The sequence below is a fragment of the Parus major genome, chromosome 1, assembly GCF_001522545.3.
Source record: "Parus major isolate Abel chromosome 1, Parus_major1.1, whole genome shotgun sequence".
NCBI lineage: Eukaryota > Metazoa > Chordata > Aves > Passeriformes > Paridae > Parus > Parus major.
In genome coordinates, this window is record NC_031768.1 from 22941617 (window position 1) to 23013705 (window position 72089).

Here is a 72089-nt window from a genome sequence, read left to right on the forward strand (position 1 = left end):
TAGAGAAGGATCCAGCAAAGATCTGTCAAGATCATTCATACATGTATGAAGAAAATTTCATCCTGGGAGACTCCAGCAGACCATAGCATGGCTGACTTGATCTGCTGCTGGCATTTGTCCTGTTCCACATGAGAGATTGCACTTGATGTCCTATAAGGCTCCCTTCCAACCATTCTCTAATGCCATGATACTGAGATTTTATTTGCCTGTGATGCCGAGGATCTGAACCTTGGGTCCTTGCTGGTCTCAGGGTATTTAAGAATGTGTTCTTAAGCATGTGCTGTTATCTGCTCTCCAAACATCCCATTGGATCTTAGTCAACATTCCAGGAAAAACAGAAAGGAAGAGAGGGAAAAGAGAGAGTGACAGAGCAAGAAGACACCAAAGTCAACCCCCTGTCCTGTGTTTTCACTTCCTAGAATCATGGGATGAAAAGCAAACAGAATCTGGAGGAGGAATTTAAAACAGCTGATACCCCATCCCATTGCAGCTTGGACTATTCTTCAAAGTGAGCAGCATTCATCACTGACTGGCACTTTCATGACTAAATTCCAATATAAACATAATTTAGAGAGTATGAAAATACCCCAAAGTTTCTAGTCAGTGGGCAATTGAGGTTGAAAAACCTTAAAGATTGTTGATAGATAAATCAGCAGTGGAAAGAATGGAATACCCTATTGAAAGAGGAAGATGTAATTTTCATATTTGTATTTCTAAGGATGGCAAAGATTAAAAAGGGGGAGGGGTTGTGATACACGAGAAAGAAAAGGAATAATAAACAGAGAAAACTGGATGGAAAGAGCCAAAAAAGTTGTTGCTAAAACTGAAGAAAAAGTTTAAAATTAAAAAAAAAAGACTAAATCTTCACTGTCATTATTGGGAAATGTAGAACAGAGTGACAGTAAGAAAATTAAAAAGTGGGGAGATCTCCTTAGATCTGGACAGATTATTTAAATGATAAATCAGTGTTCTTTATAGAAACAGAGGAGAGCTGAAGATCCTTTCTATAATGCAGTCTAAAGGCAGTGAGGCATGAAGGACCTCAGATATCATCTTGCCAGGAAGAAATGCTTGGCTGAAGAATGGCAGAGTAAATTAGAGTTCTGTAATTCTACATGGTAATGAGATTTTTTTACAGAGGTGTACAGAAACACAAAAACAGAAGCAAAGAGAAAATTTTTCAAGATGAGCCAGCAATGGAGATTAGTTAATCAGACAGTGGAAAAGAGGAGATGGGCAGGCAGACCTGAAGGCGTGCCAACAGTGCAGTTAAAAAAAATAAAAGGCCCAAAACCATCTAACAACAAGATCAATAGGAGAAATAAAAAGGAGCAGAAGACAAACAGAGGTATTTAAATCCTGGGGAGTGCTCAGACACTTCCTGAATATTATTCCAGACCAATGACCTGAAGGTGGGTTCATTTCCATGGCCTGTCAGTCTTTAACTGTTTTGCTAAATCTGCCAGGGCAGGGATCCACTTTATTCTAATTGAGGTAACTGGGGTGAAAATGAAGTGGTACAGAGACAGAAGACAGTCCTCTAAAACTACCCGTTTCTCTGATCTAAATTGATGAAAGTCTAGGATTTGAAATAGTGATCTACAACATGACTAAAGACATTGCTGCAACTACAGCATTCAGTAAATGTTTCCAAGACATATATTAATTATCTAACTCTGGAACTTCAAGTCTAGTTCTGACACCAGACCTTTGTGTTACCATCAAACCTAAGTATAAAGCTAAGTATCACAGAATTTTGTCTGTGCTGCCTTCACCCGTTCCAGCTCTTTAGTGCAACTCAACGGTGCCTCTACTTTACAAGTATCACAGTGATGTGCTAACCAATAGCTTTAGAGGAAATATAGTCAGTATCCTGTCACTAATCCCATAAGACATACTGTAAAAGCATGAAATTAAAACTAATGAAAAAATAAAGAAGTTACAGAGGTGTTAAAAGATTTTTTAAAAATTATATTAGTTACAACTTAATCACTAGCTATAAAATCAAAACTCTGGAGCTGGACAAAACTCCCAACTTTCTCTCCAAATGCAGAGCCAGAATTCCAGCCCCAAGCATTGCACATATTTATCTCACCACATTCCATCCAAAGTGGAATCCAGTCACTTTACCGAAAATCTTAATTTCAAGTGAAATACATGTGTGTTTTTAAATATTAAGTTTTAACTGTTCACAACCACGAATTCCCAGATGGTAAGCAGTTGCAAATAGAAAAGGGAAAGCTTGCAAAGCATGGAAAAAATTCTCTCTGGCAGACCTAAAAAATTATAGAAACTGGCTTGCATTTGCTATACTTTTTCCAAGATGTAAAAATAAGCCGATAAATGGCTGCTTGCCATTTGTCATAACCCATTTCAAATATGTCTCCTCATTACCTTTCTTCATACACTTTTCCTATCCTTCTTTTCCTTCTTATCTTCAATAAAAATCTCTACTTCTTCTCAGGAACTGTTATTACAGAAAGATTTTCCAGGTTCTAGTATGTTCTTGGAATATTATAAGATTGGAACTAGTGTAGGGGTCTCTCACAGCTTTGTAGAGCATGCTGACAAAAACAGGATAGAGTTTGCCCCTTTGATCCATTTGGTCTTACTGCTCTGAACTGTGAGTGTTAAAGATAGTATGACTTAGATTATTGGAAACCAGCTCTCTGGCATTAGTCTTCAAATTATATTTGTTTTTGTCATTCAAAGTTTTGACATACCAATCTTAGAATGTCTTGATGAATATTAACTAATTTATAAATTAATTAACCTATCCAGGTGCCTAAAGAGGGAAGTCTAGAGGCATCCAAGGTACTATAAAGTATTCTTCACCCAGCCTTCAGATTCACTTCCAAAAAGATACAAGTCTTTTACAGCTCCTATGTCATACACGCTGGGCTCTTTGGGATGTCTGAGGTACCCTAAGGAACCCCAGGTGATACAAGACATTTATGTTTTGGTACATGAACTGTGCCCTGATCACAGCTCTACTGAGCTTTTCTAAGTCGATTAGGAACCAGTGATTTTCACCTTCCAGTTGCAAAGCTATCATGACTATAAACAGTGAGAATAAAATAATGTCTTCCACTGACGTGGTTTTAATTCATATTAATATTACAATTATTAGCTGCTTGAGATTTTTTTATAATTCTAATATGCCTCCTTTTTCTCCTCTTTGTTCTTCTATGAAATTATAGTTTTCTGAACTCTTAAGGAACACAATTCTTTTGTTTTAAAGAGAATCTAATTGGTTAAACCCATGCATAAATAGAGTCTGGACTAATCACCTAAAATCCAACAATGCAGAGATCCAAAGATGAAAAGCAAAGTTACTATATGCAAAAGACTTCACAAAATTATGTACAGGAATATTTTACTAAGTACATTATTCTGTGGAAACACTTTAAGTTCATTCCAACCCTAACAGCAAATGGATTCAATTCTGCATATACTATTGTACAAACAGGATAAAGCCCCCTTTTCTCACCCTGTAGGGCAAAGGATATTGGATCCTAAGGCCATAATATCTCCATGCATAGGAAACTTATTACAAGTCCTGGGTCTGGTCCAGACATACAGATATTTTAAGGAAACCATTCATTTGGAGAGAAAAGAAGGAATGATATCCGTCTCAGATTGAAGTTTGAGGTTCTGATTTTTTTAGGTTTTGTTGTTTTTCTAATGAATAGCAGCTGTTCAAATGTGCTCAGAAGGTAGAATGCTGAATAAGCTCCAGTGCATGGGATTATTGGGCAAGGATCCGGGGACAAGGTCAAAGGGGAGATATAAATAAATATTTATATAACAGCTCCCATTGTTGTCAGTAAGGGATGATGGCTCAGCAAATCTAAAAATCAGCAAAGTTTTATTTAGGTGTCTGGATATGAATATGAGAGACGGTACACAGTCCAGATATAAACTCTGCTATGTAGTTGGGAAAAAAGTAATATGACTGTGTTAATCTGACTTCTTACCTAGGCTACTGATTCCTGAAGACAATACTTCTGATTATATGACACTGCTTTTTTAGATGCGCCCTTCATTTCAGAAAGGGAAAAAACCCCACAGTACTGAAAAGATATTTTTTCTGAAAATCCATTTCAAAAATATTAATTCAGTGCAATTAAGACCTTTTATTTGATGTTAATGGTGGTCTTCTAAAGCACAGGTTACAGCAACCTGACTTTCAATCAGAATATATTTTGTTGATTCTGAGAGGAGTTTTCAATAGCTGAGAAAACAGTGCTGGCTGGCCAAAGATATTTGACTTAGTTTTACTGCTTTAACACTAGTGCAGTCTCTACAGGTTTAATCCAAATTTCTCATGCAGCCATCTTTGCTGCTACTTATTCTCTTCTGTGTACATACACTAGTACCCTCTACTGGTCTTAAATTTACTGTGGTGTTCAGCTTGTCTGAGGAGGTAGAGGCAAACCCCTAATAGACATCTGAATGAAGAATACTTTTCTTTCTTCTGTTTTGATCAGGAGGTCATGATCTCTGTTCCAGTTAAAGGCATGACATTACTTGGTAATGTGGGGTGGTTTCTATCTGTCCTACAGATCATTAAAATTGTGTGTAAAAGCATGGATAGAGGAATCAGCAATAAACCAGCACTGCTGGAAAAGACATAAAATACTGCACAGCTAATCATAGAGAAAATATGGCCCACATAACAGCTCTTTGTTCTCTACATTCTTGCTGTCATCTGTTGTGCTCTTTTCAAGAATGTCAGATGTGAATTGATCAGCAATATCTTTCCTTGAGGGAAGATAAGCTATTTAATGTATATGGTTTTAAAAATTCTATAGCAATCTATTAAATATCCTGGAAATATGTAAATTCAAATTTAATTATAGATGGAGAAAAAAAAAACACCAGTAAAAAAATGATCCAAGAAGAAAATATGTCTAAAAGGAACACCATGGACAAGAAAGCACCAAATTTCTCAAAATGCAAACAAGTAATTGTCCATATAAAGACTCTCATGTGCCACTTTGTAGTTTGGCAAAGTTATAGCAAATAATGCAATCATTGGATTCTACCAAAAAAGCCCCACATTTTTGAATACATGAAATGACAATTTTGATCTCAAATTGTCCTAACACAAATATTCCCAAAAGGTTTCTAAGTAAGTGGGCATGAACTTAGTTGTAATGATTTCCTAACATTAATCAATAAATAAAGCTACTACAGTTTTCAGAGAATGGAAAAAGGAGAGATAATTCTTATTCTGAGACTTTGAAACATCTATGCCAATATTTCCAGTTTAGCCACTGAATAGGACGCTGGACTCCAGTAATATCTAACATATTGTAATACTGTGCACAGATCCTACTGTTCCCTGTGGCAGAGATCCTCCAAAAAGAATTTCTGCTTTAGCAATGGCACACACTGATGAACTTTTGAAGCAAGAGGTTGACATGGCTTTTCAGTGCCAATGCTAGAGGATTCTTGAGTCCATAACTAGAGCTGCATCACCAGACACTGTCACCACCAGGTTCAGCTGAGTCTAGTAAAGCATGAGTGCTATGAAAACTGCTGTAGGTGGAGAGAGAGCTACATTGGACGTTTTATTTGGTTTTTTTTTTATCTTATTTGTTTGGTGTTTATAGACTGTTACTTTGCATGAAAGAAATACATCCAGAAACTTTTCTGGTTTGGGTTATTTTTACTGAGCAAATGTTCTATATAATACTAAAGCCCTTAAAGAGATTTTTTTTCTATTATGCTTTAGCTTGGTTACCCATGGACTTTCTCTCCCTTTGTTTTCATGCTTGGCCTTGTAACAAAGGATCACAAATTTTATGTACACCAAGGAAACTTTTGAACAGCAACAATAAATTGACTGGACAATTTATTCTGAATGCTTGCTTTTTCAATTGTAAAATGAGAAGAATGATCTTTCCAAGTGAAAAAAATTAAAATACTTCTATTTTCTTCTCGAAAAATGCTAAATGATTTCTAGCAACTTTTCTTATCCAACTAAATGGAAATGACCTTAACTGATTTCCTCAACCTGGGTCTCTGAGAGAGATCTAAATAATATCTAATATCTAAATAATTCCCATCCGCATGTCCATCTGAATGTGCCCCATCATTCCTTTCATTTCCACTGTCCCCTTATCTGGTAACCTATCGAATTCTTAAGATATTAAAGAATATGTTAGAGGGAGGTGAATGATCCAAGCTATAGTATGCTCTTATATTGCTATGAAAATAAGGCAGTAAGAAGATTAGAGTTCCCTGTGTCCCCCTTAAAGGAAAAGGGAAGGAACACTAAAGAGGTAGTGGCTGCTAGGCCAGTCAGGAACGTACATCTCTAAACTACTGACTTGGCTCACTACCTCTTGCTCAGCTAGAGAGCAATAAAATGTGCTTAGGGGTTATGGTACTAAGCTGAAAATATTGTGGTTGCTTGGATCACATGAGGAAGTGAAGCATTGTGTTTTAAGCAGCAGGAGATGTAGGGAGAAGGACTGGTAAGAGGAGGCTGGTTTGCTTAGTTCTGCTTCTCAGTGAGTCATTTAGTTGTTTGTAGTTTTATTTTGTTTAAATTAGCCTGGTTGCATAACATTTATTTTCAAGAATGAATTAAAGATTAGGAATATTTAATTTTATGTTTTATTTCCAGATTTGCCTGTTTGGATTGTGCCCTAGATTAGTGGGTAAACTATGTCATAAGGAACAATCAATCCATGCAAGAGGAAGAAACAACTTTTTTCACAATTCTTTCTTTCTGAATAATCAGATACAGAAATTATAGAATCATTGAATGGTTTTGGTTCAAATGGGCCTTAAAGATCATCAACCCCCCTTCTATAGGCAAGGACCCCTTCCACTACACCAGGTTGCTCAGAGTATCATCCAACCTGGGCTTGAGCATTTCCAGGGATGGAGAATCCACAGTCATTCTACGCAACCTGTTCCAGTGTCTTACTACCCTCACAGAAAATAATTTCTCCCTAATACCTAATCTAATCCTACTCTTTTGTTTTAAAGCCAATACCCCTTGTCCTATCACTATATGATCTTGTGAAAAGTCCCTCTCCAGCTTTCTTATGGGCCTCCTTTGGGTAATGGAAGGTTGCTCTAAGGTGACCCTGGAGCTGAGTCTTCTCCAGGCTCTCTCAGCCTGTCTTGATAGGAGAGGTGCTCCAGGGCTTTGATCATCTTTAACCTTTCCTTACATGGACAAGAAGGAACATTCTTCCAGAAGTAAAGAATGGAGAAAAAAAAGCTGAAGAAGTACTTGGGAGAGAATTTTGTTCAATCCACAGTACAAATGTAAGCCAAATACACTTAAACCATTATTTTAAAAGATAGGTTTGTTGAATTAGTCTCACATCTTTGGATGACAGGTATCCCATCCCACATTCTGAAGCAATCTTTCCTCCTGTAAATATTACTTTATTCAGGAGAGAAGAACTGACTCTTCAATGCCTTCATATGGTTTAGAAATAAAAACTTCTGCATTTTGGGTTCATCCCAAGTCTCATGTGGGATATTTAATACCTTCTATGCTTCTACTACAAATAAATAAAAACAGAACCAAAACAGAGAGATAAATGGACAGATAAATGGCAAGTGTTTTAATTCAAATAAAAGTACAAAATAATAGAGAAAAGAAAATAGGACAAGGACATAAATTAAACTACTATCTTCTTGAAATAACTTCTGGAAATATAGCTGTCAAGTCCTTTAAATTCTAAGCAATGCCGCCATTGTGGGCATCTTTTGTGCCTAAATTGTGTGTCTACAACTGCCTGTGTTTCACAAACACATAAGAAAATTACAATCTTAATTAGATCAAGAGTACAAAATGAAAATCAAGTTTCAACTATGAATTCTGGAAAACAACTTGAGATAGACATCATGCTGGGATGATTCATTTGACAAGTTATCTAATTTAAGTAAATATTGCTGGGTTGCCAAAGTACTTTTTAAAGAAAATGCAGAGTTGGTAGTTACAATTGCCCTAGGGAAAATATATATGAGTGATATTGTCTTCATACTCCTACTCAGTCTACCCTTTGTGAAAATATTTTTATTGCCAGTTTTTAGTCTTGGTTCACATGATATATTTTTCCTGTGTTTTGTTGAAAATCGTGTATTTTACAAATATGTATGGAATATATACACTTTTATTCCCAAACATCCACATAATATGTAAATATTTTACACAGAGAGATAAAGAAGAAGAGTGAATGAATGTTACAAAAGACATTCAGCTTCCCTGGTTTATGGAATGGAAGCAGCAGAAACATATTTTATCCTGAGGTCTGAAAAAAAGTCTCCCTCCAGTTATTAATGTCTCAGCTGACTGTTTTCTGTGAATGAATGCCTAAACCAGGCAGAACCATAGGAAATTTAAACTTTAAATTAAACTATTAAACTTTAAATTTAAGCTGTTATAAACTGGCATGTGTAAAAATAGTTGAGATTATACACGGGTGGAACATTAATTTTACTATACCATAATTTACACCCATCCTAAACCATCCATTTGGTAAGGATTTTGTTTCTTTTCAAATATGTATATTTTATTTACCGCCCATCCCTGTGCTCTGTCTCCCATGAGAGTCATTTTAGTGATGAAACAGTTTCAGAAACTGCAGAAACTATCCACATATAAAAAATGCGACACAACTGAAATCTCTGAGATAGAGAATTTATTTCTACTGATATTTAACCTTTTTCAATCCCTTATTTTTTCTTTTCAATCACTATCTGGAAATGACACTTTACAAATTTTAGACTGAGTCTTCCATTTCAGCAGCTATATAAGAAACAAAGAATCTATCAATCTGGTACTTGTAATAGAATCACAGAATTAATAATTTTGTAAGTGAACCACATATAATGCAAATAAACCTAAAAGCATTTTTATTAGGCTTATTTGTTCTATGCTGGTTCTGGCTAGTCCAAAAGAAGCTTAGAAGGAAAACATTGTGTCATTGTTTCTATTATAGAAATTCTATTATTTTCAGAAGTTTATAACAGAATTATAATATATTTATCATTCTGTTTATAAATTAAACTGCAGTTATTTGTCTCTTATAAATATAACAATCTTCAGGACAAGAGATAAGATTACTCTAAGATACTATATATAAATAATGGAAAAATTCCAAGTTGGTATGTATTTGAATAATTTTAAATTGCAAAAATCATCCACAGGACATGAGAATTAACATCATTTAATTAAATTACAATATCTGTACAATAAGTATCCAAAGTTATCTCAAACTGCTCTATTGTGTGGGACCCATGGACCCTTTCATTCTAGCTGGGTCAAAAAATTATGTACTATCTTTGAAATGTGTCCTTTTGTTTGATGAAAACTGTCCCAAAACAATTGGTGTCACATCTTAAGTAAAAACTGAAAAAGCAAAAGGGAAAGAAGCACTCGAAAATCTGCCTCTTATACCCATTAAACAAAGTTAAGATGAGTGTCCTGTTCTAGCAGTAACCCTGTTGGAGGAGATCCTCAAGGCATAAAGGTAATTTCTGCCATGAAGCCACAAGTCTGCCTCCCCGGGGGACATGTGCCCAGACCGCCCAGTCTTTAACGTGGTTGCATAAATTTGGAAAACAACTGTGTTAGCATAGTGCTGGGCAGGAGCTAACATGCACCCACTTTTAATTCCAGGTTGCTCTATCTGGCTGTCCCAGGGCATGGGCGAAACAGATGCATATCTGCCTCCAGCTGCTCATGAAAATATCCTGTATGCAAATTCCAGTGAAGGAGGGAGAAAAGAAGGAGAACACACCCTTCACAGCAAAATTTGGCTGTAACCAATTTGCTTTGATTATCAGATCCTCTATTTAAAATAGCTATATCTAGCCAGGTCAGTGTTTGGGCAGTAAAAATTTGCATACCAGGCTAAGACCAGAAGCCTCAAGGGAGGCCCTGTTGCCACCGACCCAAGTTCCAGAAATGTGATGCCACCAGAACATGCTTCTCATTAGAAACCACAAAGCATTGTAAACTGCCTGTTTCTAACATTCTTAGGGAAATAGATTAATATATTTTAAAACATTCCTGTCTCTCCAGTCTTCTAAAAAACTATATCCTGGAATAGACAAGGTTTAATGTTTGATACAGGTACACCCATCCAGGACTTTCAGTCGAGAAAGTTGAGAAAGTGGTCTAACCACAATGCAGTTCTCAAGGAAGTCCTAACACAGGGACTTCACATACCTTGCAAGAAAGCAGTGTGTAATTATTCCACAGCTCTCTCCATCCCATCCAGATAATTATTTCTTTTTTATATAATGCACTCCTGCATGGCCCATTGTTCCCGTATCCACTGTACTTTCAACACAGGAGCAACTTCATGGTGTCAAGTATGCTGAGGAAACAGAAGTGTTTGTCCTCACCACGTGTCAGCAGTGCACTGGAGAGCAATCAAAGCTGGGTGCTTGCACATAAAAATCATACAGAAGGTGACTTTAGATTGGAAAAAATGTACATATTTTGCACCATAGTTCAAGAAGAGGTTACCATGGATGAGAGAATGCAAAATACCACTGTGATATCGTTCAATAGAAACCCGTGAGAAGGTAGCTACTTCATGAATGTCAAAAGCTAATTCAGTTATTCCCCATATTTCAGAAATGTTCAATAAACACACAGTGATATCCTTAAAGTTCACAACTCATGCTACTCAGCTTATATTTGGTTTCCATTAAGTTTATTCACCTTTCCTATGCTGCCATCCCCTTGAAAAAGAGTATGAAATATTAAAAAATCACAGCTGCACTCCTGTCATTTGTCTTTTTAATGTGCATGTGTTTGAATGAGCGTCCCTCCTTCCGCCACACTTCCCCATTGCTCAGTTTTGTCTCAGAGAATATATACTTCCTAAAATCATGAATTTGTACCTAACTAGACAGAAAAAGAGAAAAGGGGCAGACTGGACTGATCCATCTGACCACTCATATTATACATACCTGTATTAAATGCTGAATTTAATCACCAGGTACATTACACATATGAGAACACTGCACCATTAAGCAATAGTAGAGATCCACAGGGAGAAGATCATTAAACAGATATTCCACAAACATGGGTTTGTTGACTAGCTTAATCATGCCTATTATATTCTCTATCTTTTTTATTTTTTTTAATTTTATTTTTAAGATTAAAAACATGACAAAAACAGAAGTTGGGAGCTATTCAGCTATAACAGCCACAAACCTTTATCAAAGTGAGGTGGTCCTGGGTATGTTGAAGCCATAACTGAATTTTTATTGACTTTAATGGGGAGAAGATTTCACCAGCAAACATTCAGAAATCTGTAAGAGTTTAAAAAAATTGAAGACACTCAAGCTTCTTATACTCTGAATATTAAATAAGAGAAAACCCTGATGTTGATCAGATTTGACTTCTAAAATGCAGTGTTTATGGAATGAAGTTTGAACATTAAGGAATCAACAATGGGGACTATTCAAACTAAAATATTTTACGATGTTTTAATTACTTTGGGATTGGTTACGATTCTGGCTTTTTTCTCAAGACTGTCAGCAGCAGCAGTAATGGGTGCAGATAGCTCCCTGGAATGCCTGATCTTTTCTATATAACAAAAGTATTTTCATTGTTCTAAACATTACAGTCTGACTTCTCAGTTTTGAACCATATCTCTTGAATAAAGAAATAGTACTTGACAACTCAAGGACTTACAAGTCCAAGCAAAAGTACTGATTTTTTTCCATAAATTTTCCAGTACCAATTTATAATAGCCAAAAGCTTTATATTGCAGGTAGGCTTCCATGGGCTTGGTGAGCTTTGGACATTTAACTGCTCTCAGAAGCCTCAGAATCAAAAAACTTGACATACTATCAAGTAAGCTGTAAAAACCAATAAAGGTTTGGGAGATCAGGCCTCTCAAGGCTTCCATGTTTTTGGCTCATAAATATCCCTCCAGATGGTCTGCTGATGAACCTGTAGCTTGAAGGAGGGACTCTAATAAGGAGCTAGGCAGGGCAATTTTAATTTAAATTTAATTTTAGTTTAATAACATGAAATATGTCTTCATTCCTGCAATTTCAGCAAATCAACATGTTTCATGGAAGCAATATTATTTTAAAAAATTTCCAGTCAGTTGGAATGCTGCTTTCATGGTACAATGCAAAATCATATGGACAACTGTTGTCCTGCCCCTGTACACGTCTTTCTTCTCCATTTCTATGGTCTTCCAATTTGGTGAGTTTAAACTCAGAATATACTCAGGTTTCACACTCTGTTTATTCTTCTTGAATATTATTCTGTTTGACTCTTCACTGTCTCTGTCTCCAAACTTCTTAATTCAGTGTTTTGCCAAAGAAAAATTCTACAGACTTGGAATTTTGGTTATGTTTTCCTAAGATTCTTAGTTTTAGCATCCCTGTACTACACTACCTTCTAACAGTAGTGTATCCTGACAGCATTTCCTTTGCATTCACTGTACTTCTAAAAATACCTGCTGTGTTAAGGTGACTTATAAGACAGTGTAATGAAGGTTCAACTAGGCTGGCATGCAACAGGCCATGTCCATTTTTTTGTACTGCCAATGGCAGGTACCATGGGCATTGGACATCTGTAAAATGGAAGTACCAGGAGCTTCATAAAAATATTTCAAAATAGGGCTTTTTAAAAGTTTTTTCATAATAACTACATTATTAGTTTTCAATCCTGTGCTTCATTAAGCTACAGAGGTATCTAAATTACTTCTATGAAAGCTATTTGTGAACAAGAAATCTATTGCTGGTTGGCCAAAATTGTTCCTCAGCTTTCAGAACCCCCATGAGAAAATTGTCAAGATTTCAAAAAGAAAAATGTTAATTGGCTCAGTTGTTCAGAGAATGGTGCTAATAACTGATCTTGTGGATTCAATCCCCACATGGGCCATTCACTTGAGAGTTAGGCTTGATGATCCTTGTGGGTCCCTTCCAACTCAGAATGTCCTGTTATTCTGTGAAAATTGAACAGATCATGGAAAAATGATGTGTTCATTAATTCACAGAACAACTTCATTCAGACAGCCTCAGTTTGTTTTCCAGCTTAGAGCAGACTGTTTAATACCTACATCATAGAAACTGTGTTTCTGTCAGAATCAAAGACAACCAAACACCTAAAATATCAGCTGTGAAAGAAAATCCACAGCTTCAGATATTGATGGTGTGAAGCTCCCGATCCAAAATGTTGTGTTTCTGGTTTTCAAAAAAAGGCTGAAGTACAAAGATTTCCTTAATTCAAAGTGAAAATAAACCTTAAAAAAATGGGTTTTACTTTTATCTGAATGTCTAAATATTACTTAAAAGCCTTGGCCAAATAATTTTCCACTCTGAAGACACCATAACACATCTAACTTCTCTTCATAAATTTTAATATGCCAGAGACTATTTAATCCCTGGGAGGCAGCATGGAACTCCTTTCAGACACACAAATTGGAAAGCACTAATGCTAGGCAGCCATGCTCCAAGCAAGAAACTTTGATATCAGGTCAAAATCCATCAATTCTTTATTAGCTCTTCCTTGAAAAAACACTCATTAAAAAGAAGCAGTTTTTATGAAAATCTTAAAATACAATGAGCCTGTTTGGCAGAGAGGGCTGTTCATAACTGACTTCCATACTTGATATTCACAAGATGTGGCATTGTTTCACTTCACAGCTAAAATTCATTAGGCCCACAGGTCAAGCCCATTCCTCTCTTTAAAATTCTTTTACTAGTTGTCTAGTTTTCATACCCTCTGTTGGGCTGAGCTGTATATTCACTCCCCCCATGTTTGTCTGTCTAACTCAGGAAGTCATTCACGTTCTTTTAAGGAACTCAGGGAGCTCAAAACACTCAGCTATTGATACTGGTTATCTGAACAAAAGGTCACCCTTCAGTCCTCTTTTCTGTTGAAATAAAGTCAGTTTCTTTGCAACATCTGAGGTCAGTCTTACCTCGCATTATTTGCTGAATTTCACAGTCACATTGTCCTTGTCCATCTTCTCTGAGCCTTCTCTCATTTTAAGGGTTTATTGGTTAGCCACACTCTCTAAGGTGACTTAAGAGCATTTTTATATTATTGTTTCAGTAGCTAGAGGTTATAAAACACAATGATACCAGAAAGCTCCTTCTTTGCTCTAGGTGCAACTTAGTGTGTGCCAAGATGAAGCAATTCAGCAGGCCAAGTGGGCTTCACCACCTTACTTAACTACTGCTGAAAAGAGGCAAGATTCTGATTAAAAGAGACCTCACTGCCTGTAGGGCTAATGTTTTACCCTTGGCATGGAGCCAGTTCCACATCCCTGGGTTGTTTATGCTCTATAATCTATAAAAGATCTTGACAAGCTTTTGACAAAATTTTTGCATTCCCCAAGTGCGGAGAAATTATTCTTCATGCAGTCTTCAAACAAGCTGACACAAGAGAAGCCTGCTGGGGTTGGCTCAGTTTATCTGTAATGAGCTGAAAAAGACAGAAGCCAATATTCCACTCCTTAACTGGAATCGGCAGCTTATCTCATTAACTATTCACAGTGTAGCTGCTATCCCTGAGGAAGCTGGATAATTCTCCTTTTCTTTAGGTGAAAACAGGTTCACTCGAGCGTTGTGAAGCTGCAATTTACTCTTAGTGCAAGCCTGCTATGAAGTAACTGCTTTAATATTTAGAAAAAAACTCATGACCACTTAGAGTTTTTACTGTATTTTTAGCTAAGGATGATTCTATCATTCCAAAACACAGTGTGATGATTTCCATTTGCTAGACAAAGGTATTTAAATCTTTATAGTGTCTGAAAGCATTGATAAAACTCTCAAGGCACATCTGTAAGTTCAAAAAGCCACATTGAAATCAAACTAGCAATAAGCGTTTCTTGACTGATAACTTAGATGCCAAATTGTATTCTGGAAGCATTTTTTATAATCATATTCCAAACTTTGAAATAGGGTTTTAGGTTTATAACAGAAACAATTACAAAAGCAAGGCCAAGTCCCTGCATCTGGATTCAATGGTTACACCATTGGTCTTGGAAGTTCCAAATCTGTCTGTACCAATAAATGTTAAGAACTTCTGTAGTGTAGATACAGTGGAGGTATATTTCTTTCCTTAAGAAAATAAAGTGGTAGTAATAAGAAAGAAATGTTTTTAAATGTATCTACCTTTAAGTAGGAAAAAAATATATTTATATTTTTATATTTTTCTGAACATATTTCTGAAAAGATTAACCTAGTACTTTCAACTCAGCTGTACATCTGTGTTAACCCCTCTCCTAGATACAGCCTCCAAATGTCATTTGTAGCAAAAAGCCTAGATTTTGCTATGTCTGCTTATCAGAACAGCCGTATAAAAAACATTGATTTCTAATATTCTGGCCACTGGATTTCATTTAGCCATTCAGATCCCACAGATCTGTCTAAAACTGCACTACTAAAAACATTATAAAACCGAATAAGATACAGCAATATATAATCTAAATCTGCACTTATCTGCCCTGACATGCTAAGTATTAGAAAAACATATTTTCTCTTTGATCACATACTGTTATGCTACTTACACAACTCAGATTCACAACAATTTAATTCTGAAAATCTATACATGAGTAAATCAAAAAGGGCTGTTCATTGCTAAAATCCTCTAACCTCTAAAATTATATATTGTTTTTGCTGCATCCAGTTCAGTTCTTATAGAGGGCATTAAGGTATCTACGGCCTACAGGAATATTTAAAAGATGGAGCAGAACACATCTCATGATTTCTCCAGGGTTTGTGGTACATTTAGTTAAGACTCCTAGAGTTTTGTTAATTATCTGGCACCAACTATGCAAAGTCTATTTCAGTACAGCTAGTCGTAGTGCTAAAATACATTCAGTGTCAAGTCACCTGGGCATCCACTTCAGGATATAAGGTTTGCCTTCAGCTATGTAAAATCCAGCAACTCTTTAGTGTTTCTCTGTTTATTTTCAGTGTAGAAATATACAGTGTGAGAATACCAAGAAGGGTAGGAGAAACACTTGTTTCAGTCAAGAGAGTGTTTCCAAAAGCAGAGATACTTAAAATATGGAGCTGGAATATCTGCCCAGTGAAAGAGGGAAAAAATCTCTGATTAGTGTTGCTGAGGACCTTGTTAAGTTTCTGGAAAGAGCTGTACATCAGGATAGCCTGTGTTATTAGGAGACTAAGCTCATTGGCCTAAGCATCATATATGCTTCCTAGTGAGGTAATGAGAAGTGACTACACATTGCAGAGTTTCAAGTGTGCAGCAATAAAAGTGTAGTGAGTCTTGGAGCTTAAAGGGAAGAGCCAGGTATTTGAGTATAAATTTCATTGACAGAAGGGACTTGAACAGCTGAGCAGCAGTTTGGCAGCATTCTTAGGACAGAATTTGTTCTTCAGCTTGACATGTTGTTCTTCAGTATAAAATGAACAACACTGGTTGAGAAGGTTAAAACTGAGGAAGTGGAGGAATTTTTCATAATTTTCAGTGCCAAATAATATAGTACAAACCACAGAACAGTGAAGGAGACTCAAGTGGAGAATGTTTACTACCCACTGCTACAGGTTATTCTATTTTTTTTTAATACTTTTATTAAAATTGAATTCTTAGCTGAGGAAAGGAAGCAAATGAAATAAAGTTCTCATCACCTCTTTTATTTCAGATCTTTTTTTTGAAAAGAGAGAAATATTTTTCTTTCCTTGGCAAACTCTCCAGCTGACAACATAAAGAAGAAAATTTGGCGCTGTTATGCTTCATTTCAAAGATGTAGAAGGCGATAGAAAATGCCCAACAACAGTTTCCATGTTATTACTCCCAGGTTATTAACAGTCTGATAGAAGTATCTTATGCAGTTAAAAGAAAAACTTCCTCTTCACATTTCACTGGGAAAACAGAAATAAAATAAGAGGAATAAAGAGATACTGGCACACAGTCAGAGGAAACTAAACCTATTCCTTCTAGTGGTATCTTTCATTACAGATTGCAGTAGATTCTTTCATTCATCCTTTTAATCACAGTGCCTCTTTATTCCTTCATTTGTTAATACTTTAAGAGGCTACACCATTTCCTGCCCTTTTGCTTTGTCATTTAGAACAAAGGTAAACCAGCACTGTTTCTCTCGAGGTAACAAGAGGAACAAACTTGCCCCATGAGTTTTCATCCAAGTCACCCCTCAGATAAGCCAGGTACAAATGGGCTACACTGCTCTGGGGGAAACTGAAGAGCCCAGTGTAGCTGTGGCAGTGTATACAAGACTTGTCTGTCCTGCTGTGCTCAAAGGTCTCCGGATGCAAGTCAATCCAGAGATACGTGATGGGCAGAAGTGTTAGCCCAGAGCTGTGCTCAAGCAAACAAACTCTGCAGAAAGGCAGACATGGGATCAAGCTAACACAGCTATACAATCCCCGTCTGGAGCTGCCCTGCCGACACAGCCAGTGGGCTCCAGCCACCCACCAGACATGCCCAAAGGCACTGGAAGCAAGGACAGCCGTGTGACATTTTTGTTTGCACTGGCACAAGAAACAGTTCTGCTTTGCTGATGGCAGCTGAGGGCCCACCAAGGCAGTGGCAGCCCCTAACACCATCTGTTGCTAACTCCCTACCTCCTCTGTTGCCTGTGTTTTCTGCATACCTCAGTGAGCCTATCATTGCTTTCCCTCCCACACTGCTGACCTTCATTTTTTCTTCATTTCTTGTTAATCAGCATTTACTCCAATTAGTTTGTGATATAACTTGTCAGGCATTATAGTCCAAACACATGAAAGATCAAAAGTAAATAAAGGAAATACTGACACTGGCAGTAGACCCAGCATACTCTCCCAATACAAATACTCAGTGCCTGAAGACAAGTAGTGAACAAGTCATGACAGCACATGGGTATTATTTCTGTAAGTTAACAGTTTGTTTTTCTGCATCATAAAGTTGAATACAGTCCATCAACTTTTCTAGAACTCTTCATTTTTCTGTTGGAAGTTAAACAAGGTCCTAATTCACTTGCAAAAATTTATTCCCCATTTGGTGCCAAGTGGTAAAAGCAGTAGTTAATTTATTACCAGCTCCAACAGAAGGCATTTAAAAACTGCTGCCTTTCAATTTGAATCACTCATGGGACTTTCAGTCTTATGGGCTCCCTCTTTCTGCTCTTTTGGAGACAGCTGTCAGGAAAGTCAACCTGTCCATCAGGTTTACTCATCAGCAAGACTGTGATGGTCAATTCCTCTCTTTGTTGACCCATAGAAAATAATAAAAAATCTGTTTCAACTTCAAAAAAATTTGTCCTGTTTAATAAACAGAATCGAAGTGCTCTCTCTCCTTCCTGCATGAGGCTGCTTGACAAGAGAAACTGAGAGAGAATCATAAGTCATGTCTATGAGAAGGATGGCACTGGACAGAGATAATAGGGGAGGAAAGAAGACCAGATGTTTAATTCTACATACAGCTATTCTTTCAGCAAGAACCATGGGATAAAGCAGTACACTTTGATATACCTGGAAGCAGAACCGGGGGCAAGAAGAATAATCATAGAATAATAGAACAGATTGACTTGGAAGGGACCTTAAAGATTATTCTTCTACCATACTACTTTACTCAGAGCCCCATAAAACCTGGCCTTAAAACTATAGAATAGAATCATCAGATCATTAAGGCTGAGAAAGACCTCCAAGATCATCAAGTCCAACCCTTGACCAAACACCACCGTGCCAAATGAACCACAAGCACTTAGTGCCATGTCCAGTCATTTCTTGAAGACTTCCAGGAATTGTGACTATCAACCCCTTGGGCAGCCTGTTCCAAAGTTCCTCATGTCCAGCTGGGTGTTGACTAGCACCCCCAGGCCCTTTGTCATTGGACAGCTTTCCAGATACTCTGCCCCCAGCCTGTAGTGCTGCATGGAGTTGTTGTGCATTGAACACTTCCAGGGATGGAGTGTCAACAATTTCTCTGGGCAACCTGTTCCAGCCAGTGCATCATCACATTCACAATGAAGAATTTCTTCCTAATATCCAATCTAAATCTACTCTCTCTCATCTTAAAGCCATTAAGAGCAACTATACCATGGAAAGAAAAAAAAAAAAAAAACAACAAAAAGAGGAAAACTTGAAGGCAAGGAGGAGATAAGTTGTCTGAAGAAGGGTTTAGAGAAGAGCCCTTGCAAAGGGTAGTAACATACTGGCACTGCAACTGCAAAGAGAGAAGCAGATAACTGGCTCCTAGAAAATGCAAAACTTCATTTCTGAGAGAGCAGTCATGTTAGAATAGTTTGCTAAAATCCTGCTTTGATGTTGGCTTTTACTGAAGGTAGAAGGTAACTTCTCAGCCTGTGAGCTAACCAACCACAAGGACAGCAGTAGTGATGGAATTTTCCCTCAAATACTGCCAATCTGAACAAAGTGAAGGCATTTCACAATTAGTGAAGTTCAGTGAAATAAGAAAGTTTTCTCTAGTAATACCATTTCTCAGACTTTCATGCTTAGATGCCTCCCAGTCCCGTCAAAAAGCCTGACATTTGATGCCACCTGCAACAAACAGATTCTTGTTCATATGAACAGCTTTTTACTGACAGACTAACTTTCAGAAATGGCTGTATCAGAAACTCACTTGGTGCTTCCTATAGTTCAAGTATTTCTACTTGGTTTCCCTTGTTCCTTTGAAATATTTTCCTACTACTTTGTAAATTCTGTGTAAACAGCAGGTACCGCAGCTGAAATGGCAAATATCAGCGACATGGATTATTTCCTTCAGCATTTATTTACTCTGCCTGTCCCTAAACAGAGTGTAAAATCTTGAAACAGTTTGTAAAGATGTTTTTCAACCATTTACTGCACCAGATGCCAGACAACCTAGCATCAGAGAAATTATATTGCTGCAGCAGCTGTCTATCTAGATACCAGTAAATGCCTCCTCTTGAAATATAGCTGAAATCTCAAAGTAAAAAATTAAAAAAAATACTGTGACCACAGGGCTGCCCAAGTAAATGTAGCATCTACAAGTTCCATATCACAGATAATATTTACTGCTAACATCCTAACTGTAATACACATCAGGTAAAAAAATCTTGTCCTTAATACTTTTCATTCCCATAATTTCCATTTTAAAATTGTAGAACATTGCAATAAAGTAAACATATATATTAGAGCTGGATATGCTTTGTTGTCAAAGTAGTGTGGTTTTACCCTGTAAACTGTTGATGCATTTACTGTTAATACAGAGTTGATACAATATGGGTTGGTATTGGTTTTGCTTGGCTGAAAAAAAATTATGCTGAAGATAGTGAACACTCTGTAAGTGGTGTTATTTCTAATTGTCTGTAATATTTTATTCTTGCATTCATTTAAGTGTAGCTTATATGGTGGTGTGTTTTAAATTTGTGAACAAAGAAGTGTGGAAAACACAAGAATATTTATTCTTACAGCTGATCAAGGCTGGTGTGGTGTTTGGGTGTTTTCTACTTCTCACATTGTCCTGCCAAGAGAGCAGGCTGGGAACACACATGGAGCTGGTAGGGGACACAGCTGGGACTGCTCCTTGGATCAGTCCCTAACTGTTCCAAGGGATAGCCACCATATGGTGCCATGCTCAGCATATAAAGCTGAGGCAGGAAGGCGAAAAGGGGGGATGTTGGGAGCTACAGCATTTGCCTTCACAAGTTACTTTTGTTCATGATGAAGCCTGGCTTTCCTGGAGGTGGCAGAACATCTGCCTGCCCATGGGAAGTAGTGAATGAATTCCTTGTTTTGCTTTTTTTGTGCTTCACCTATCAAGCTGTCTTTATCTCAATCCATGATTTCTCAAACTTTTCCCCTACCAATTCCCTCCCCCATATCAAACTGGGTGAGAGAGAGGCTGTGTGGAGCTAAGCTGCCCACCACAACATAAAAAAGGTTCTGCAGCAAAAAGCATGGATAAGAAGCTTTTCTTTTGAAAGTTAAACTTTATTAATGCATTTGGAAGATATGACTTGTCCAGATTCTGACAACTGTTTATTCCTAAAAGTTGAAGAGGTTTCCCCATCAGCCCTTTTGATAATCACACTTCTAACAGGTTTCACAGTCAAAAATGGTTATTCAGTTAGGATTCTGATTATTTCTATTAATTTGGTGATGATCCTCTTGCCACAACTTTACAGCCTTGAACATAATGCCATTCACTATATTGACTTACCTTGGAGATGGAATTTGAAAGTTCCATACAAAAACTCAGAGGCATTCTTATGACTCAAGATGCGTCTGTGCTCTTTTCTGCAATTCTTTTGTGCCTTGAAAGACTGAGTTCTTTGGTTTTTTAGAACAGATGAGGAAAACTGCCACACTGGCTATCTAGGGAAGAGAAAATTGTGCATATCCGAAAACCACACAATTAGACACTAGTGCATGGTCTTCTGAATGATGCATTTTTCACTGGGCTAAAGATAAGCTTACTTTCATGTACTGAAAAATTGTTCATACTGGAGAGAAACTGAGAAGAGGGATGTCAATGATTTAATGACTTTAAACTAAAGTTTGCTTCTCTGGTGGATTTTAAAGGTAAAAGGCAATTCATGACCAGGTCTACATTCGGTCTGGTTAATTACTGGTTCCTGTCTTTTTGTCTATTGTTGTAGTTTCCTCTCTATTTCAGTTCTGAGGTTTTCTGTTCAGATGCATTTATTGGAGTGTCTGTCTGAGTATGATCGCAGAAACCAAGTTCCCACATACAGACAGGATGCAGGTATCCCCAGCAGAATTGTGCCAGTATGAAGTATGAGGGTTCATGTCAGATTGGTTCTCTGTGTTGTGATAGGAGACCTATATAAAAGAACTATAGAATCGTTAAGGCTGAAAAGAGCTCAAGATCATCAAGTCCAACCATTAACCCTGCATTGCCAAACCCACCACTAAACCATATCACCAAACACCATATCACCAAGAGAAAGAATCCCAAACTGGTCGGTCCGGTTTAAAGATTATGTGCTGAACTCCTGTGTGCATACGCGTGCGTGAGCGCACAAGATGCATAGCCGCACATCTGAGTGCTTCAACTGTGCTGGATGTGCCCGGGTCCCAGAGACAAACTTTCCGTAAGCTTCAGGTCCCGAACCCACGCGAAACCGCAACTGCCGCGACCCCTGTCCGCCGGCTCCGGAGCCTGTTTTACCCACCCCCGCCCCTGGCGCGGGCCCGCCCGCAGCCGCCCCCTCCCCGGAGGGGCCGCCCACCCCGCAAGAGGAGCCGCTGCGCCGCGCCCTCCCCCTGCACAGCGCCCGGCGCGGGGAGGCGGGCGGAGCGCGGCGCCCCGGCACCCGCATCCCTCGGCCCCATGCGGCGGCGGGCGGCGGGACGCTGCCGCCGCGGGAAGAGCTGCGCGCCCAGGCAGCCCGTCCGGCGGCGCGGGGCCGCCCGCATCGCCCGCCCGCCCGCTGGCCCACGGAGCTCCCGCAGCGCCCGGAGCGACCCGCTGGGCTCCCGCCGGGGCTGAGGGCTTGCGGCTGAGGGCTCCCGACTTTCGGCGGGACTTCTCGGGGCACCCGGAGAAGGGGAGCGCTCGGAGACAATAGCAGTCGATACAAACCAGCACCCGGCGGTGCCTGCCCGGCTGCCGCGCATCGCTTATGTTTGTTCGGGGGGAGCCAGCCGCGGCGGCGGATCCCGCAAGATGACGGGCGATGAGGAATGCTAAGTCGGCGTCGAGGCGGACCACCGCAGGCAGTGATGAGCCTCGGCGAGCCGGTGCCGGAGGGGAGACCGGGGTCCAGGTGACCGCCGGCTCCGCGCCGCCGGCCGGCCGCAGCGCCCCGGAGCATCGGGAGCGGCGGGCAGCGCCTGCTGACAGCGCCTGGCCCGGCCGCAGGTAACAACAGCGCACGGCCACCGCTGCCGGAGCGCGGTCGGGTGCGGGTTGGGCTGGGTTCTGGGGTTCCCCTGAAGGACTGCGCGGGGAGGCGAGTGGGCTGTGCGGCTGCCTGGCCGGCGGCCGTCGGGCGTCCCGCAGGCGGTGTCACCGTGTGTCGGCGCCCTCCTTTTGCCCGAACACTCCCGTCGCCCGGTCCGGCGGGGACGTTCTTCGCTAATGGGAAGCGTATGTCCTCCGGTACGGCAGAAAGAAACACGGAGGCGAGGGGACTAGGTCTCCCCCGCAGCCCTCTCCGGCACAGCCGCTGCTGGCACACGGCCCGCGCCGCGCAGCGCCGGCCGCCCCCTCCCGCCGGGAGCGCCAGCGCCGCCGCTCGAGGCCCGCCCACGCCCCGCCTCCCGGGGGCGGGGCCGCAGCCCATTGGCCGGTGCGCTGCGCGGGGCGGTGGAGACAGCCAATGGCGGCGAGGCGGCCGAGAGCGCCCCCGTGCGGAGAGCGGCTTCGGCCGGGCACGGGCACAGCGCGGTAAGTCCCGCCAGCAGACCCTTCCCCAGCCCCTCACAGGTCACTGCACTCTCCTCTTCACCTCAATGAACATGGCCTGAAAGGGACCTCTCACAAAAGGAATCGAAATGGGTGGGCTGTTTTCTAGAAGGAATTTTCATTAAGGACAATATAAGGAAAACAGCACCTGAAAATTCTTAAACAAATTACAAGCTATTTGTCTTTTAAAGAATGCTAAACGTCTCATTAACTTGACCACGGATATTTGGGAAAACTTCATCCCGACAAGCCTCTCGTTTGAACTGTAATGGTTTGCACATGGTAATCTTAGGAGGAAAATGTGCATCTTGTTGCTTGCAGACCTAAGAAAATCTGACTTTTATACTACAAGCAAGTAACTAATGGAACTAATAGTACCTGGTACAAGTGAATGCCTTTCTGTCATTGTTGTGGTGTTGTACAAAAGCAGGAATATTAAATTTCTATTACTGTTAGCAGCCTGTATTCTTGTATGGCTTTAATTTCAAATGCTTTCAAATTCTTCCGTTGGTAGGAATATGAATAGGAATGTTTTAGTCATTTGTCCAGAGTTAGGGTGCTTAATCATTAATAAGACGTTGCATAAATGATTTTTCAGAAATTGCTGGTGCTCAAGGTCTTGAAACCTTGAAAACTTTTGTTTTCTGTGCTTCTTTAAATGACTCTCCATGGTTCTAGCCATGCAGACTTCAACACACATTTCCAAAAGTCTGAACTTGGGTATTGGTAGACTTATTATAAACTTTTCCTCTGAGGTCTGTGCTTATGCTTTTAAACAAATGGTCTAATTTTGTAATTTCTGATCAGACATAATAACTGTTTGGTTTAGATTGCAATGTAAGAGTGTATCCAACATCACAGAGCAACCCATGGCAAAGGATGACAGAGCCTAGATCTATGGCAAACTAATTCTTTCACTTCATATCTCAATCATTTCCTACATCTATTGTGATTGAGATTCATTGAGCCACATTTTACCCTACCAAAAGTTAATAGCCTGCTAAAAAGTCAGGCAGCTCGGTGATATGAGTTTGCTAATTTGGTACCTAATGCAGCTCAATTGTACTATTTCTAGTTATCTGATTAGGTACAATAACTGATACTATTAATCTTCAAGTGATTATGGCTTGTTTTGTTTTTGTTTTTCTTTCATTGACTGTAGAGGGAACCCTGGCAATTTGCTTGAGCTAGATTTTTTCCTAGAAGTTTTCTAGTTTTATTGTGAGATGAGTACTAAACTTGGTGTACAGAATAAGCCTATAAAATATTTTACCATGGGAAGATAGCATAACTTTTTTAGAATACATATTTAGTAAAAGTGTGTAATGGGGGAAAAATTTACACTGAACCAGAAAATTACATGGAATAAAGACAATGGCTTTCCAATTGAACATGGCCTTGATTGTCTACAGACTTTCTAGACAATGCAGGTAAACACTAGGTATATAAAGAGTTGAAAATATATAAAGAGTATATAAAAGTTTTTCAAAAACTATAATTTCTTCTCTCTTTTCTTCCTCCCTGTCCCACAACAATGCAGAAGGAGCCAGGCGAGGGGAGGCGACAAGATGGGGGATTGGGTGGCGGCTGGAGCGCTGTCCGTGGTGCTGATGCTGGGACTGGGGCTGCCGCTGGGTGCCCTGGGCTGCCCCCAGCCCTGCGCCTGCTACCTCCCCACCGAGGTCCACTGCACCTTCCGCTCCCTGGCAGCCGTGCCGGCACGTATCCCCAAACATGTGGAAAGAATCAACTTTGGGTTCGTATGGCAGCTTGGAGCAAACAGTTCAATGTTCCTAGTGCAGAAGCCTGGAGTGCTTTGTGCACATCTGGCAAACCAGGATCTCTGTGTGTACTTCTCAAGCAGAATTGCAGGGATGGGTACTCACCTGTTGGTGCTGGATTTCAATCACTACAGCTTCTGGCATGGAGAAATTAGCTCAGCCTTTTTGTCTCAAACAAAAGTTAACTGTTACTTTCAAATAAATATTTATACCATGGTGTGAGTTAATTTTTGGTAAATAGAACATACAGTCTTTTAGAGTATATAAAAAAAGACATTTAATTAAATCTGTTATGAGATTTCTACAGAATATGAAATTTTAAACCTGATGTAAAATATAAATACAGTAGGAGTAAAATTCTATGATGTAACCTAGTAGCATTTTGGAGAACAATGAGATATAGCATATCTTAATACAGTGGAAATAAATTTGATCCATTGCCTTTGGAGTCGTGGATTTGTTGCACTTATTTCAAGCAACAAAGCACAATAGAAGCATGTTGGGAAGAGACTGCTCAGACTCCAAGCCACTTTTCTTTGCCAGGATATTGCCAACTCACATCTGACAGATTTTGAGACAAGAAGGCAGGGACTGCTGGTAGGCTTCATATCACAAAAGTACCACATTGGGTAATTGTGTGATGCAGAGCAGTGCAAGAGTCGCAGTCCTCTTCTGCTTGGTGTCAGGGCTGTCCCACCACCCATGATGAACTCACCCTGACAACCTCAAAACCTCTAAGCTGCAACTGATCATGTAGTGGCTGGCAGTAGTGACCTTGGTTTGGCTTCTTTTCTGCTTCTCTATAGTTAAAATTCTGATCCACCAACATTTCATTCACCTAAAGACTAATTTTAGTCTCAAAATGCTCCTGTGCTCAATAAAGCTATATTAAAGAAATATGTACTCCAATCCCTAAACTGCTTCTGAAAATGGGCTTCTAAGTTACTAAGTTGTTTGGGCTGATTTTTAGTAAAGTACATTATTTGATATACTGTTAGCATAAAGGACATTTCCTTGTGTCCTTTCCCAGGAAGAAACAGTCTTAACTGTTGTTTGCAATTCTTAATTGTTGTTGCAATTCCACTTTGAAAGATTGCTTTTACCCTATTGCTATTTGAAGTGCTATGCGTTTAGAAGGTGAAGATTATTTTTCTACCTGGAAATTATTTAAGAAAAATTTTTATTTAGGCAAGTTCATTTTTTTTTTTAAGGACTTACTTTGAAAAAAGAAATTTTATATAATATGTCTGCTATAAGCTCAGTGGATCTGCAGAAGAACTAAAAATATTAATACAGTATTACAAATTTTTAGCAAATTAAGAATTTTTAGATAGATAACATGGTGAAGATCCAAAAGTATTTTCTCCTTATTCAAAATACTTTAATTTCATGCTATGTCTTCCCTTGCTTTCTAGAAAATACCAAGAAATTGGAAAAATCTCTAAAATTCTATGCTTAATTTTAAGACTTCATGCCTAGATTAGATAATACATTTAATTTTCTGTATACATATGAAAAATGCAAATGTAGACTTAGGCCACCAAATGTAATTCTTCCAAGTTGGCAAATAAAGCCTGATTTGCTTTTCCAAAGCAAAACTGATTTATTTTCAAAGAGTAGATTTTTCTGTATTCCTTATCTAAGAAGAGTTTCAGTGCTCAAATGATGTAATTGTAAGGTCAATTCCTAGATCTTATGTATTTACTTAATGTAGCAAATTACATGCTGTAACAGTAAGTGAAGCAGGATGTGACTCACTGCTTCTTGTGCTGTTTGGGAGATAACCCATTTTTAATGTTTACTCTCCAAATCTCTATTTATTTATTGTTAAATGCTGCTTTGGCAACACTACAGCCTGTCTAGTTTGCCAGGCTCCATAGCATCATGGTTTGGCCACAGGCCATTAACTTATTTCCATTCTATAAACTGAGTTACATGGAAAAATATACTGACAACTATTAGAACTTAAATACCTATTTATTACTTTTACTCCTAATTTATGGCTAAAGTGCCACAAATTGAGTTAAAATAAATCTTAATGTAAACATGAACTAAGTGTGCTTGGACCTTGTAAGAGTCTTTCAGTAACTTCTGGCCTTTTGATGGTGCATTAAGGTCCCTCCAGTTTTTCCTGAAAGTTAGGTTATACTAATTTTACATTTGCAGTCTGTGACAGTCAGTGTATAAATTGTAACTGCATGTGTGATTTTTTTCCCCCAGGTTCAACAGTATACAGTCTGTATACGAAAACTCCTTTGCAGGACTTACAAAATTGGAATTGCTTATGATACATGGAAATGACATTCAGAATATTCCTAATGGTGCTTTGAAAGATCTTGTGTCTCTGCAGGTAATCCTTAGGTTTTCCTAAATTTCAAAACTTCCATGAATTACAGAAAACAAAAATAAGTGTTCTTTATAGTGCCTTTGTAGGATTAACATAACATTTTCCCCCAAAATGCTTTGGATATCTATTAACTATGCCTGTGTCTAACTTGATAATGCCAACTACCACTCAGTTTTATTTTACCTCTGACCAGCATATGATTTTTTCAGTGGTGCAAAAGATTTGAAGGTGGGAGGAAAAAAATTTGCTTGATTGCTATTCTAACTGGATAAAAAAATAATCTGTTTTTTGTTTTGTTTTGTTTTTTGGTTGTTTTTGCTTTGTTTTTTTTTAATTTTTGTTTAGGTTTTTAAAATTAGTTACAACAAATTGAAAGCCATAACCAGCCAAACTCTCCAAGGACTTTCAAGCTTAATGAGGCTGCATATGGACCACAACAGAATTGAGTTTATTCATCCAAATGCTTTTAATGGTTTAACTTCTCTAAGACTTGTCCACCTAGAAGGAAATTTACTCCAGCAGCTTCACCCCAACACCTTTTCAACATTTATGGTCCTTGATTATTTCAAATTGTCAACAGTAAGACATCTCTACCTATCTGAAAATGCACTTAGGACCTTACCTGCAGGGATGTTTCAAGGCATGCCACTGCTGGAAAATCTTTACCTTCATGGAAATCCATGGGCCTGTGACTGCAGTTTGAAGTGGCTCCTTGAATGGAATGAAGTTTCTGGAGGTAGGAACATAAGCTACCAGTTTTCATTGAACTCATAACATTGATTTTTTTTTTTCGTGTTCTGTGTGTTGATGGTTTTGTTACTTCCTGGGTGTTATTACCTACATGATGTCTTGTGTGCAGTGTTAAACTCTGTTACTATTCAATAAATGTGTGTATTTAAAAAACACTGTAAAAAGAAAGCAGTTATGTTTCATTAGATAAAAATATGTATTTAAGAGCAAAGAAATTAGCCATTACATTTGGGATGATGGAAGTGGTAGTGAGGTTTATAACTGTAAAGGGGTTATAACCTTTGACTGCATTTGCTTGCACAGCAGTGCACCTTTGGCTGAGGGCTGCCAATTGTCCTCAACCAGTGAAGCTGCTGACTATTTGCTGTCATGGAAGGTGGTAACATTGGATTTGAACTTGTTTGTCTAAGGAAGGAAAGAAATCAGGTTACCAAATTCCTGGTTAAGCCCGCTCTAACTTTGAATCTGTTAACATTAAAGCTGTAGTATGCAATCTTCATGTCCATCCATGTTTCTTCATTGACCACAATTTCCTTTTATGATGGAGCAAATCTATTTGAAGTATTTTCAAGTACTTGCAATGTATCCATTTTCAACCATGTAATTTTTTCATAAAATAACTTGTCTATCTTCATTCAGACTTAGAGATAAGTATCCTAATGCCTGGGCTGGAACACTTCTGATTGTGTGCAGAGGCAGAAAAAGAGTATTATAATGCCTCTGTATCAGGAATACACTAAATGAGGAGGGATTTGAGTGCCAGTTTTCAGTTTTGGCATCTCAGTTCAGCAGAGGAACTGGTGTCACACCAGAGCTACTCCTAAAATATTAAGAGGGAATCGGCATTTAATTGTAACTGAAGATGTCTCAAATGAGTGACAAGGTTTATACAATGATTTTGGAGCGCATATGGTGAATGATGGTGGGTCTTGTCATCTTAGAATATTTAATTAATTGCAATTTTGCACTTGACTGCAAGATGGTGCTTTTTAAGAATGTGCAATGCTTGAATGAGTAGTATAAATCTTCCTGACTAAACAGGTACTTGAGTCATCTGACTTAAATACTGTCTTTCACTAGTTTACATTTTAATATTCTTATGTTTTGTTCTTGATCCAAAATGTGTGTGTATGTGTAATGGGTGTCCTTAAGCTACAATATAAGTTATGAGATACTAGCTGAACATTCCTTTCTTAGTGCAGTGCTGGCTTGCTAGCATTTTTATTCAGTTAAATTACCTCTTTACACTAAAATAGTAATGATTTTTGGAAGGAGAAATAATTTATCCATGCCTTTTTCACGTATGAGAGATTTTGTATCTGTATATGACTGTAACATTAACTTCTTTGGGAATTCTGTCCAGAAAGAGTTATTAAATTTTTTCAGTGTAGCCACTGCCAAGTTGATTGTGGACTGGTCTTTCCTTATCTTTGAAACACCATTTGAATCTGCAAGTAGCAAACTGAAGATATATATATATATATATATATATATATATATATAGATATATATAGATATAGATATATAGATATAGATATATATAGATATATATAATATATATATATATTCCATTTGTAAGACCTTTTTTAAAAAACTGATTATTCAGATTCACAAGCATATATTTTCAATTAAAATAGTGGTATGAGGATTTGCTGTGCATTTCCCTTTCTCCTGACATTTTGCCTTATAACTCACCGTTATATTGTTCATTCATTCAAAGATCCCTCATTCTTCAGGGTGATACTTATTCCTAGAATAACTGTAATACATTAAATCTACAATATGCTTCCAAACTAAATACTTAAGGTGACATTTAACATTCAAGTGAGCAGAACAGTGTAATAAATATATGATTGTTACTTTGCAAACAACAAGTTTGAATTGACAGAAGAGAGGAGTCAAGACTGTAGTTTTCCTGGTCTAGCTCTCCTCTAAGTTTTTTTGTATTATTACAAAGTTTACTGTTGTTTCAGAGGTCAGAGAAGAAGTGGAGAAGTGGCACATTTTTTTTTTTTTTTCTCCTGCTGATTAATACCTTGCAAGTGCAAGAACTAATCAGCCCATTTTGGTAGCTACAGTATAATGTTTTGTGTACTGCCAGTACTGTTCTTAATCGAGAAGGAAAAAAAGCTTCCTGAATTATTTAATGAGGAAGTCCAGTACATAAACTCTGTATTTTTGAAAGCTGAAAGGTCCCTCCCCTTTTCACATTAGATCCACAAGTTAGGCAGTTGCTATACAAATGCAGACTTTTTGACACAGAGTAGTTTGTTGCTGATTTAAATGTTGCCCTGTGCACTTCCGTTTGTAGGCATTTAATTCAGAGGCAGTGAATCTAAATTTCAGAAGGATGGAGTATTCAGTCCTGTCATTAAGAGAAGATTCAGAAGAAATCATGGTCAGATTGAGAATCAGATGCACATTCAGCTGTAAAACAAAGAGGTGCCATTCTATAAGTCTTGCCTTATGTGTCATGTGATGTAATGCAATCTTCATGAAGTTTATTTCATACTATTGAGAGTTGTCTAGAACAGAGTTTTTCAGCTTATTTACCTATTGTTTTCCCTCTTATTTTCTTTTTTCAATTTTATTTTTTTCAGGTGTTTTAAAATGCAAAAAGGACAAAGCCTATGAATCGGGACAGCTGTGTGCTAAGTGCAGCAGCCCAAAACAACTACAGAAAGAAGACATTCAGAACTTGAAAGATATTTCCTGTAGGAAGCCTGTCATTCAGTCCTCACTGAGGCAAAATAGCAGTACTCAAGATGAGGAAGATAGTGACAGTTATGAACTCCCTCTGGAAGAGCTTCGGTCCTCACCATGGAACATTGCTCTAAACATGACTGATGAGCATGGCAATATAATCCACCTGAACTGTGAAATCAAAAAACCAACAGATTCTACCAAAATTCAGTGGAATCAAATCCAGACTCAGGAGATAGATATAAATGCCACAATTGCACTGGATTTTGAATGTCCAATGAATCGAGAAAACTATGAAAAACTATGGAAGCTTATAGCTTACTACAGTGAAGTACCTGTCAAATTAGAGAGGGAACTTATGCTCAGAAAAGAGCCTAAAATAAGCTATCAGTACAGGCAAGGCTCAGATTATGATGCTCTTTACTACACAGGTGTAAAAGCTCAAATACAGGCTGAGCCTTCCTGGGTGATGCAGCCTCTTATAAATATCCAATTAAACAGGCGCCAGAGTACAGGGAAAAAAGTGGTGCTATCTTTTTTTACTGTGTTTTCTCAGACAATTCATACCAAAACCACCAGGCAGCAGAGAAACTGGGTAATGATAGAGCAAAATGAGAGCACAAGGACAGCACAGAGTGTGGTGGAAGGGTCAGAGTGTCAGCTGAGTTGCAGTGTGAAAGCTTCTGAGAGCCCCTCCATTCAGTGGCTTTTTCCAGATGGAACTAAACTGCAGGCACCTTTTAATGAGAAAGACAGTAGGTTTTCCATTCTCAGTAGTGGCCAACTAATAATCAAAGCAGTGAGTTACACTGATGGAGGTGTGTACCACTGCATTGCCCAAGTGAGAGATGATGTGGACGTAATGGCTTACAGACTTTTTGTGCAGCCTGCAGCTAGTCAGGTAGCTGATTCAGATGTAGTGAGAGTTGAAAAAAATGTTGGTGATCCAATAGCTTTGCCATGTAATGCAGTTGCCATCCCAGATCCACAGTTGAGCTGGATTCTTCCAAACAGTCAGGTACTCAATGATTTATCAAACTCTTCAAAAGGCTATATGCTTCCCAATGGTACTTTGCTTATTCCAAGGAGCCATGTCACTGATAGTGGCCATTATAGATGTGTGGCTGTCAATCAGCAGGGATCAGATCAGTTTGTCATAAGGGTCACAGTAAATAAAATGGTGTCTGATAGGTCATTTAAACGAATAAAACTAAAGAAGCACCCAGGCTCAAAAGGTTTGTCAAAAACAACAGGGCGGGTCATAGATGATGAGGAGGGATCAGGAGGGGTGGAGGAGTTCCCACGAAGAAAGAACCGCCTAAAAGACTGGGAAATACCTTTTAAACAAAAAAATGACCAAGTGCCAGAGGCTCAAATTAAAAAGGGGAAGAAGGGCAGAAGGAAAATGAAAATCTGGAAAAGTACTGATGAAACCCAAGACAGCAATGTTGCAGAAGGCCGGAGAGTATTTGAATCTCGAAGGAGAATTAATGTGGCAAGCAAACAGATTAATCCACAGCATTGGGCTGACATTTTGGCAAAGGTCCGCGGGAAGAATCTTCCTAGAACAACAGCTACCACCATCTCTGTAACAACTTCACTGCCATCAGTCATGCAGGAAACTACTCCCACTCCTTATCCTTTAGCCAGCCCTCTGCCTTCAGAGACAGGGCCTGATGTGGTGGATTCCTCTGCTGATGCATCACCTGTGGGTGAAGATGAGCAGTTCTCAGTCACTGTTTCACAGAACACAGAAGTGTTTTCAGTCCAGTCTGTATTAATAAGGTCAGAAACTGAACCCTTCTCCAACCACAGGGCTTTAGAAACACCTGCAAGTATAGACGCTGTAGAAATTGCTTTATCAGGTCCATATTTGACTTCTGTCTCTGCAACTCTGCAACCACAAGGGGAACAGTATCTTGATGTCAGAACAGATGATTCGGTTGCCCTTACTGAGGAACCTCTAGCCAAACAAATTGTAACAAACTTTCCTAATGTTCAGAGCAGTTTATTCACGGTGGAAACTGTAGATAAGACTGTATCTTCTATATCTGAAGAAAATTCTGCTTTTGCTGAGCTACCACTTGATGCTACTCTCCTTGAGTCTCAGACTGTGGATCTTCATAGCACCTTGGAGACAAGCTTGAAGTTAAATGAAGTGAGCCCAATTAGTGTTGACACCATAACTTCGGCACCTTCTCAGTTTGATGAGATCATCCCAACAGATTCTGTAGGCACTACTACTGTTCCTTCATCTACTTTTCCATTTGTTAGAGAAAAGAGCAATGATGGACGATACCAGCACAAAAAAATATCCACAAGTCATACAAAAATGGCAGACTTAAGTAACAGTTTTCCAGCTGTTACACCCATCAGGGTTGAGAGCAAAGAAGAACCTGAAACTCACAGAAATACGGTGACTCAAGAAAGCATGTTCAACATTCATGCAGACAATTCTCAGACAAAGGAACATAGAAATCTGGTTATTCCAAAACAAGGTCCCATATTCATTTTGCATAGTGCTAATGCTCCTCATAAAACAGCAGAGGGGTTAGAAACATCTTCTTCCATCAGTAGATTGACCACAATGGCCCCCACAACAACTCCATATAGAAAGACCATGCCTTCACTTATTACTCAGCATGGTAGAAAAAGGCCTTATGGGAGAAGGAGAAGGCCAAACAGAATCCGACAAAGACCAAGGCCTTTGCCCCGTGTTGTTTTAACCACAGAGGCAATGCCTGTGATTACAAGGACACCTGAAATTGAAGCTGTTACCAAAACTTCTTTTGGAACTCTTGAAAGTCCTGATCTTAAAAATATCAAAATACAGGCTAGGAAAAAGGAGCGCATGGAATCCACTCCTTCATTAATTACTGATTCAGGTGTCACAGAGAAATTTACTAAAATCAGAGATGTCATCACAACTTCCTCTTTTAGGCCCACTACTTCACCTGAAGCTAAAAGTGTGACACACCCTACTAGCCCTGAAACCTTTGAACTTCCAGTGACTGCACCCATCACAATTTTATCATCATATGCTGTACATGATGCACTTCCCACAAAAGAGCCAAGTGTACCTCTGAAACCAGAGCAAAGTGAAGTGCCAGCATTTCACTCATTAGACAATGTCTCTGTGGAGAAGGACATGAAAGAAGATTCTAAAACTGTGGATCATAAGGCAGAGCAATCAAGGACAGCAACTTCTCCTGCACATAGGAACAGCTCAATACTATCAACAAAACCAAAATCTCAAGAGCCTAACCTATTTGACTTAGAAGGAATGGTTAATGAAACAACTGCTGGAACGTTCCAGCTGGTGTATCCCACTGTGAGTGACTTAGGTATTCCTGTTGGCACAGTAGAAGATTTTAAGGACCTTTCAGTTTCAAAGGAGCCATGGAAGCCTACAGTATCTATAGAAACACCAGCAAAAGCTGAGCCACCTCAGCAGTATGAGAGATTTACTTTACCCTCCTCTTTCAGCACAGCAGAAACTCAAACTCATCCAGTTAGAGAGACAAAGAAATCTGTTTCTCTCCAGGCTGGGACAGAGCCATCTTCCTTGGATAGAAAGGAATCTATGTTACATGTGTTTCCTCATTCACAGACAACTGAAAAGCCTCCTATTATATCCACTGCTTTTATTCCATTTATAAAACTTGTCAGTCTTCCCCCTTCCATTTCAAGCACTTCACATCCTTCTCTTCATTATACCACCAAGGAGAGCAATGCCTTCAATCAAGAAGGGCTGCCAGAAGCAAAATATGTTGGAGCAGGTGGTGACAAAATAGTGATGACCTCAAACCAGAATGTTCACCCTACTCCTTCCTCTAATCAAAACAGGATTAGCATACAGTCAAAAGAGAAGCAATTCAAGGAGTTGTATAGTAGCAAATCAAACAACAGTTTACTGCTTAATCCAAATCCTCCCAATCCACCTGCTGGAATGATACCAAGCATAAACCAAAGACCACCTGTTGTGCCTCCAAAACACATTCCAGTAAGAGGCACAGTGAAGCTTCCTGTAACACAGGACCCATTTCGCTATTTTATAACAAATCAGCCACTTCACTACACAAACAAACCAGAGATAACGGCATATGCAGCACATACCATCCAGGACAGAAAAACTTTTGCTTCCCAGAGAGAAACAGCTACCCCAACACAAGCCTCTCCATTTCACAAAACAAAGCCATTAATCGAAAGCAAGTTCAGTAATCAGGGTCAGAACAGATACAATTCAAGATTTTTTGGAAATAACCATGTTCCAGATAACAGAGGCACAGCAGGGAGACTACCAAGTCAAGGGATCCCCTATTACCCCAGTTCCAGAATACCATTCCTTTTCAACAGAACAAGGATATTCCCTCACTTAAATATGCATCCTAAACCAGATATTCCTAGTCAACTAGTGCCAAAAGACACAAATGACAGGAAGGTTGCTCAGGTCTTACCTACTGGGATTACAGTGCAGAAAGCTACAGCTACTCCAGTGCCTCCAATGCCACGTGCCACAACGACTGCAACACCACCAGTGATTTTAAAGATCACCCCTCCAGCCTTTCTCTCTCAGCGCACAAAACCACAAATAACCACTACAGTTCATCCTTTTAAAAGTGTCCATCATCGTCATCAAAAATTTCCATCTGTTCCTTACATGGGAGGCATTATGCCACACAATTCAACTGCAATTCAGCCTTCCACTAATTTTAGGGTACATGGAGGAAGACCTAAAATTATCTCAAAAGCATCTCAGAGCATCTCCATCCTTGCTGAAACAGATGCTTCTATCCCTTGTGATGCAGCTGGGGAACCCAAGCCTTTTATTACTTGGACAAAAGTCTCTACAGGTAAGACAGAGAAAAATGTGCTCTTCCATGGTTTGTAGGGGTATTGCACAGAAATGCAACATCCTCACAGGAGTAGTTCAAAATATTGAAAAATACTTCCTGTAATTTGAATCATTGTAGAGAAAATGATTAATTGTAACTAATCATTACAAGTAATAATAGATTTGCAGTGTTTCTGTAAAAGAAAACCTCTACCATTTAATGAGTTAATTTTTGAAGAGTAATTTTTTGGCTGTGAAAAGCAGACAACTATGCTTATTCTCAGCAGTTAGAATTTATTATGGCAACACTTGCGAGTATGGGTTTGTTAATGTGGCTACCTTAAATATCGGGGTGTGTGTGTGTCATCTCCATATGCAAAGGGAACAGAAAAGTTACATAAAGATTTAAGAGGGATCCTAAAACATAAGGCCTTCAAAAATTTCCACACTGTCCATGTTTGCAAGCTAGTGGTTAGTTCTGCAATAGAAACAAAGACTAATTTGAGTTATGGAGAGTGTCAGAAGATGCAGGCCCTCTGAAGTTGTAATTGGTGCTGAGTAAACCTAAAATGTCATTTAAGACTTCTTTATTTCAATAATGAACATTTTAAACCCTTTGACTTTCTCTTTCTTTCTTTCCTTTAACCTTCACAGGAGCTCTAATGACAGCCAACAGCAAGTTACAAAGGTTTGAGGTCTGGAAAAATGGTACTCTCCTTATCCGAAATGCTCAGCTTCAGGATCGTGGGCAATACTTATGCACAGCTCAGAACCTGCACGGCATAGATAAAATGATTGTTGTGCTCACAGTTTTAGCCCACCAGCCCAAAATTTTACTTTCCCGCTATCGAGATGTTACAGTCTACTTTGGAGAGACCATAGCAATGGAATGTCAGGCTAGTGGGACTCCAAGTCCACTAATTTCATGGATTTTCCCAGATAGGAAGATTTTGCAGACAGTCACAGCCACAGAAAGCAGGATAATGCTTCATGAAAATCGAACCTTGTCTATCAAGCAAGCAACTTTTTCAGACCGAGGAGTTTACAAATGCGTAGCAAGCAATGCTGCAGGAGCTGACAGCGTTGCAGTGAGGCTGCACATTGCAGCCTTACCCCCCATCATCCAGCAGGATAAGCAAGAGAACATTTCCTTGCCCCTTGGTAGCAGTATTAACATCCACTGCACTGCCAAGGCAGCACCTTCTCCCAACATCCGCTGGGTGGTCTTTGATGGCACGCAGATCCGACCTTCTCAGTTTGTCAATGGGAATTTATTTGTTTTTCCCAATGGGACTCTTTACATTCGCAACGTCTCCCCCAAGGACAGTGGGACCTATGAGTGCATTGCTGCTAACATGGTGGGAGCTGCCAGGAGAACAGTACAACTCCATGTGAAAAAGCACGCATCGAATGCTAAAATCACTGGGAGCTCTCCTCAGAGAACAGATGTAACATACGGTGGCATCCTGCATTTGGACTGTAGTGCTTCTGGTGACCCTTGGCCTCGGATATTGTGGAGGTTGCCTTCCAAAAGGATGATTGATTCCCTTCACAGGTAAATTACTATTTGGGGTGTCACAGGTAAATTGAAGTTTAGATGAACTTAGAGAAAAGCCCACTCAAGTACAAGTTTCATTCCTGACTTCTGAGGGTTTTGAATGATCCATCCAATCCTTAAGAAGGAATTTGAGATTATATCAAAAGATAGTCAAGTTATATCTTAGCATAATTTTCTTGGTAGCAGTATTACTCTTGAAAAGCTAGCTTCAAGTCTTTAGGATAAGCTGCCACTGTTTGTCTTTTACAACCACTTGTAAACTTATTAAAAAGTCCAGATACACAGCTTGTGTACTGCTTGTTCCAATGTGCTTAGTCGGAATAATGTTGCAGAGGTTCCTGCTTTTCCCTAGGAGAAATTGATCATTGAATTTTATCTCTTAGGCAAATCATTACACAAAGTAAATACAGGGAAAATAATTCAACTTGTAATTACTTGAACAAAAATAATAATTTTAATGTCTTGCATAAACAAATGTTACCCCACAATAAGATCTGTGTAAACCTGGTTGCATATTAATGCCTAAAACAATACATTCTCCAATATTCGCAATATCAATTAAAATACCACTTCTACAAACCTACAATAACTGTCCTAACACTTGTCTGAAAACAAATTTCTGTGCTATAAATTATTCATAGCTCACCTTTGAGCACAATAAACAGACTATAAACAGTGTATAAACACAGTGTAATTAAAATGCATAATTTGGAACAACTTTCTTCACAGCTGAACATAGTCATAATTTTTTATATTGACAAAAAATATATTTAGGTAACCTGTAGATAGCACAAAATCCAGATTGCATTTTATGCCTCATAGAGGTAGCAAAAAAATAGTGCTTTCTTGTTTTCCCTCATGATCTTTATGTGAGCTGCTTTTCAAATACTGGAGATCTTTGGGGAGAAAACTGTGGCTGCTGAGGAAGTTGGTTTTGACCTGAATACACCAATTCCATAGTGATGTGGAAAGGACTTTTTTAGTATACTGGAAACTTTTTGTCCCTTATTTCAAAGCTTAGCAACATTTTGCTTCTTTGTGACTCTTCTAAAGGTTTAATCTTTATATCCAAGGGCAGAGGAAGTTCCTCATCTTTATTTGCATTTGGCTGAAGACCCAGGTACCAGACTCCATTATGGTCCACACAGCCTCATGTGGATTATATCATCCAGAGATCTCATATTTCAGTGTTACAGAATAATGCACATGTAGTCAGAAGAGTTAAAACCACCATAGTTTGGTATTTAGTGGATGTTTAATGGTCAAAAACATCATTAAAGCCATTGAACACAACAGAATTACTTAGTTACAAGTAAGTAGAATTATTTTTTTTCCATTTGCCTTTTGGTGGTGAATATCCTAGAAATTTCTGACCATCTAATTATTCAACAAAAGCAATTTTCCTCTCCTACTTTTTTTTTTCTTTTTTTTTTTTTAATACTGTTGAGTTGTTATTCCCCCACAGATTTCTCTCAGTAGTTAATACTCAAAATGTGATTTTGTAGCTTATATTAGGTTCTTTTTTCTTTCCTTACAGCACTTTGGAGACTAGAATCAAAGTATTCAGCAATGGGACTTTGGTTGTTCATTCAGTTACAGACAAAGATGCAGGAGACTATTTGTGTGTGGCCCGCAATAAGATAGGGGATGACTACGTGGTCCTCAAAGTGAATGTGATGATGAAACCAGCAAAAATAGAACATAAGAATGACAATAACCACAAGGTCAAGTATGGAGGGGACCTGAAAGTCGACTGTGTAGCCACAGGTCTGCCAAATCCAGAGATCTCCTGGGGTCTTCCAGATGGCAGCATGATCAATACCTTCATGCAGTCAGATGACAGCGGCAGCCGGGCAAAGCGGTACGTGGTCTTTGATAACGGAACCCTGTATTTCAATGATGTTGGACTGAGAGAGGAAGGGGACTACACCTGCTATGCTGAAAACCAGATTGGGAAGGATGAAATGAAAGTGCGGGTCAAAGTGGTGGCAGAGCCTGCAACCATCAGGAACAAAACATATATCACTATTAATGTACCTTATGGCGATGTTGTCACAGTAGCATGTGAAGCCAAAGGAGAGCCCACTCCCAAAGTGACCTGGCTTTCCCCAACCAACAGGCCTATTCCTGCGCTGTCTGACAAATACCAGATATACAGAGATGGCACCCTCCTCATCCAAAAGGCCCAAAGGTCCGACAGTGGTAACTATACCTGTGTAGCACGGAACAGTGCTGGAGAAGACCGGAAGATCGTTTGGATCCATGTTGACGTTCAGGCTCCCAGAATCAATGGTCACCTCAGTGCAATAACATCTGTGAGGGAGACAGCCATCAGAGACAGCCGGAAACTTATTGACTGCAAAGCTGAGGGCATCCCTGCTCCGCGTGTCTTGTGGGCTTTTCCAGAAGGAGTGATCTTACCGGCTCCCTACTATGGGAACAGGATCACTGTGCATCGCAATGGTACGCTGGACATCAGAGGGGTGAGGCAGACAGACGCCGTGCAGCTCGTGTGCATTGGGCGGAACGAAGGCGGGGAAGCGAGACTGCTCGTGCAGCTCCTCATCACAGACCATTTGGAGAAACCCTCCTTCAGAGACCCTGTCAGTGAAAGGATCACTGCCATTGCTGGGCACAGCATCAATCTGAACTGCTCAGTCCAGGGGAACCCCAAACCCAGCACGAGCTGGATCCTTCCCAACGGCTCTGAGGTGCTGAGTGGCAGTCGCCTGCACAGATTTTACCATAAGAGGGATGGGATCTTACACATCAGCAGCTTATCTGCCGGGGATGCTGGGACCTACCGCTGTACAGCCAGAAACCCGGGAGGTTATGTGGAACGAGTAGTCTTCCTGAAGGTGGGACTCAGGCCAGAAATTAGCAACCAGTACAACAACCTGGTGAGCATCATCAATGGAGAAACTCTGCAGCTTCATTGCATCACCCAGGCAAACCACCGGGCACAGATCTCCTGGACACTGCCCAATGGAATGGTTATGGATGCCCCCCAGGCTGTGGGTCGCTTTTCCCTGATGGAGAATGGCTCACTGACAGTGCGTGAGGCTTCTGTGTTTGACAGGGGCACTTACCTGTGCAAAGTGTCCACAGAGTATGGCACTTCTGTTATGACTGTGCCTGTCATTGTGATCGCCTATCCTCCTCGGATCACCAGCGAGCCAGCACCTGTCATTTATGCCAGACCTGGAAATTCAGTTAAACTGAACTGCATGGCCATTGGGATTCCTAAAGCTGAAATAACATGGGAGCTTCCAGATAAATCACATCTGACAACAGGAGCTCAATCCCGTCTGTATGGAAACAAATTCCTCCATCCTCAGGGGTCATTAGTCATCCAGCAGTCCACTCAAAGGGATGCGGGCTTCTATAAATGCACTGCTAAAAACATACTAGGCAGTGATTCCAAAACTACCTACATACACATATTCTAGCATTAAAACAAGTGCCTTTGACTGGATACCGGTGTTCAAGTCACTGCCATATGAGTGCAATGAGGAAAGTACTGCTTGCAACAATGGCTAAGGAGAGAAAAAAAAAATTAATTAATCTGCCTTTCTTTTGTACTCAATATGGTAATAAGTCTGGAACTGAGGAGACTAATACATTGAAAAAGGTCTTCAAATTGTTAAGACAGTGTAATGTGGTTTTTCATGCTATCCAATAGCATCTGAGACCTAAAGTACTCCATTGTCAATAGTCCAAAGCTATTTCTTGTTCTAACAAGCACCTTAAAAGTACCAAAGAAGTATTAACTGTTAACAAGTGAGCTGCAGTGATTGAAGTACTTTAGCAAAACATAATTTTCTTTATACCCTGCAGCACCTTTACATAATCTAGGCTTATAGAATATGATTATTAACCTTTCTGTTCATGCTTCTATCAGCTCTTCAAATCAAAGACTAAATTAGAAAATAAGAATGATCTATTTTAATAAAAATACATGCAGAGATTAGCTACTTTAACATATGAACATACATTTGCCAGCTACTAAGGATGCTCTGGTCAATTAATTCACTATATATTTTATATATATTTTTTAATCTGACTATGAGACTAGCAAGAGTAACAATGACCTTGGTCTCATTTTATAAATTATTGGTCTTTACAAGACTCTGATACATTACAGTGTTTTATAATATTAAGGTCAATATACTGTACATTTTATAATAAAAAAATATTTTCCAAAGAATGTATTCACTGGTTGTTTTTGTTTTGTTTTGTTTTATTTTTTTAAATAAGGAACTCCAAACAGTGTGAGTATGGAATTAGGTCAAAAAACCTGAAGTAATGTAGTGTTATATGTACTTGTATTTGTCCCATTTTTATCTGATTCATTTATAGATGGTTTAGGGAAGACAAATTAGTATAATCGTTTTATCTTTTTAAAAGTGATTTAGTAATAGAAATTTTTGTATATTTCAGCAAATATTTACAATGTCAGTACTTTTTCTGCAGTCAAGGACTGTTTAGTGGGTTATGTGCATAATTTTATGAAGGTTTATCTCTTGTGCTACAAGGTACATGAATATGCCCATGTTTCAGCAAACTAAAAAAATAACAATCAGAATTTTGCAAATGTTATCTTACCTTTAAACATATGGATTCTCTCAGATATTCCCGAATTCTTAAAGTTCTGCTTGTTCATAAAACTTATGCTCATGTTTTAGAATATGGTTAGGATAAAAGCTTTATTTTTATTTTCTCTGTTGATCAAAACATGTCGGTAATGTAAAGTATTTTGCTAATATTTACATTTTGCAAAAGCTGAAAGCAAAGATTTTCTCCCCCCACAAGTTCATCCACTTTAGAAAATAGTAAGCTGTTGTAAAATGTATACTTAGCATAATGATAAACAGAACTGAGCTAATTAAAGGTATGTGATTAGAACAAGAATATAGAATTAAATGAGAAGGGCATTGCTGAAGATACACAGGGTAAAATTTATTTTATAGAATACTTTATAAAACTTTTTCTTCAAAAATTCAGTGCAGGCTAAAAATCTGTGGTTTGTACAAAACTTTATTAAAAGTTGTGGATATGTTGCCTAATTAAATAGCATTTGATTATGTCTTAGGTTTGTTTTTTTTTTTTTTTAATGGTGTAAACCCTTGGGCCCTAAATCAGTAACCCATGCTCAAAGGGAAGCATGTCCCTAAATACCTGGCAGGGATGTAACTGCTTCTGAGAGTTATTAATGAAGAAAGAAAAGAGGCACTTAAGGTTTTTAACTGGATTGCCCATGTGGTACTTTCTAATCTGGCTATTTTCCTTGAAAATATCAGATACATCTTTAGATCCTTTATTTTTATAGTGTTTTTCCAATTTGGAAAACAGTCATACATTATTTAATAATAATAATAATACATCTTGTAGAAGAATCTGAAGTCAGCATTTGGCATTGTAGTAGGAGTCAAGCACTTTTAATCATTCGTCCAGCCTTCACTTAACAGTTATGTAAATTTAGAGGTATTCTTGGGTGCTGAATTACTTCTGGATATTGCTATTAAGTAGATTTCTTTTTATGTTAAGGGAAGAAAATAGAATCTGAACTCAAATTCAAACATTTGATCTTTTAGGATCAAACAAAGCATCTGATCATGTTTTATTCCTCAGTCCAGAATTTTCACAGCTGCCAATGGAAGTTTTGAAGGCTAAGAAATTAAAGATTTGGCTCTAGACAGTTTCTTAAGTCAAAAAAATTTTGCATGCTTGCAAAATTCCTTCAAAAGTGGACTTAACATTTTTTTCATGTGTTATAATTTCCATTATGTTTGCCTTTACCCCTTTTATGAAAATATACTCCTAATGAGAGAACTATAAAATATCATTTCCTTTCAAAATAAATGCAAGTACAACTTAAAAACATCAAATGAATGCTCAAGCAGTGTTTGGCCATATGTTGTGTCTGTCATACCCTTTCTCTGCTGATACACCAGTTGTCCAGGATATCTATCTTGAGTCCCTTTTGTAGAAATAAAGACATTCACAGGGAAACTTAACTCTATTCTAAGACCTACATCCTTGAGCATGAATCTGCATGCCACTCTATGTGCTAAATCATCCATCAAATGAAGGCAGTTGTAGGACGCTGAATTTAAATCATAATTTCTTCCTTTATTTCTAGGTAATTGTCTGCAAGTTGTGTTAAATAAGTTAATGACAAATTCACATTACTTCAACGATGCAACTCTTCATTAATTTTTTTTTTTCTTCAGAAGTCTTCATTCATTTTTCAAACCAAGCAGGACTCATGCATTCAAAGGCAATGTAGTTTGTTCTTTTCTGATTTGGGGAATGCTGGTAAATTAAGTGCTTGCTCATAGTTTGAGAAGGTTTCTAAGTTTTCACTTGATGGTAAAAGCAGGTTCTGGATAGTTTCCATGGAAAGGAAAACCATTCCTTGCTTTTGCTTTGTAATAAAGCATTTGTTTATCTTCTATTTGGAGAACAGAATAACAAGATGTCTTATTTATTACAACTGTGCAGATTGAAAATTAGTGAAATTGTAGATATATTTTTTGCAATGGCCTTCACAAAAAGAGGTTCACTGTGACCATATTCATAACACAACTAGCAACTAGTAATAAAATGGATGTAGGCATATAGACCAGAAAAGCAATAAACAGGGAATTTAACAGGGTATTCATGTCTAGATCTGATAAAATTCCTAGAACACTATTGAGTTCACTTCCATGTTTTAGTGATTATGTTCAAAAGCTCGTGAAGTCCAATTGTGGATAAGAAGAATGGAAGAAAATACCAAAGCAGAAGTTGAGAAAGCATGGACCAGAAAACTCAGGTATTAAGACAGGTACTTTAACTCATTACTAAACAATCAATTTAAGAGCGTCTGTAGAATGACAATGATAGGAAGCAGCTGCTCTGCATGTTTCTGTAACAAATCATGTAACAACAATCTAGTTACCTTCTCACACAAGTATTTAGCCCAGGGTATGGGGAAGAGAGGATTGCTATAGTATATCTTTAGCAGATTTTTTGACACAGCCATATGTGATGTCCTCATGTACGAACTAAAGAAATGTGATTTATAAAGTGGGAAGATCGATGTTACAGACAAGTCATGAGTAATTGCTTCTCAGTTAGGAGAACATGACAACTGAATCCAGCTTAACTCTGGGCACTTCCCACATTCATTAATGGCTATCAGGTATACAGAAGACGTTTCAAAAACATGTCAATATTATGAAATTGAAAAATATTAAATTACATAGGACCAAATTGCAATTCTGAGTGATCTTTCTAGACTGGTGAAATGGTTTGAAATAAAAAATAATGACTTCCCCCACATGAATAAATAAAAATGTGAGAATTGTATTCAAAAGGAAAACATTGAATACGCATACAGTAAGCAGTGAAGAAGGTGTAGGAGTTGAACAAGATAACAAGATGACATTCCAAATAAAACCTTATCACTTTGAAATCTATTCAAGAGGACTGTGTGAATGAACATACTCTTTTTGCACTCAGGCTCAAATACAAATAAATTGGAAAGAATCCAGGGAAGTGATTTAGAAAAGATAACCTATAATGCTAAGTGAAATAAGATGAGCTTGTTCTGCATAAGAAAAAAAAGGCCAAATATTACATACAACATTTAAGACAATGTGTAGTCTTTATAGAAACAGTGATGTGTTGTTTTTCAGGCTCTCTGAGGTTATTATGAGAAACTTTGAGCCAGCTCTAGGCTAGGTACTAAGAAAACTTTCTAACTCTATTATTTTTCTGTATTATTAACTATTATTTTTCTTGAGAAAATTTTGGAATTCCCATATTTGGAGATGTTTAAAAAAAGGATAGTCTGATAACTGCAACAGGCAATCAACATCCTTGTCCAAGAAACTGAGAAATCTTGTGTTTCTTTATATTTACTGGGGGGTTTATTACATTTATTTGGGGTTTTGTTGCATTCATATCTTTCCTATGTTTTCCTATTAATTAGATGTATTTGTGAAAGAAAGATTTGTTTGCTAGCTTTGGTCTGGGCTTGTGATTTTTATCTGTGTAATCTTCATGATAATCCATGGGGTTGTTAGCCATTTAGTACATAACAGATATGGGAACATAATAGGTCCACTGTGACCACATCTTTATGGTGGAAATCTCGTGGAGAGAGATTTCTAGATTTTTTGTGGAGAGATTTCTAGAAGCAGCTATGTCATAGGATCTTTTTCTCATTCAAATAATTTGGTTTGCAAAGGCATCTGACACCACAGCATTCACAGGGTTGCCCAGAACAGAAATAAGGACCTGCAAGGACTTTATGTATTTCTTTTACCTAGCCTGGGTTTTATTTATCTGCACGTTTGCAGAAATGCATTTGCAATCTTTCAATGCAGCCAGATACCATGAAAATACCCTTAAAGCTGTACAAGCATATGTATAGCTTTTAATATAATTTCCTTTTATTGTTTGCAAATTGACCCCAGCAGGTTTTGAATGATAAAAAGCAGTGTAAATCCTCACAGAGAACCCATTAATCATCCCTCAATCATGTTTCCTGAAAAGGATGGTAAGACAGAAGCCACTGCACACAGTGGGGAAGCACATGAAGTAGATTGTGGAGGATTATCGTCCTGCAGAAGAAATGGTTTGTTAGAGCTGTTGCCGTTTCTTGGTGTATAAAGTTAAGAATTTATTTGTTTGCCCCAAAGGTGTGTATAATTTTTGCAGCTATTTCTGTTGGCCTAACAAAAGATACATTTTTTTCCTGAAAACCTTTTCTTGCTGGTTCAGTCCAGTAACACCAGAACAGTTAGTTAGCAGAAATATCTATTGTATTTAGTATTTAGTAGCTAACTATTGTAGATTTTGTAATTATCTCAGTTAGAATCTCACCTGCCATAAACCAGTTGAGGCTGGCTCAAGGGCTATCCAAAATGTTCACCCATTCTTTGAGAATCCCCACCTTTTTACTTGGAAGTTGAGTTTCATAGGTGATGGAATAGTAAGTGAAAGACAGTGTAAGTAGTAAAGAGGCAGTGTGGTGGTAATTGAGGACACTCCTATTTTTCAAGAGTCTTTAGTACATGGGAAGCTCTGAGTCTCTACTTACTCTTGAATAAGCACTTTTCTTTGCCTGGGAGGTAAACCTCAGGCTTCTTTCTTTCCCATCTGCAAGACCCACTGCTACTCTTCATATATGGTGAGAGTGATGCTTCTGACACATGGGGTAATGCAACAAGAAAGTTGCTATCGTGTTGGACTGTGGATTTTATGACAGCACTGCGGCTGTGTACCACCTACTAAGCACTTCCTTGAATGTGGGACCTCCACAAAGGGAAATGCATGTTGGCAGCAGCACTGCTGCTTCTTCCCTTCTCCATGAGCCTGTTCATCAAGCACAGCTTGGCCATTTTATCAAAGAATCCACAGACTGGCCATGTCTGATGTGCCAGATCACTGAGAAGTTAAGAGGCATAAATGTATGATGTCTCACAGCTGCCAGGACTGGAGATGGCTGCCAGCAGTGTGAGTCTTGACAGGTGAGGGGTAGAATGACATGAGATGGATAGTCAGATTATAAAATTAAAAGAATAAGTGGTGTTGTCACACCTAAGTACCTCCTGTGGTGCTCTGTATCATTCAAAGCACACCTGATATCATATGTATGTTCCATGATCCCTGAATTAGAAACACAGGTATGGATTTCACTGTTACCTTTATTCCTAGTGTTAGTTAAAAATATAATTCAGGCTCTGACTCAAAACTGGATTTCTTTTCCTTGCTTCTACCACAAAGGGTCAATGGATTAAGCTGCTGTACTCTCCTATTAAAAACTGCTCTGTGATATTATGAGCTTCTCTGGAATATTACAATAACAGACAAAAGTAGGAACATTTTAATAAAACCCTATTTACTAACCTGGGGAAAAAAAACCTGGTAATCAGGGATGGTAAATATATGCAGCTCCTGTAAAGCTAGGAAACCAAACATCTCTCTGAAATCAATGGGAAGGTTCCTGGACTCCAAATTGTCTAGAAAAATAAATTCTTAAATGTTTCTTAATGGAATCATCTTTTCCAGTAAAGTGGGCCTGGGAACTGATAATGAAATTAAAAATCGGAACGTTTTGAAAAAGCAAAGGAGAAGTATGGCAACTGGGACTTGAATAAGTGATGCAAAGGGCCTTTCTTATATAAAAATGGAGGTTAACATCGAATTATATAGTTTTAGAAAGCTAACATCTTGTCAAATTTTTTTTTACAGTGCGCAAAAAGCACATTACTATCCTGTTCAGTTGCTTTTAAAAATTCTGCTAATATCTTACTTAAAATCTGAATAAAAATGTTTCTAGGCAGTCCTAGTGCCAATATTACTGTGCTGTTATTACAGTGAGTGTATATAAACAAGTACATGTAGTTATAACTGTAACAGGCATCTTATACTACATTCTTACATTGTAAGCTGCAACACCGATATAATTAAAATTTATTTCTCTTAATCTTTAGGTCTCACATCTGTAACAAAATATGGGTGGTCTGTGAGTGTGTGAATAAGAAGATTACTTACAATGCAGTTAGGCAAGGTGGGGTTTACTGATCTATTAGCATGCTACTAAAAAAAACTCCAACCCCAAATGCACCCTCTCCTTTCCCTGTTCCAGCAGTGAATTTCCCCATGATCTACTTATGCCAGCTCTTTTATTAATGTGTACTCTGTCTTCAGCCAGTTCAATTTCTTAATTTGCTAAAAAAAACAGTCAGGAGGGGTGGGAGGCAGTAGAGTTTTCTGCCCGGTCAGTAAGCTGAACTGGCTCATCCAGGTTACTAGTGAAAGGTCCATGAGTAAGAAAGTGAATAATGAGCAATCTGGAATAAAGCAAGGAAAAGCAGGATTGTCTTCTTCAACAGCTTGTTAAGCTTACCCTGACATTTCATCTGTCTTTGAGCAGTGAGTAACTGGGAAAAAAAACCCTCTTAGAGGGTTTTTCTTATACCTGAACTGTTCAATATGTATGATTTTGTATAGCCTTGTGAATGTTTTCCTGAAGCATATGTGAGTGAACCTTCTTAACTGCACGTAATGACACTGACCAGCAGATCACTGCAGCTGGGGAGTCGGTGACCCACATCACAACTAACCTGAGCAGGTACAGACCTGTGCAGAGCTTGCAGTGCTGTATGACACATACAGCATGCCCTTCAGACCTATCTTGTGCTGCTCACACCCCTTGACTGTAAAATAAATTTTCATAGTAATTATAAAAGAGAAGCCTGTAGGCAGCTCCCACTCAGTGCCAGCAATTCGCTGACTGCATGGCCTTGCCTTTATCTCACAGTGTGAGTTCACATGTGCATATCTTCTTTGTTTGACAGTAGAAATGATGAGTAGAGTTGCTTACTTTTAAAAAATAGTTCAAATTACCAAATTGAGGTAACTCTACCATGGATGGGTTCTCTCCAGCATTCCTCATCCTGTTTAGAGGCCTGTTTGGCACTACACAACTCAGGGTTTCCAGAACCTGGAGGGAAGAAAGGTTATCTATACCACCCTCTCTTTTTAATGCCAGCTCTAATAAATGCTGGTTTAAAATACTGATTTAAAATACCCTTTACAGTATGCCTTTCTAACTGCAATCATAATGAACCAGTACCCCCTGGTGCAATGCACAGCATATTCATTCCTCTCGATTGCATGATAGCTGTGTACTCTAATAATCATTCTAGGGGAGAAGTGTTTTCTTTATAAAAGGCAGTATTGGTAAGAAAGAGAAAACTCAGACAAAATCTCTTATACAAACTTTTTTATTGTTTTCCACAAACTGAATTAATTATGCGTTCTCCAGTCTGTAAAGGAGGAACTGTTTCAAGGAGTTCTGAACTCTTTTAGGAGGAACTGAATTTTTAGCTGCTTTCCAAGACCCGAGGAATATGTGCAGAATTTTCTCAGTGTGCTGAACATCTTGAAGACTTGCCCTCAAATAGACCATATCCCCAACTTTCTCGTAACCTTGCACAACAAAAGGAACATTAATCTATTCCCTAGTCACCTCAGCACACTGACAGATAATTATGCTTAATAACAGCCATGAAGCCAACAATAATGAGAAAAACAAGTGTCTCATTCCTTTTCCCCTCACTAATGAACATTTTGTGTACCCTGGGAAGCACTGTAAGACACACACTTACAACAAAGGTCTGCTTGGCCCCATGAACTTATGCTATATGTCATGCTGTTCCATTAATCATCGTGTTTTGACTCACATAAACGGATTCTTGCTGTGTCAAGAGAAAAACATGTAAAGGGTTAAAAGTAGAGGCGGCATGAGGTGACCCTCTGGATAAATGACCCCACAGCACCAAAATTATCTGCAAGAAAAGGTTTGAGGGACTGAGTTTTGAGTTTTCTTTATTGTGACTATTTTTGGTATTTCAAAATTCACTTTGGAATGTATTTGGGATATGTTGTGCCAAGCCTTTAAAACAAAATATATCCTGTTACGGTTTTTTCTTACAGCCTTCAGTTCAATTCTTAAACTGCTGGACGATGTTTAAGAGTATTCAGCTTACCCAGTTCAACTTTTAGAAAAGACCTATTATTAAAATAAAAAAAAAGTTCTGGTGATTCATTCAACATGTCAGTGAATCCGAGGGAGATTCCCAGCTCATAAAAAATAAGACAAAAAAGAAACAGGCTGTTTTTTCATAGTCACACACAGGAAATGGTGACAGGCTTAATTTTATTAGTTAAGGGAATCAGAAAAGTTGTGGTTTTTTTCTCTCTGATTAACCTTGTATTAAACATGGTAACACATGGATACATAACATTTGAAAGTATAGGAAACAAAACTGCTTGATCTGGGAGACTTACTCATCAGACCATCTTGAGCCATTCCTCATTAGAGATTTCTTCATACAGGCTGATGTAGCAAATGAGCCAAATTCAATTACTGCAGACTAGAAACGTGCTTCCTGACATTGTATGGGGTTCCACCAAATGGAGAAAACAAAAACTTGCAGTAATTAGATGTGAGACCATTACTGAGAGCAAAATGCAGCTCAGTAATTTCTTATACTGAGTCATATAGACACTGTCCTGGCTTTTCCCAGCCTTGCTATGACCTGTCTGTAAAATTCAATTGTAGCTGATAAATGTACATGTGCGGCAAGGTATTAATAATTGCAAGATGAAATGTGAAATTTTGGTCCCAGGCATGGGGAAACAAAATGGCTAAAGTCTGCTTCCCATTCAACAGTGTCCAACTAGTTTGTGCTGTCTCCCTGTTGCAGCTGTTCTGTGAGTTTAAGCGCCCAGTGACCAAAAATGGGGTTGAGATGATGTTACTTATGGCCAGTTTCTAATAGTGACTTATTCCAAAAGTAATCCTGTGACATGCTGTTCAGCTTGGCTGTCTGTGTCATAATTTGCTTTCAATCTTCACTTAGACCAAACAGCTGAATAGAAACCCCAGGATTATACCATTGTATCAAGTTAATTATAAATTAAGTGTAACATTTTGTACACCTACCCGTTTTCTTCAAATGTGCAGATTATATGTGTACATGTTGTTTGTGTCTTTTCTTCTTTCTTTGGCTAGATAAGTGTGTATTTGTGCATGCATATATTTTATGTTTCCATGCATATGTTCTCTTCATATATATGTGTATATCTGGATGTGCATATATAAATTTTTGTTTAAATGTAAATAAAGGAGGAAAATAAATTGTAGAGATGCGTGGAACAAATTGAGTGCGGCCAAATTTATTTGGCCTGACAAGAAAAAACCACATGCTTTTTCTTTACTGCTGAGCACAAAGTACTCTACTGTCATCTGGAATGAAATCTTAGATTTGAGGAAGACCAACCAGTGCTCCAAAAGTCTGAAATATCACACTTACCCTTAGCTGAGGGAACATTTTTTATGATTTTGGATGTACCCAGATATTCCACCTCACTCAGAGGCTCAGTTATTGCTTTTCCTGGCAGGGGAGTATCTTCCAACTCATCTTTGAATGGCCTTGTTTTTACTCTTCTCAGCCAGCATGAGATGCTTTGGAAATTGATGACCCAGCTGCAGAATCTACAGTGAAACAGCAAATTTTGGAGTGCTTTGATCATCTCAGGAAACTCTGGAAGTCTTTTATCTTATATTCTGCCAGCATGATCTAGAGAAGACACTAGCAGTAGCTAGCAATAAATAGCATCTGCTAATGGGATATGAAAGATTTACAATCTAAATAAAGAAAATATATTTTTTAAGATTCCATCGTGATTTTTCTTGGCTTAATAGTACACAAATGAGCTGGAGGATTACACTACATATTTAAAAATACATATATTAAAATGGTATTGATGAAACTTTTAATTTAATGTTTTCTTAGTCTTGCAACATTCTCTTAGAAGTTTTCAGGGCTGCCAAAATCTATATCCAGCACAGCAAGAAAGAAACAGTGTCTGCTGAACTCAAGCATGCTTGGATGGTGGTGGATATTTATACAACACTTCCTATTTAACCTTTCCCTCTACTTTTGTACTAATCTTCAAGACATGCTGAGAAAGATAATAAGCAAGATTACAAGATAAAATAGGCAAGACATGCAGAACTTATCAAAAGAACTATTGCAGTTATAGGCAGGCTGATAGAGAATGGAGGCAAAAGAATAAATACCGCTTTGTTTCGTTTTGGTATAACCTTTTTGACTTTGATGAGATTAGATAGTTAAAAATTAGGAAACATTTTTGCCTATGTTAAGCTCTTATACATGAACATAGCTCAATTCTTGGCAATGATTTCTCCGTTGAAGAAAAGTTAAAATGACACAGAAACCTAAGGAATCCCAGATATCAGGTAACAAGACATTTTGAGGGGGTTGATGGTTACTTTTTGTTATGATTATTATAGTATCAAGACTATCCTCCCAACTTTTAGTTCAGGAAATGTATGAAACCATCATTATGTTTGGCACCAATTTTCAAATCACAGGACAGAAGCTGGCAAGTCTCTGTGTAAGAATAGTAAATTAAAAACAAGTACTGAAAATTTTGGAAAAAATTCTAAGAAACAGAGAACTGAATATAGAAGATGAACAAGAATAGCAACAGAAACCACTGGATTGTTTAAATCAAGTTAAACTTTTAAAGATTTATTTGCACAGTAGTTCAAAAGTGAACTGTCCAAACAGCCTGTTCTTGCCACTGTCTGATTATTTTACTTCATGTGTTCATTAGATTAGAACAATACTCAGACAGATTAGAACAATACTCAGACACTGAGTCTTATTTCTACATTAACTGCATGAGGAGTCTGAAAGAGTTTAAATAGAAACCATCAGCTAAGTAATCCTGTAACTGCGACCTTTTCATTTTTGGAAGGGCAAGGGTGGGGTATTGTATTATAGGCATAGCAAGTAGTAATGTCTAAATTAAGACTGTCTAACTCAATGGAAACTTGAAAGGCTTCAGCTTGCAGATATTTATAATTTGGTTAAACTAATTGCTGGATTTAAATTTTCCATGCTTGTCCTTTGCTTATGATTCAGGATTTATGGTAATTTTTTTTCTCTGTAATTCTTAAAGGGTATTGCTGAAAAAGGCTCAGTTGTTTCCAAAAATGAAGCTAAGGAAAAGCTTTCCGCCAATATAGCAAACACTTTCCAACTATTTCATTGAAGCGTTTGGTGAAGACTAAGATGTTTGGAAGAAAATAATTCTGTGATCAAAGAAGGTGTGTGTGTGTGTGTGTGTGTGCTGTTTTAAATCTCAATCTCAGATGTTTCCTTCTTACCCCAAACAGCATGTATATGTGTAGGACATCATACAGGTAATATGACTCCCAGCATGAAAATGATTCAAACTAAGTTCTCAGTGGTGCCTCCACATCCTGTAAGGATTACAGACTCCATCGTGGGGAATAAGAACCTGAAATTAAGTTGCCACATGTACAGATGTTCAGCATCTTTCAGAATAGGCTGGGCTTCTCCACAGTGCTGAAATAAATCTCAAGTTAAATTGAATAAGGATTTGATCTCCTTATGAAGTGTAGGAGACTTTGATAATGAAGAACTGAATTATAAGAAAAGGAAAAAAACCACCACCCCACCACCACCACCACCAAAAACAACAAAACTCAAACATAGACTTGGGAAATCAAGATGAATCCATGACAGAACAAGAAGTCAGTTTTTAAATTACTTGACTTTGATGAATGGAGTTTTATTGAAATCAACTTTTAGGACTTTGCTGGTAAAGAGGTCATGTCATTTAAAATAATGAAACAATATCTTGACAGAGGTACAGACAAGTATGAGAAGTCATAGGCTTTGAAAAAACATCCTGCATCTACATAGAAATGAGGATACATGATTCAATAATTTTACTTATTTTATCCAGCCGTCCTGGAAACCTCAAACTGGGACAAGATGAAAGAGAGGCTTTAGGTCCCCAAAGAGTGTGCTAATTAATTGTAGACACATATTGTCATGTTGTACAATTCTTGCTAAGAGTGATATTCTTTCTTTTCAGACGTTTGAGAAGTAATTATTTTGGCAGAATATCTCTTTTTGATGATTTTATGTCTCCTTTTAGGAAAATGCAACCAATTATATATGTCAACCGAGATTTTCTTCCTCTGCCCCACTTTGATTTCCAATAAGTCTGAGGGCTCTGAAATTAAGAAGAGCTACTAGAGTGATCAAATCCCTCCTGCTTTATTAAACAATATGTAATCAAAAAAAATAAATTAATTGTCTAGACTTACCTGCTGGGATTCTCTGCAGTGAAAACCATGGCTCTGTCTCCTGGTCTTCCAGCTCAGACATCTGCCAGGGGTCCCTGTGAGCTCACATGTTCAGGCCTCCTTTCTATAAAAAAGACTTGAATATAGAGCAAAAAAGTGGGTGACATGCCAATATCTTGCCTCAATATGAATCCAGGATACTGGGAAATTGGAATTCTTCCTAGGCTCAGTAATATAAATAAATGTGTTCATTGTCCAACAGACTAAGAAGAAAATACTGTTTTTTCTGTGTTCTTTTTCTTTTTCTTTTTTTTTTATTCCTTGACCTGAGATAGGATCATGTTGTAAAAAGAGATGTTTTACATGTTAACCCAGGCAGTCACATTTCACTTTTTCTGGGATTCCTGATGACATATTTCTAATGTAGATTCTCAATTAAGTATCTTTACCACATAGCAATTATTTGGGCCAGTAATTGCTGAATTGGGCTTGTATTCTCACCAATTAGTTTAAGAACAGTCAAGCAATATTGCTGACCAGGCTTTTAATGCAGACAACTGGCATTTTCTTTGAGGTCTTAGTGTCTTTGGGAATGTAATCACCTAGTTTACCACCACTGAGTCAATGAGACAGGGGCAGACAGTGGCAGCCACAGGCTGAAATGACATGATGTTGTTCTCAAAGTATGGCCTCACTTGTATACTTAAAACATGAATTTGTTTATGTTGTATAGCTTCCTGAGCATTCGTCACCTTAGCAGTTCAGCCCTGCTGTCAGCACTTTTGAAGTATTTGCTGTTTTATACACTGTGGACTCCTATGGGCTTTTCCTCCATTTATTTTTCCATTGAAACAATCCTTGGAGCTTTCATTTAAATTTGTTTTGATTTCTCCTACTGTATCTGATGAAAGTGATGTCACATTTGGTAGCTTGTGGTTTTGTTTACTGCCATAAAAATGTCCCTGACCTTACATGTCAAGGGGATTGATGCAATTTTTTAACAAAACTTTTGTCTCCTTTCACAATATAAGAAAGAGTTTTAATAATGAGTATAATCATTGATACGTTCTCTTCTGCTATCAACAAGGATTTATTATGTCAAACATATTTGGGTTAAAAACAACAAATTAAGGTAAACAGAATGTGTGTTCAGCCACAGCAATAAAGAAAGATTCTTTCATTTTGTGGGTTTTTGTCTTCAGCCTAGTTCTGAGAAAAATTTTCAAATTATTGTCCTTGGAAAAAGCAATTGAGTTATTAACTCATAGCTTTAAGTAGGTGTCTAGTCAATCATTGCAAAGAGGGTAGCCACATGTTTTAAGTGCTTTTCTGGATAGGGGCCCTAAGCATTTTTCAAGTCATCTGCCAGGACTGTATTTAGTCCACTACAATGTGACAGCCTTCCTAAGCTGAGCTACCCTTCCCTGACTTGGAAAAAATCCCTTTCTTTCCAGCTTTCCTTGGCAGAGTCAAACTTTTCATTTCTTACCTCTATGAATCTCTAGGGAAACTAGTGTTCTCCCCAGAACTTGTCTGCTTGTTTTGTGTCAGGTTGTGTTATCATTTCACCAATCAATTGGGCCAATAGTCTTAACAAACATGTAGTCCTCTTTTGAATCTGTTTCCTATCACTATAGAATAAAAAGAAAATTTGGTGAAGGAAATCAGAAATCTTTTATTTAAAGAAGAAAAGACATCTAAAGGCAAGCAAAATCAGAGCCAGCTTAATGCTTAGTGAAATTTTACATCTTTACCCATTAAGGCAGATTTTCTCAAACTGCAGATTATATCTATTGAAGGATTTAGTATGTAATCCTAATTCATATTTTGCATTATTTCATGGCTAGCCTGCAGAGGAAAAAATTCAATATCTGGATCCATATCTGATCTATATTTGAGAAAACAGTTTTTTCTCTAGCTGACAGAAATTCTGTCTAGAGAAATCTCAACATGAGAAATTCTGTGCAGTTACAGTCTGTCTCAATCTTGTCCCAAATCAAAGACCAACATGCTTGCTCTGAGGATGAATACTCATTGAATTCTACTCAAAGCCTAAAGAAAAAAATGAGATGGGTAAACACAGTATCCTTGTATCCATCTTCCCTTCTCTCCCTCTCCTTTTACTCTTTAGTGAAAATACATGTAATTAATTCTTTACCCGAGGGGATTATCTCTCTCACAAATATGATTCAGTTTTTCTCTCTTGCAAAATAAGATTACAACTATATCTTACAGAAAGGCTCTGATTCAGGTGGCTAGGAAAAGGTGACTTTATGTCCCTCTTAGAGCTACTCTAATTCATATTAAGAAAGCTAGATATTTAGGAATCTCAGTTAAATCAAATTCTACTGAAACATCCTAAAATGTATACTACTCACTTTTCAATTGGATTTTGCTCCTATTGTTTTGTGGGGAGGATGTTTCAACATTTTAATACTCTCATGGTTAGAAGGCTGCTAACATCTATCCCATTGTAAGTTCTTCATCAGTTTATGTATGATTTTTTTCTTTTCAAGATTATTCTTTATAAAACTCATGTTGAAGATTGTTAATAAAAACAAATTTTTCATCTCCATATGATTCCTCTGAAAGTTTTTAGACTTTCAAAGGGCCTATTCAATTTAATTTTTCACTATTTCCTTTCCTTAAATTTTTTATTTCCCTAAAAAGAAGATTTATTTTGTGAGTAGTTTGCACCTTGTTGCCTCATTTGATAGAATTCTCTCTTATAACAATATTCTTTCTTCATTAGCTTTTAAGCCAGTTCTGTCAAAAACTCTTCTCTAGAAAAGTTTTCCTGGGATTTGAATACAACTTAAAAGAGAGGAATTTGATTGTTTTAACTTTTTAATTTATTTTTTGTTTTTTTTCGAATCACTGGTGCACAAACTGTGATGTACCACATATAGGTCCCTGATTTTTATCTTTTTGCCAATTTCATTTACTATTCTCACAGTTTACCAAGCCATAATTAAAAAATAAAAAAATAAAAAAATAAAAAAACATTAATTATTTTTATTAAATTATTTTAAATACTGAATTTCAAGTATTTACATATGCATTTCTGAAGCTTAGACAATTTTGTAATTGAGGAGTACTTTGATTTGGTTTGTTTTGGTTTGGTTTTTTTTAAATTACTTCTGGGGTTTAGTTCCACTTAAACTCAATTGTCTTTCTAGGGTCCCATTCAAAATTACTTTGTACACTGTTTCTGTACAGTGTCTTCACTACTTTCCAACAAATCTCAAACAGCTTCATTTCTTCACAGATGTGTAAGTGATGAAGATATTATTTCCCTTACAAACATTAGTATTATCATTTGCTTCTGAGAAATTAATGTTTTCCGTAATTGCATAATTCTCAATAGCATTTCCCTAGCAATAGTTGAGAAACACACTGCTTTCCAGCCCAGGGGAAGTAAAGCAAATTCCCATATCAATCTTTGTTTATACTCAACTTTTAGCCAATTATTTTTGTTTTCCATGTTATTTGTTAATATCCCCAGATGAGACTCATGATGTAATTTTTTTATTTTTGTATTTTTTTCATTTTTAATGAATTTCTTGTGACTTATGTTTCAACATATATCAACTGTTAATTTTGTTTGGTTTAGTTTTAAATCCTGAAGTATCTAAGGTATTGTTGACTCTGATTTCTTTGTAAATATCTCCTCATCAAAAGAAATTATGAAATTTTTTCTTTAAAAGGAGATAACTCTCATAAAGTGAGCAAACTTCCTGACTCTGGCATAAATTTCAAATTCTTTCTATCTTCTACTTCTTCCTGCTAGATGTAGATTACACTTCCTCTTGTTCTTGCTCAAGTTATACTAAACATCAGCCTTTTTCTCCTCGGAGTCCTGTCTCTGGTACCTTCATATCACAGCTTTGCTTTCTTTCTTATGGCAGTAGATGCCCTCTTTCTCATCTTTACATCTACATCTTCCATCTCCTTTCTGTATCCATTACTATTACCCTTCTGCCACTCAGTTCCCCACTGTGACTTCTGTGCTCTTGCCATCCCATGCTTACACACGTCAGTGTGATTGTTCAGGTAACACAACCCTGTGCTCATCTCGTTCAAGAGATGTCTGCAAATCCTTCTGGCTATCTCATCCAGCAGACTTTCTTCCAGCCTGTTTCATTTTTCAGATCTCTATCCTGTATGCTCTGTTAATGAAGTAAAACATTCAAATGCTGCTTAGAAGATTCTCATACATGCTTGACACCAGCATCTAGTCCCTTTTGCTGTCTCTTTATTCTTCAGAATCTCTCACTGCTGCTCATGACTATTGTCGCCCTGAAAACTCAGCTTCTGAGCTTGCTGACATGGTTTTCTAAGGACTTTCCCAGGACAGTGACTGTAAACATAGATATGTGTACATTCTTTCTGTTACACGTCTTGTGATGGGCATCTCTCATGGCCAGTGCAGTGAGAAAGTGTTATCCTGACCATCCAATCCCTGGCCATGGTCAGGAGCCTATAAATCCTGGGAGGAAAAATAAACTCTGCTCTTTATTCACCACACCTCGACCTGTGTCCGTGTGATCTACTCATCTTCAGCGGCAGCAGACTATCACCTTTGGAAAAGTGCTAACTGAAAGTATAAGGCTGTGTTTCCTGCTCTCAGGATGCTGGTGTTTTCATTATTTGAGTCATTCCCATTGTCAGTCCTGCTGTCTGAAGAGCTTTGAAGTTAATGACAAAGCAATAGTGATGCCAGAGAGCTTCATTCAAGTGCTGAGCTTCAGGATCTCTGTCACAAAAGACAAAACCCCCAAGCAGACAACAAAGTAATAAACTGCTCACAAACTGCATCCCTTGTAAACTGCATCAAACAAAATATCTTTGGGTGGACAATTCATTTATTGCCAAGATAACAACAAACTGCTGTCTTTCCCCTTCAAAAGCAGATTTTACACAAACTTTTACTATTTTCTCTGTGTGCAGGAGAGAAATATCTATGATTATTTCTTATGCAGATGTTTTACATGTTAATACTTGAACTGGACTGCAATCCTTCCATCTTGCCTTGCTTTCCCTATCCTCTGAAGTCAACGTCATAACTTCTGTTGCTAACATCATTATGAGCATACTTGCTCTGGGACCTAGAGATTACAGTACCAGCCTTTGATCAGATATATAAGCTTGTCACACACCGTGGTCACAGGGCACAGATCACTGATCCAAGGCAAATGTGACCAGGAGATTTGAATGTGTTTAGGCTATCAGTGATTGTCTGGTGATGCACATCCATATCCAAACTGGGACAGAAGCACACAACTAGCTTAAGCTGCTTCTCAGACACTGTAGATAGTTTGACAGTACATAAATGTTGGCATGTGCTTACATCATGACCTGGATCATATTTGTGCTCCTGGCTTGTGCAGGGTGAAGGGGAGCACAGACTGGGAAACTCCAGTCTGTTCATGCAAGGAGGAGCAACTTCAGCGGGTGGGAAGGAGAATATTCTCCCTAGCCCTAAACCATATTGGCTCAATTCAAAAGTCTTCCCAGAGTGGTTTGGCACACAACATTTTTCTCTCTCAGTGCTTTTGGGAACCAGAAAATACTCCCAAAAAGCAAGATAGCAGCAGTCAGCAGCTGGAAACATCTGGCTCTCACAAATGTCTCTCAGTAATTTACCGGCAGCTGGCTCTGCTGAATATCATTCAGAACTAGTCTGTCTTTGGTCCCACTGCCTTTGTTGACCCTGCTCTGTTTCAGTTTTTCTTGTAACAAAGCATATTGGGGTAGGGATGCACTGAGGGAGAACTAGAACAACTATTTCATACCTTCCTCTGTGTGTTTTTTAAGGAGGGACAGAAGGTTATGTCTCTCTAGTGCTAAAGTCTCTAACTACAAATGATGGGTCAAGACAAATCCCAGAGGAAGGAATGATAGAGAGAGTCAAACTTCATACTTAGAGAAACTCAAAAAAGCACAGCTGTCTTCCTCAGGATCTGATGGTTTCTTTAGGAAAATTCTATTTCTGGCTTTGACAGTTCTTTAAATTTATATATAGTTTCTAGTTATCTCATATAGGCCTTTGATTCTGCTGTTCAGGACAAGCCCATTTGTGCATGGAGGTCTACTTGCCTGATACAGAAATGTAAAAAAAAAATGAACTTGACTGCACTTTTTTATACATCTCAGAAGTATTTGACTTGTCTGACTAGTCAACAATCATCAGAAAATATAAATGGATTATGATATAGTAAAACACTTCTCTGTCAGCATTTCTTTTCAGATTTTCTGGTCATGGAAGCCCATTTTTGCTCTGGGAAATGGGAAAATAAATCTCTATTTTTTTTTTTTTTTGTAATTTAAACTTTTCAGACAAAATTTTTTACATATCTCAATGTCCATTATATGTAAGACCAATTTCTTACTGCATGTGTATCTTTTCTATTAGGTGAATTTAACTAACACCTCACGTATTTGAATTTGATAGGTTACCTTAAAAATCATACGGTGATTATAGAATTTCACTTGATGTGAGTAACAAGTTTGGTATGTACAATAAATCAGGCAATTCCCTACCTTCCTCACAAGAGCTAAAGGAGTCACTCCATATTCTGGCCTTCACCAATGGACTGGCTATCATATCCAGAGCCAGTGTGCTTTGCCCCACTTTTATAGGGCCATCAGCTGATGGATTCCAGCTGGCAATGCTTTAGGGTTGGGTTAGACACCTGGAGCAGAAGATTTTATCCAAATACAAAATAGACATCTTCCCTCTTGCCCACCCCCAGCCTGTAATTTTAAAAAGTACTGTGTCAGTTTGGGTTAGAAGAAAAAGAGAGAGAGATATGTTAGTTTTTGTTTTATACAGGACTGAATAGTTAATTAAACTGACATGGTGCAAAGCTTCGGTGTGTGGCATGGCAATCACACGAGCCCAACTGACCTTGGCCATTCGTGTGCTGCAGTAAATTCTGAAATTAGGCTATGGTCTGAGGCAATAGATCAAAAACTCTTATCCTAGCTCCCTGTGAGAATTAGTTTGGATTTGACCCAAGGAAAGACTCTAGCTCTGACTCCCTATTCTCATGAGACAGGAAAATCAGAAATCTCAGTTAATCTACACTAAGCACAATCTAAACTATACCACAGTAATATATTAAAAGCTTTCTATTTGCAAAGAGACCTACTTCATTTATCAAACAAGATCAGTTGTTTGATTAATATTGCTGTATGAAATGTTGTATGAAGCATTTTCCTGCTGTCTGTAAAGTGCCTTTGTCTTCTGCAGAGATGTGTATTAAGCATATCAATACAGGCTCTCTCCTTGTAGCTCTACTATGTAAAGGAACAATCCTGTAATACATTTAAGGCAAATTACCTGTTAAACTGTTCTTTGGCTTTTTGTACCTTTTTGTGCAATCAGAAAAAGAAACATTTCAAATTTTGTACATAAGGGTAAAAATCCCCTTCTGTCATTCTAAAATAATCTGGGGCCATGGAAAGTATTACCATGTGTAGGAGGAAACATCAACCACAGCCAGAGTCAGTACAACATCTGAGGTGGGGTGGTGTTTGGACAGATGGAATAAACCAGAAAAAGCAGAGGCAGGGAACTAAACATTGTAGAGAGGTGCTCTACCAGCAATCAAGTCTGTCAGGAATCCATGTCTTTCAAAGAAACTGGTTACAAGATTCAGCAGGAAAGAAAAAAAAAAGAGACACATGGATACTACAGATAAACATTCAAAGCAAACTTTACAATCCTGGGAAGTTTCCTCGTCTCAAAGCTCCAAGGACATAGTTCTATTCCTATTTTCAAATGAAGAGAACAGCTCTTCTACCTTAGACAATCTGCAGAGTATGAAAATTGTTGTCTTACTTGTGTAGCAAGGAAACACCTTGTGGTTCCCAGTGGGTTTTCCATACAAGATTTTCCATTGATGCACACCCTGGCATTATTAAAGTTGTGATCCCTCTGTTTCCAGCTGTTCTGCAGTTCCACCCGTGCTTTCAGGGCTTAATAATTCTGTTTCAAAAAAAGTCTTCACAGGGTCAGTTTTAGCAAATAAAGTCTCAACACAAGTAAACACTGCAACATGAACTTTAAATTATCATCCTGTTTATTTTCCATTATTTGGATAAGGTATTTATTGTTTCTACTTTCCTAAAGAAACAAGGCAGAATTTTAAATTGTGAGCTTTACTTTTACAAAAGGACCAGTGGCAAAGACATAAAAAATATGAGCTCTTTGCATGTAGTGTTGTCACTTATTTTATTTATCATGGGACTTAGTATGTACATTACTATCTGAACAAACAGTTTTCTCCTGTTCTGAAGTTTCATTCTGTTAGTGTTAGTCACTTGCAACAGCAGCAATATAGCACTAAAATACATATTATTGCACATTGGATTTATATACACACCTCTTCCCTAAAATTTGTTTTGTTGCCCTAATTATTATCAAACTGTCTATATTACAGCATTCCCATGTGTATTGTGGCCATGTCTTTATTACCCCTTGACCCTTGAATTGCTGTTTGGTGAAAAAAAAGTTCATTTCACAATCCAATAAATGTTTCATAAAACTGAGGGGTTAGATATTATGCCTCTATAGTTATTCCTTTTTTTTTTAATATAATCTCTTGCAATTATCTTCAAACAATCATCTTATATTTACATCTTATATTCCGGAAGATACCTGAATCTGTTCAAAAGAAATATCATTGAATGAATAAATTACAAGGATATATTTCTGACACCTCATAATTTATAGAGAATGAATTTCTGATGCATATATTGAAGCATTTATGGTTTTTTTTCCATAGAAATACTCATCTTTTAGACATGTAAGGAAAATTGTACGGAGCCTTCAAGAAAGATGCAGAAAGTCTAATTTACAAGAGTGTAGTGACAGGGGAAATAGATTCAAACTAAAAAGAGGAGGTTTAGATTAGATATCAAAAAAAAAAAATAAAAATAAATCATTACTGTGAGGGTGGTGAGGCACTGGACCCAAGTGTGGACACTCCATTTCTGGAAAGCCAGGTTGGAAAAGGCTCTGGGCAACCTGGTCTAGTGAAAGGTGTCCCTGCCCATGGCATGGGGCTTGGAACAGACTGGATTATCTTTAAGGTCCCTAAATAACCATATTTTCTGCATTTAATATTAATTCATCAATAAGCTTCAATTTTTGTTATAAAAAGATTAGGTAATAAAAACTATTGAGCAATTGTTTTATTTACTGGCCTGTTTGGACTTAAAATTTCATATACCTATAAACATCCTTCTAGTAAGGCCCTAGATATTTTTTCTCTGTTGCCACAGGATTTTGGTTTTGCTCCCTGACAAGTAAACCCAAGCTCTACAGCTGTTCCACCCACAGTGAATTTTGGTTCCCTGTTTATTGGAACGCATTTTGAGACAAAACCATGACTTACAGATTTGGAATCTGCTGTCTGAAAACATTCATATGAACAACAGTTTTCTCAGATTATTCACAAATGTTAATGTACAATAAAATTCTCTACACAGACTGAAGCCACACACAGAATCTATTTAGGCTGAAAAATTTCTTAAAATTTCTTTGTATTATTTCACCATTTCTAATCCAACATATTGTGTTTTTTCTCTCTTTTTTATGTACTTCCTTAATCCATGTGTTTCATTAACTTGGTTCATCTTAAAATGGTTTCTCCCTTTGAACCATTTTAGGTTTTCCTATTTAGATCTACTGAGTTTAATTAACAGCAAATCACAGCAAATGTAAGGAGAAGAAAATTGTGACTTTTAGACTCAGGTTTGTATGATAATGCAGTTTTGGAAGGGAATCACATACATCTTTCCTAGATAGTCTATATTGGCTATTTCATATTCCATCAGCCTAGTTTACATTTCAGAAGTCACATAAAGAAAGATGGAAAGATTTCCAGCATTTCATGCAGGAAGCAGCCTACTGTTGCATTTCATGGACTACATATCCCATATCACTGAGAATAAATTCATTTAAAATAAATATAAATAAATTTAAAGTAGGAACAAAACATAAGAGCTTATTCAACCAACATCTGGATGGCATCAAGATGAAAAGCATTTTTTCCCTTTAACAGAAATGTTTAATATCATTAGTAAATAGAAAAAAACAGGTTGAAGTTTTCTTATTATTCAGATTGTAGATTTTCAAGTTCTTTATAAAAAACATTCCAAGCATTATGTTTCAGTTTATTTTTCAGCATTCCTTCCCTCAATGGGGAACACAGAAGTATTTAAGATAATTAATTCTCAAATTTTTGAAGAATATTGTAGATATATATATAACAGTGAAACACCCTTTGTTTTCTCAAGCTATCTTTCAACTCATTAAATTTTTTTGAGTTCATTTACTTCCAGTATATTTGCTTTAAACAATATGTACTCAGAGCTAAGTACATCCAGATTATCCCACTGGCTTAAAATATAAATAACAGCTATAAGCATAGATACTTGGTGTTATATTTAAGAGGTTGAGACTCATATTTTACTTTACTAATTTATTGTGTGGCTTCTTGTTTTCTTTTTAATTTTGTCCTCAGGATAAGTTAAGATTTGCATATTTTTTCCCATTTTTAACTCTGTGCTTCAATTAATTAATTTTACACCCCATTTTTCATGTATCTTTGCTCACTAGACAAACATATATCTAAATTCCACTACTTGGGAAAAGGCTGTTACCATGAATATGAACTTCATGTTTGGTTCTGGCTGGTTAAGCATCCAAGGATGTACAAGGGCCAGAATAACCTTAGGGGTACATTGAAGGCATAATCATATATTGTATAGAGCTGGGTGGTTTCTATGTGTCATCAAAGAACAAAAAATAAAAAAAAAACCAGAAAGCAAAACTGTTTTACAAGTATCAGTTCCATGCAGTCACAGAACACAGATATGATGTCCAGAGTAATGAACATGACAGTTTTCATTCACAGATGATCATCTCAGGTTATTGCCAACTACTCTCTCAGGGGAATAGGTGGGTTATAAAGTTTTATTTCAAACCAGATGTCATGGCTTTTCCTCTCAAAACTTATATTCTGCTGTCAGAAACAAAGAAGTGGAAATCAGTGATCACACAGATGTTAGGCTTAAATTTTATAGCCTTCATGACCTGGAATTTACTTGTGAAACTTGCATGCATTGTCATTTTCTCTTCTGAAATTGAAAATAATGAAACCACAAAATTTCTGTGTCTGAGATAACAGTGTAGAGTAAGGACAGCTATATTTGAAGGATGCTTATATTTAATGAGTGCATACCTGCAGATGTGTTAAATCCAAATTATGTGGGAACAAGCTTAAAGAGAGGAGTTGTGGATAAGATGTTTGTGTAAGACATCTAAAGTATTCTTGAGCTTCTTTTAAGCTGTTGAAGCAACTTTCTTCACATCCCTGGTATCATCATTTGACAGATTTTATTAACAATTTTAAACAAAAAGTTGGTTCTTGTTTTATAAGGGGAAGGGAAAGACTTTCAGTAGGACTTTCAGGAGTAGAGCACCATTCTACAATATTTAAATATTGTCACCAGAAAAAAATGGGCACATCCTGGATGACTTTATCCAAGCCCTTGCATCTGCAAAACTACCCTGAAAGCTTCACAACCAATGATGAGGATGGTGCCTATGGATTCCTTGTTCCAATTTGTCCAGAAGTACTGCCAGAAATACCATGGCGATCCCATGTTTATGTTTCTACAAAACTCATCCATCAACTGCTTCACAAGAAACAAAAGGACAGACAGCTCCACATGAAAGGGAAGCATAGAAATGCAGACTTGATAATTTTATTTAATATTGATGTAAAAGTTATCTTTGGGGGAACAATAAATAATAAGAAATATTGTTATTAATAATATTATTAATAATAATATTATTAATAACAATAGTAATTATTTTCCCCCTCCTTTTGGTCTAAACCACATTCTTTAGGAGTGATTAATTATTCTTTTAGTAAAAGGTAAATTGGAAATTTATTTGCCTTATGTAAGCTTTGTGAGAGATCAGATGTGAAAAATGAATGAGTATACAAGAGTCCAAGAAGTGTAAACAATGTTTTTAGAAACAAGTAGAAATACTGTGAGCAATACTATCAGTAACAATACAAAAATTTAAAAGCAACTGTTTGTTTCTAAACAGTTTATGTATCTTGAGCCAACTCCATTCCTTGTGTATACATACTCACACAGACTTGTTCTAAAAAATAGTAAAGGCTTTGCTAGGAAAAGCTCCACAGCAGACTCCTGACCAGGACCATTATTCTGTATAGTTTTGACCCCATGTGCTAACTTTTTGACTAGAGATATGATGATTACTTTTTTTACATAAAAATATCTTCAAAGCAGTTATGTACGGCCTAAAAGTAGCATAGGGAGCATTTTTATTGGCATCAGAAATCTGCCTTGCTAGAATTTGCAGAGATGCCTACGTAAGGACAATATTCACCTAAGAATTAGCAATTTTTCCCACTGTCATATTATTTCTTAATGTAAGCCAGTCCTCTAGTTCTGTGGCAAAATAAAAATATTCAGATCTGAACAGCCTCAATGTTCTCAGGCTATAAAATCTATACTACTGGGAGTAATTTTACCTTGCTTTCAACTTCAGATAGTATTTAACTGAAAATTCCTATGCATCTGCAACAGAACACTTCTACAAATAAAAATGTCTGAGGGAGTGGTAGGGATCCTTAACCTGTATAAGAAGCCCACAAATCAGTGCAGGCATTCCCATAATTTCATGACAGTGTAGAAGCTTTAATAGGCAGCAGTATAATCACAGACCTTTTTGCCAGTCTATTACATGCACTTCTCTAATAACAGACTCAAAAGTAGAGCTAAAATGACTACAGATTATATATTACGTGAATAAAACTAATTAATTGATTTTTATAATTAAGTCATTGGAAAAGAAAACTACATTTAAGTTAAATTTGGTTGTTGAAAATGTTTGAATTTCGTCAAGGAATACCAAAATCCATTGCAGAATTACTATCACCAGAACTCTGGTACATCTGAATAAAAGGCAAAACCTGTGAAAAATGCACTTTAACCTTTCCCTTCTCTCCCACCCCTTAAAACCTTGTTCTGCAATGTTTGCTGCACAGACCAATCTGGAACCTCACTCTGGGGTCTTTAGAAGTGCAAAAAGAGGCTTAATAGGTAACATGGGCAGCAGCACAGTGGAATGTCAGTGCAGATTTAGCTTAATGCAAACATCCTAGACCTATCCTGTCTGCACACTGCTCCCAGACTAAGCCTATTACACTGGTGTATCTGGCTTAAAAAACCAAACCAAAACAAACCAGACCAAAACAGGAACACTTAACATTCCATCAGCTTTTTTCATTATGGCAAAGGGCTGAAAGTTTATATGTGCATAATGAAAGGGGAAATGTCCTAACTGTCAAAAATTTTGAAAGATGAAATTCAAGTTTCCCTTTCACTACTTCAATTTTTGTGGAAAAAAAAAAAAAGAGTTTTTTCTCCCACAGTCTCTTTCTAACTGATATTTTAATCCACTAAAAATCAGGAATGAGAGAAATTTTTAAAGATTTTTGTTCTAATATGGAAATGAAACCTTATAGGTATTTTTAAACTTTTATCTTGAAAAAAAATTAATTAATTAATTCTCTAATATTTTTTAAAGTTGCTATGGATTGTTTGATTCTGTTTTTATTTCACTCTGCTCTGCCTCTCAAGGACACAAGAACTGATGGATTTTCTTCATGCAAGAGGCCAGATTTTCCTCCTTTAAAATAAGAGTAAGAAATCTTCATTTCTCTCATTCTTCCTAGGATATGACTTTGCATTTTAAATACAAACCAGTAGAAATTATATGTAAGACTCCACAAACTGTGATCTTCTGTGATGTATCTAAGCCAAATTTCTGCAATGTAATGGGACTAGAAAGGATAGCTGAAAGGTGCTGTTGGCAGCCTTTAGCTTTCTAGCCTTTTCTGGAAAGGGTTTTCTGATGAGATTCATTCAGCTGGCCAGGCCCTAAAGCACCATTCTTCTTTTACAGTTAATACAGTAGTTTCTTCCTACCAGATCTTGTCTAAGTCATATTACCTGCATAAATCTTCTCCTTAGGAGGGAGACAGCAAGGGCTGATTTGATTCCTAAAGTCTGCCATTTCAATAGGTACCTACCTATAGGTACCTACCTGTGGATGAGCTGAAGCCAGACCTCAGCAAATAATACCGTGGAGAATTGCTGATCTAGCAGGTCTGTACTCATTGTATACTTTAAAAAACCCTCCTGGAATTAACTTTACCTACTAGATCTGCAGATTTTTAAGAGACTAAGTTAGCTTTCTTTCACATTATTTTTTTATATTACTTTACAGTGAAACCAACATCTACTAAATATTTGTCTATTTGAGTTTGTTGTTAACTTCAAGGTGCATATAGACTTGTTGGGGACTGAGCAAAGGGTTTTGTTAAGTAGGTTTTGCTTTTGGTGGGAGGATGAGGGAGACAAGAAGAAAAGGGGAAACCTAGTAAAATGTACAATAGCTCTGATGACCTGAAAATTGTAACCAATGGACAAACAAGAGAGGCTAAATTCTAAACATGCTTTGGAGATAGAAAATCACCTTCCCATATGCTCTTTCATGCCTGTAACAAGCTAGATATGTCATAAAGAAAACATCTGGGTTACAAAATGAAATTCCCAAATTAGATCACCACAAATCAGTGGTTAATGAAACATTAAGCTCTTCTCAGTGTTGGAACAAATTAATAATTTCCATCTATCTTGTGGGATAATCTTTTCTCAACTGGAATGGAATGTTTTACAACATTTATTCATTTTATTTGCTTTTATTCCCTTTATCTAGCTAAACTTTTATGCAGATTGAATTAAGTAGTAAATGCAAGTAAGTTAATTTCACAGTGTGCTCTATGAAAGTTCATTTAAACTACAGATAATATGATTTTAAAAGACTGTAATGGTAATGCTTAGGCACCTGTATATATCTCATTAATTCTCTATCATGGCTCTGAGAGTGTACATGCCAGGTCCTTACCTGTTGTAGTCTGTTTATGGAATCACAGAATCACAGAATAGGTCAGGTTGGGAGGGACCACAGTGGGTCATCTAGTCCAGCTTCCCTGTTCAAGCAGGGTCATCTCAGAGTACATGGCAAAGGATTGTGTCCAGATGATTCTTGAATATCTCTGCTGAGGGAGATTTCACAGTCTCTCTGGGCATCCTGTTCCAGTGCATGGTCACCAGCACAGTAAAAACCTTCATCTTCACGGTGAAACTTCCTGTGCCCCAGTTTCTGCCCCCTGCAGTTTTCCTTGCTTGGCACAGCTGAGAACCTGGCTCCATTCTCTTGACATCCTTCCTTCAGATACAGATACTGATTCTTCTTTATGGATAAGATCCCCTCACATTTGTCTCTTCATGAGGCTGAACAGGCCCAGTTCTCTTAGTCTCTCTTCCTAAGAGAGACACTTTGCTCCCCTAATCTTCTTTATTGCCCTCCACTGGACCTGCTCCAGGAGCTCTCTGGTTCTGAGGAGGCCACAGTTGAACACAACACTCCAGTTGTGGCTCACCAGGGCTGAGTAGAGGGGCAGGATCACCTCCCTCAGCCTGCTGGCAATGCTCTTCCTGCCCCCCAGGACACCATCAGTCCTCTTGGCCACCAGGACACTGTTGGCTCATGGATTTCTTGTTGTCCAGTAGAACACTAAGGTTTATGAGAGCTCCATCTGTCTTGAAAATTCCTGTTGAATCTACTCTTAATCACTTGGAAATTTCAGGAACCACAGCACATTGTTTTACATGAACAGGAATATTTCCAATTTGGAAGCAGGATAGACAAAGCTAAATTGCCCCATTTGTTTCAAGTAAGCACAGGAGACAATGTGGTTAAACACAGAATACTCAAGTATCAATGAGATAGAGAAAAAATTATCATGAATGGCATAAATAGCATAACAAAACCAAAACTTGCCAGAAGTCGCTGTTCTTAAATAGTTGTTTCAGATTCTTCATGTAATATACATATTTTGTTTGCTAGTCACAGCTAAGCTTTTAATTATGTTTGACTAGAATAATCATAGAATAATGAAAAGAATAATAGTGCATTAAAAAACCCCACTCTAGTAAATTTGCCATTAGCAGCAGATATCTCACTTCTGTACTTTTTTATAGAATAATAAATTGCTTTACCATAGAAACTTTGCCATAATTTTTTAATCTAATTTATACCTTATTTCAGGTATAATATATCTCTTTTTTAGAGAAAGGACATATTTTTGCATGATTTCAGTGAGTTGCAGAGACTGTAAGAAAACTGTTCTGACACTCATACCATCTAAACCATCACAAACATTTCAGAAAGCTATTGAATCTCTCCTTCATTTATCTCTAAGGGAGGTAATTAGTGTTGATCTGGGACCAAGGTATTGATTTTCTGCTGCTCTGAAGTAGCAAGGCAGTGATTGACCAGATGAGACACTTAATGTCCAGTATTATTCCGGATCAAGTTTTCTCTTTACAAGAACAGAAAAATTGAAAGAAATTGTGAAGGTGGTAATCACAATAGCCATCTTGGGAATGAATATCTGCTGGAAACTTTGCTTCAGCTAGGGAACTGGTTTATTGTCACTCTAACTAAAAAACAGTTACTTTAAAGACATTGATGGAAGGTTGTTTTTTTTTCTACAGAATTTAATGCCAGATACTATTGCAATGAAAGAGGTCGTGTTGGCATCTGGAGAATTTCATAGATGAATTAATTAATGATAGTGAGTGCTATTTTTTATTTATTAAGATTTGGGGAGGTACTTCTGTAGGTTAAGTGGCAGCTGCAATTTACATTTAAAAATGTAAAGGGATCTTGACATATTCATCAAGGAAAGTACAAAAGAAGACTGGAAATTACTTTTGAAAAATTATGAAGTATTAAAAACATATTCCATATAAACTGTAAAGTTTAAAACTTTTTCCTGTAACAATTAAATATATATATATATATATATATATATACAATATAATTACCATAGGTTTTTAAGGTTTCATATCTTGAGACCAAGCACCTCACAGCAAGACAAATACTCTGCCTGTGCACATGACTTGCTAATAACAATAAAGTAAACAGACACAAACCTACCAATATGTACATATAGGTTCACATTCTTTTCCTCCCTTTGTATGTCCTCTGGTTATTTTGACTGCATAAAATCAAATTTATATTAGGCTCTTCAGAATATATTACTTAGACTTGAAACTGACTATGATCTGTGGAATGAATTATCTAACTTAATAGATATGTCATTACATTTCCATCTTGTAGTCACCATATTTGCACTTAATTAAATGCTTATACTGTGTTTTTGGAATAGATTAAATTTCTGGATAATAACCTAATATCAATTCCATTAAAAATTTTCCTTATCTCAGTTTTTTCTTTCTCCTGTCTTACAAGATCAACATCTTGTCAAAAGAATTTTTCTAGCTAAAAGGTCTTTCAGGAAAGAAATTCAGGGACAGGAAATGCTTGCTGGAGAAGGCAGCTGAAGGAGAGTTCCTTGTTTTGCGCTAGAAATCACTCTTGCCTATACCCATGCTGCTGAACTTGGTGTTTCAAATCAAGATCAAGGGGTGTTTCCTACTCTTTGGGGTTTGTATTAATTACTCTGTACATCTGTACCTCCCAAACAGAGGGCAGAGATATGAATGTTTGTACAAAAGGCAAAAGTCATATGGTCTACAAATATTTCAGATGTGTAGTTGTATTGCTCTCAATAGGTGGACTACACTTCTCCATAACTCTGCTCAAGCTAAAGGCAATAGGTCACAATGGATGGTTATTCCATGATTATTCCACCCTCATGGAACTTTGACGTCTGAACTTTGCATTTTTCTTAAAATGACAGCATTCTCTGGTGAGTAATAACACAGATTACTTTCACTGAACTGTTACAAAACCACTTTCTAATCTCAGCCCTACAGTGTGTTAGTCATCTGAGTGTGGCAGATGATAAAAACCTTCTCATAATATTACAGTCGAGTCAAGCTGACCTGGTACACAAAGGAAATGAACAGA

General features: G+C 37.7%; 1 protein-coding gene across 1 annotated transcript; it reads left to right on the forward strand.

Moving 5' to 3' along the window:
* Positions 1-22379: 22379 nt before the first annotated feature.
* On the forward strand, positions 22380-43197 carry MXRA5 (matrix remodeling associated 5). Its single transcript, XM_015647115.3, has 7 exons — positions 22380-22795; positions 24882-25097; positions 27343-27472; positions 27815-28205; positions 30820-35775; positions 36411-37311; positions 38852-43197. Exons 1-7 carry the CDS (start codon positions 22611-22613, stop codon positions 40761-40763), a joined length of 8691 nt encoding a protein of 2896 aa, XP_015502601.1. The 5' UTR covers positions 22380-22610; the 3' UTR covers positions 40764-43197.
* The last annotated feature ends 28892 nt before the right edge of the window (positions 43198-72089 follow it).

What these genes read in the sequence shown, in the direction of transcription:
- MXRA5 (XM_015647115.3), top strand. Translation starts at nt 22,611, where the DNA reads ATGAGGAATGCTAAGTCGGCGTCGAGGCGGACCACCGCAGGCAGTGAT. An exon ending in AGCGCCTGGCCCGGCCGCAG is followed by an intron (nt 22,796 to 24,881) that starts GTAACAACAGCG and finishes ACAACAATGCAG; the next exon opens with AAGGAGCCAGGCGAGGGGAG. An exon ending in ATGATTGATTCCCTTCACAG is followed by an intron (nt 37,312 to 38,851) that starts GTAAATTACTAT and finishes CTTTCCTTACAG; the next exon opens with CACTTTGGAGACTAGAATCA.